Source organism: Pholcus phalangioides, unplaced genomic scaffold, assembly GCF_987345545.1.
Source record: "Pholcus phalangioides strain wild (caught in Gottingen) unplaced genomic scaffold, Ppha-v1.0 ptg000024l_1, whole genome shotgun sequence".
Lineage (NCBI taxonomy): Eukaryota > Metazoa > Arthropoda > Arachnida > Araneae > Pholcidae > Pholcus > Pholcus phalangioides.
This window is the reverse complement of record NW_028301616.1, coordinates 3,902,757-3,974,845: the sequence shown is the minus strand read 5'-3', so window position 1 is coordinate 3,974,845 and position 72,089 is coordinate 3,902,757. Positions and strand designations below refer to the sequence as shown.

Sequence of the window (72,089 nt, the reverse complement as noted above, 5' to 3'; positions counted from 1 at the left end):
GTAAAGAAACAATAATAACTAACTTGCGGATTGTTCTGTTTGACGAGGGCAATAAAATTTCACGGAGTATTTCGCTTATGACGATAAGGGACAATGAATTTAACGGATTATCCCACTTGCTCGATAAGGGACAATGAATTTAACGGATTATCCCACTTGCTCGATGAGAGACAGTAAACTATTATGGAATATTACACTTTTGAGGATAATAGACTATAAAACTTTAGCAGAATATCCCCCCTTCTATCGATAGGGATAGTATCTCGAGAAGTATTCAACTTTCGACTGTAAGGGGTAATAACATTTCTAAAATTATATATATATTCCATTTTTCACGATAGGGGAAAAAATATTACGCGGAATATTCCGCTTGTTGATGGAAATCGGTAAAAAAAGGATTAAAAAAAAAACTTCGTCATTCACACAAAATTGGAAATAATTTATTTTATTCCCATTCTCTCAATGTTCAAGACACGGTTTTTCCTTGCCATTGACAAGGACTTAAGGCAATCATCCACTTATGCCTAAATTAATTCGTGCACACGTTAAATTAATGTCAAAAATAGGATTTTTCCCTGAAGTTCCTGCGAAACATTCCCCAATCTCCCGGAACCAAAATTTTCCTTTAATACATTTTGCCTCTATTAACTCATACGCAAATTACAAGACGAAAAGACAAAAATCAGTTCTTGAAGAATCGAGAGAAAATCTTGTCGCACTCAACGTGTCACACCATCAACAAAATCGAATCAGCGAAAACTCGCGGGAAATCCAGATTAAAAGCCACGTGCGTGTCTCCCTTTTGTTCTTGTTACACGTAAAATGTGAAAAGGCAACCCACTTCACTCTGTCGGCCATTAAATGATAACCCTTCCCCCTGCTTGAACATGGTTTTGAACTGATAGTTAGTTAGTTGCTGTCGCACTAACGTTTAAACAAGATAACGAGATTATGACCCTTCGCCTTCTATTGCTGGCTGAAGGCTCTGGTTCCGCAAGAAAATGCGTATAACCGAGGGGAGGCTGTTCCTCTCTCTCTGGAACAACGGAAAATGGGGGAACCTCCAAATGCTTTTGCGTAACAATTAAGATTCTCGTGGATTGTAATTAGAGAGCGAAATGGCGTGGGTGGGAGTACGCCTGTGCGTGTTATGCTGGGAAGGGCTCCCCCCCCCCCTACTCTTGCACTCCGCCTACTTGGACATCCTGGATAATAGTTTGGAGATCTTTCAAGCGTTGTGTGCTCGAGATGCCGTGTTATTTCGGATTCCTGTCTCATTGTCCAACGGGGTTAAGGAGGAGGGAAGCTTTGGGCTTTAATAACGAGGTACAAACACACGGGAGAACAATAGCTGTAATCTGTCCTGTCATACAGTGAGTGGCACGGCGACCGCGGTTCGTGCACGATATAGCGCAGCTGCTGTTACTCGAGTAGTGGCGACGGAGGGTGGTACGCGATCATGTCTTTCAGAAATTATAGTGCCGTGCATAAAAGCGCCTCCGTTCTCGATGGATAGATATTACATAATGAGGACGTCCTCCTCCTTTTTTCCAAGGGTTATCCGTGCGGATATCTGTTGCGGGAATTTTAAAAGGACAGAGGCCATTAATGAATACATTTTCTGGTATTGAAAAAGAAATATTTACATTTGTTGTGCTATTTGAATACTAATTGGATTTCGCCACGAGAAACTTGGGTTTCAGATTTAATGTAACTTCATTCTTGATTATGTTCTACCTAATGATGTGGTTGAACCCCGGTCGGAGTAGTCGAATACTCTAAGCCGTGATGCCTCCTGATTCACTAATGATGAAGAGAGCTCATGCAGGAGGATGTTAGGGACCTCTCTAATCTTCAATGTTGTCCCGGCCACTCAAAAGTTAAGAAGTGGCTGGAAACTTTTAGTGTACGTTTCAAGTGGCTAGAAACCGAATCCAGCTCCGAGACGTTAGAGGAAACTAAGCGCAATATCACCCGGCCATCAATTTTCACACCTATAGTTCATATAACCCCGTACCTTACATACTGGCAGAATTGCAGCTTCGGAGACATTGAAAAATACCAACATACCGTGGTAATACACGTGGTATCATCACGCTAGGCTAAGTGTGTGGATCAATTAAATACATAAGATGTTGCGTAAAAATTTAAATTTGATGGTTAGGCATGCATATGATATTGGGAAAGGATATATTTAGCGCTTTAAGTGGTTTTTAAAATTTTCTTGATCGGCATTATAAATGCCACACACACATTTGAATCACTGAACTCTTCTAGAGGTTGCCATCTATTTTTAAGATCGAACGATATTTTGTTCCCGAGATTGAGGACTGATAAATGCCCCCCGTCCCCACCATTGAAAGTAATAAAAAACGCAAAGAAGAGGGAAAAAAAACTATCTTTTGCTGTTACGTATACTGTACGAGCGCATGTCTAGTGCTGTGTCGTATTTTTCAGCGCTGTCATCTATATTTAAAATTGTGAATGAATTGTAATGAATGAATATTTGTACCGTTGCTCTCTGTGGCGAGACTTTTTGGCGGGGAGATCGCCTTTTGCTTTCGCGCCTCAAAGTTGTGAATCACAGAAAGCCACCTTCAGCCGACCACCTTCTGTGGCACCGGTAGGGTTCGAACCCGACTCCTCGCGATGAGAGTCCGTCACTATAGCCACTCGACTGCCACAGGGGCAGGGCACCAGGCTATCTGATTAAAGAATGATAATAGCACTAAACCTATGGAATAGCACATTTATCGAGACCGCGGAAGACACGGCTGCTGTCAAAATGAGCGTGGCGATGTTCTAGTCCTCTAATCGGTTAAGTAAATTCGGCGACACGCAAGTTTTTTTTTGAAAGCATCCTCGAACGGCGGAGGACATCGGAAAGTGTGGTCGTACAAGTCCATCAGACTGTAGGTGCAGTGTCATCAGACTCCACCTGTATGGCGTAGTGGTAACACGCTCGTCTTCCACTATTAGAGTTACCGGCATGGTCCACTTGTTCGAACCCGGGTAAGAGAACATCAGGACAAGTCGATAGATGACACCTTCATTTCCCACCCAACTCCACTGGTTGGAAATTTCCGTATGGCGATACATGACCGGAGTTGGTGTGCGGTAAAGTAGTGTACCAATCGAGCTTATATTACTGGAGGGAGCATCCAGCCGTCACTACGGCAGCGACATCGAATGCAAGGAAATCACGTGACTCGGTGAAAACAAAGTTCCCGCCTGGCAATTTCCCCATTGATATGTACAGTTCGGCCTCTAAATATTGGGTTTTAAACATTAACAAAAAAAGGATATATATATATATAGAGAGAGAGAGAGAGAGAGATAACTCATCTAAAGGTGAAAAAAGATTAAATAATTTGTTTCGTTAATGCTGAAAAATTGCTTTCATCAATTCTGGAATTTTCCTTCATTAATTCTGAAATATCTTTCAATATGCTTTAATTATCTTTTATTAATTCCGAAATATCTTTCATTATGCTGGAATTATCTTTTATTAATTCCGGTATTATCATTTTCATTTATTTTGGAACTGAAATTATCACTTTCATTAATTCTGGAATTTTCTTTTGTTAATTCTGGAATCATCACTTTCATTAATTCTGGAATTTTCTTTTGTTAATTCTGGAATCATCACTTTCATTAATTCTGGAATTTTCTTTTGTTAATTCTGGAATTATCACTTTCAATACTTTCGGAATTATCACTTTCAATACTTTTGGAATTATCAGTTTCAATACTTTTGGAATTATCAGTTTCAATACTTTTGGAATTATCAGTTTCAATACTTTTGGAATTATCACTTTCAATACTTTTGGAATTATCACTTTCAATACTTTTGGAATTATCAGTTTCAATACTTTTGGAATTATTACTTTTTTATCAATGCTGCAATTATCTATTTCATTCATTCTGGAATAAATGCTGAAATTATCCCTTTCATTAATCTTGGAATTATCTCTTTCATTAATCTTGGAATTATCTCTTTCATTAATCTTGGAATTATCTCTTTCATTAATCTTGGAATTATCTCTTTCATTAATCTTGGAATTATCTCTTTCATTAATCTTGGAATTATCCCTTTCATTAATCTTGGAATTATCTCTTTCATTAATCTTGGAATTATCTCGTTCTTTAATTTTGGAATTATCTTTCCTTAATTCTGGAATAATCTTTCGTTAACGCTGAAATCATGTCTTTATGGATTCTGGAATTACCTTTCATTAATGCTGGAATTATCTCTTTCATTAATTTTGGAATTATCTCATCGATGCTGACATTTTTTTTCCATTTATTGTTTTAAACTCCTATTTATACCATAAGAAAATACCTGGGGGGGGGGGTTGTACGTATTTTCACCGAGTCACGTGATCTTCCGACGAATGATGTTGCGGGCCAACGTCCTCAGCACTGCCTAAGACGAAGATCTCTGACATCACACTCCCCTCCAGTAATAGAAGCTCGATGAGTGTGTCTCTTGCGGAAAGGTTGAAATGGTTCGAATGATTTAAAAAACTAGTATTTGAACTGAACAGGTTTTTTAAAAAACCACGAGCAATAAAACTTTATCCACATACCGCATAGTTTTCATAGGGCCAATGCTGAGGTTACCAGCTTACTTCGACATCGCTCTTATCTCTTATCAGTCAAGATTCTCTTGATCAAAGAACTACCTTAAGAGTAAATTGAAATTAATCTCGTATTTAAACGAAGTCGACGCGGTTAAAACCACGGCCTCTTTAATCAGTAGATGAATTCTCGTGAAATTTTATTTGCTCTGGAACGCGTGAGGGTTCCACGGACTCAATCCGATTGAACTCTGCATGTTTAATTTCTTCTCAAGGGGCGATTTCCAACGAAAACAACACACAAACGTTTCTTCTCTCTCATCAAAATTGAAAACCGTGATGATGATGGTGCTCTCTTCGGTTAAAAGCGAACGCATGCGGTAGATGACTGTACGTGCGGCAAATTCCGCATTTAAAGGTTTCTGTTTCTGTCTCTCTCTCTCTCTCTCTCTAGGCCTCGCCGCCTCCGTTTAATTAAATCTGGTCGGAAATATTGCGTTAATTGTAACTGAGGTTAATTTGATTAAAGTGAAAACTTTACCGAAATCCGAGCCGAGATTATTGAATTAGAGATTAATGAAGCAAATATCATTTATTCGATTTGGCGTGAGTTCGTTCGTTCGCCGTCGAGAAGTTTCAATTAGTTTTCGGTGAATAAATCGTTCCGATTTATCAGCGAGGTATACGTTTCCGCGTCTATAAAAGCGCATTCAGAAATGCCTTTGAAATTATTGCCTTAAATTTTGTTTCCTTCGCTCTTTTAGATGGATTGAATGTAGCACATGAGGGGAAACTCTTTCCTCGGCGATGGATATATTGGAGATTTTATCAGTTTTATCTCCAGCTCTTCAGTTTTTACTCGACAACATCCCTGGTGATACTGGAAAAGCATCTATTTCTGAGTCAGTTTTTTTTAAAAAAGGATCGCAGGATTTTTGGAGTTGTTAATTTGATTTTTTGGGACGTTGAGCATGTTTTTCAATCCCAAATTGCACTGAAAAATATGAGTGAAAACATGAATTGAAATGTCCGTATTTTTGAAACTGATCCCATAATTTTGGCCCGTATACGCACCGCGTTTGAAATTTTGCACCAAGCATGTTTCGCACTCTACAAACTACCAAGCATGTTTCTACTCTACCCAACGTGTCGGCCTCGGTATCTTTTATACAAACAGAAATACAAACATCTCGGAAAAGCGAAGAATGGCTTTAAGAAAACGCGAAAAGACCTTTTTAAAAGAATGAAACTGAGCGTTCTATTAGATTCTTTGAGCACCGCTCAACAATGTTCAGAAAACCTAAGCAGCTCGTGAATGAGAATTCCCAAATCGGTGACCAGGATACTACTAAACGTACGCAACATTTTACCCCGTACATTCATCCCCAGCACGTTTCGTCCTGGAATTTGTTTTTGACCCCAGCATGTTCCGACGTCGACATTTTGGCCTGGTATATCAAGAATGGTATGCCCGTTGGCTTATTAAAATACGGAAGAGGCATTGCATTACAGTAGCTCAACCTATTTGATGATTATTTTGTGAAATGCAATCGAATAGTAAATAGCTGCCGAATACAATTTCAACTGCAACAAAAAAGGGTTGGAATATACCATATCTGTTGACATTACTGAAGTTTACGAAACTTCAACAATGAATTCCTAATACAAATACAAATACAAAAACAACGCCACAACAGGCAAAATGCCCATAAAAATATGGATGTCATATATCCTAACAATGGGATCAAATTTTCGAACAAACCAACAAATAACTATAAAAAAGATGGACAGTCAGTGCACAATAACGCATTGGATTCTTTTCAAGATGACGATGGCGATATGAATTGTGTGTCAGACACCATTTGTGGTAGACGAATGAATGTCAAGAACGACGGAAGGAAGGTAGGGGAATAGTGGGAACAAAAAATTTTCTCCCTTCGATGGGAGGACCTTTCACTCACTCCATAATTCAATCGTTCTTAGGTCAAAAACCTGCATGATATTCTGATATGAGTTGGCAGAGGCGAGGTGTGGCCATTTGGAATATACATGGACTCGGCGCTGTAGAAGGACGTCCTGTTTTATTTTATTTATTTTTTTCTGGACGTTTTAGTGTCGATGTAGATGTTGGTGATGTGTGATGGCCCAAGTGACTTCGGAGGCCTGATACAGATCCTCAGTCTATTGTGACTATATTCGTCAAATCTACAAAATAAAGTGTGTTTAAATGCTCAAGAATCACATCCAATAATATTTCCTTGTTATATGTTAATTGTGAAAAACAAGGTCTACATCAGACACACGGACTCACAACCACGATATTTTCATACATTATAGCCACCCGTTCTCCAAAATGTGAGGATATGCTGAGCAGAAAGTGAGTGACCTTACCTTTAGCTATATCAAAAGCCGGCTTAGGTCTTATCTTGGCACATTATTTTTCAAACTTTTTTTCCCAGACAATTTTTTCAGTAAAATTTCACCAAATGTATTTGTAGCAACTGTATACTGTATGAAACGTCATATAAAAAAATTTTAAATTACCCTTTTCTCTTACCGTAATCATGAAATATGGATTTCTGGAGAGGCAAAAATGTTCCGAGCTACAACAAGGGGTCTTGTACTTTGAAGCATGCACTGTTGTACCTTGGAAAAGGGTAAAATTACAAATGTTAATAAATGAAAATACAAATATTAATAAATGAAAATACAAATGTTAATAAATGAAAATACAAATGTTAATAAATGAAAATACAAATGTTAATAAATGAAAATACAAATGTTAATAAATGAAAATACAAATGTTAATAAATGAAAATACAAATGTTGATAAATGAAAATACAAGCGTTACAGGAAAAATAATATACGTATTTTTTTAAAATATAAATCATATATATGTAGTGAAATAAAACATATCAAAATAACGAATAACGATTATTAATATACATGTTACATAGCAAACAAGGGGGAGGGTATGAAATTTTACTGTCGAACCGTTGATTTTAGAGGTGTACTTCCAGTTGAAAAAAGTTTCCAACTAACATGTCAGTTCCAAATAATGCACTCAGATATGCCATTCATGTTTCAAAGGTTTGTATAGTTTATTTTAAAAACAATTATACCGTCCCCTCTAATTTCCAATTAGAAAGTTACCCTATCTTTCTGATGCCAAAAAAAAAATCAATTTGCTTAATGCAATATTCACTGATATATTCGAATTTGAGAAATGGAGGAAAGTTTGAGGGGGGGGGGAAAGCTCTAAAAATGCGGAAAACCGTTTCACTTGCATTTCATGTTGTTTTTCCCAAATTTCTTCAATTTTTAAAATTCTAATATCTCAGTGAATATTGCACTTAGAAACGTGATCTGTTTCAGATGGCATCAGGAGAGACATTGCTACAACTTTCTATTTAGGTTTTGGGGCACACGCGGAATGTATAAAAAGTTAATTATTTTAATAACTATACAGCCATTTGAAACATGAATGACATATCTTAGTACCACACGTTATTTGGAAATTTTTTTCTAATTGAAAGTACATCTCTAGGATCCACGGTTCACCAGTAAAATGCCAAACTCCCGTATATAAACAAAAGCAACAATAATGGAGGTTGGAACGTATTTATATAGATGAAAAGCATAATTATTCTTTATTACACTTGTAGAAAGGAAAATTATGTTTCTAAATCTCTTTAGTTCTATAAATTCCTTCGATGTTAGGTGATTGCATTAGGGATACAACATCCACGATGTCAACATTTGCTGGCACTGACAAACAATAAAATATTTTCCTCACCTCTCCTCCTAAGGAAATTAATTGTGTGTGTGGGCAAAAGCTTCTGCTGGACGCATCCCGCACTGTAAACTTTATGTTTTTTCAACAAATTTGATAAGGAAATAACCGAAGGTACAATAGAAAGGAAGAAATGGTTATAGCTGATGATTTTATAGGGGGAAAAGTATAGAACTCTCTAAAATTTAAAACACAAATTTTATTTGAAACCAAAAGCAGAAGAGTTAAAAATTAGGTGTAAGCTGAGTATTTCAAGGCAAACTAGAAGACGTTTCATGCTGTTCCAAGGTACACGATGATGCTCTACTATTTGTGAAAAATATTAATGAATTTTTTCATGATGCTTCGTACGATTTAGCACTTCGTACTGTTTACCAGGAGAATGCGATGATTATAATTACCAAATATATAGTTGAATCCCGTTATAACAATCTGCAACAGACCAAAAAATCACTTCGTTACAACGAAATTTTCGTTATAAAGGAATTCCAGGTTTTTGTATTGTTTCTATGCAAACTTATCTGGTAGATTAGAAAAGTGTTCGTTAAAACGAGATTTTCGCTATAACAACGGGATTCGACTGTATTTCACTGAACTCGAAACGTTCAGAAGAAACGCAGCAAAAATTAGAACACAATTTTTTTTTTTACTTTATTTGCCTACTAGCGAATTCTCCGTCGATGCCTTAGACAAAGAGCGGAAAACCGCGTCCAGTTGTAAGGTTTATGTGTATTTCTGATCTCTCGCAGACCAAAAAACATCACCTAGAAAACAATGCTGTCAAAACTATATTTCAACTGTTTCAAGGTTTACTATGGTCAAGGTACAACAGTTTCCCTTACACTATATATATTTTTTTTCACACACACACAAATTCTTTTCACCTTCGCCAAACTGCGTGAGACTTTATGCACATCTCCATATCTGAGAGAAAAACGTTGCGCGACTCTTAAATTATTCAAAAGGCCATTGGTATGCAAAGAGGTGTTGAAAACAGAAAATTTTGAAGTTTTTGAGAATCGTGTCATAAATAAAAAAGGAAAGAAAAAAATTTGGAGAAGGTGGATATATATAAAAAGAAACCGGCATTTTTGTCGATGCTAAAAACTGTAACATTCATCCGTGCGAGGCGTGTGTGTATAGTTCTGGTGTCAAGTGAGAATTTGTGTGTGTGTGGGGGGTTTTAGGACGTCACACCTTAAATCTAAATGAAGTACAACAACCTCTGAAACCTTCTCCCACCTCGTTTTTTTTTTTGAAGGAATAAAATGCGAATAAAGTGGTTTGAAATATCGTTGGATTTTGCTGCTATCGCATTCATGTATTCAGAAGCATAAAACATTCCACCATCCTCAAAGTCAAAATGGCAAACATTGGGAAGCGATTTTTTTTTTTTTTTTCATGTAACACATGCATTTTGAAGAGAAATTTCTCCATTTCTTGTTTGTGTGACACATTTGGGCAAGGGTATACAAAATATTCGAAACCAACCAATTTTATTAATAATTTAGAACACAGTACTACTAAAGCTAGTTTCTTATAGAAATACAGACATATCGTATATACAGCTGAATCTCGTTATAACGAACTCCAAGAGACCCAAGAAATCGCTTCATTATAGCGAAATTTCGTCATAAAGGAATTCCAGGTCCCCCCATTGTTTCTGTATTAACTCATCTGTGGGATTGCAAAAAAGGAAAATAAGTCAAAATCGAGATGTTAACGGTCCGCAAAGATGAATAAAATAGCTAAATAATTTATTCCGTCTGTACTTTCCATATTAGTTTATGGTATGATAGTATCATGTTGCCAAAAAGAAGTTAATATGATCCTTCAAGCTTAGGTCGGAGACGATGCATTCAACTAGATATGTAATTAGCTTACAATTAAAATAATGTTAGCTAAAATTAAAGAACAATAATTAATCAATAATTATAATAATTATGTTTTGATTGAAATCTGTTGTCACAATCTCGATGTAAATTTGATGGCATCTTGATTTCTATCCGGAAACCACGTAGAGCCGAGATGAAAAGTCCTGATAAGAATTGATACTAAGAATCGAAATCTTTTTAACCGCAATTCCTTTGAGGTTCGCGAAACCTAAAATTTCAAATTTTGGCCTCGAAGATTTGACAAACATAAAAACAGGTCGAAAAATAGGCGTTTTTACCGCCTATACGAAAGTTTAAAAATAGGCAAAAAAAAAGGCATCTATCCTGAACTTCTGGGATCTATAATATCAGTAGTACATTAATCAGGATGATTTGAATAACCATAATATCAGGACCAGGGCAGCTAGAATATAAACAGTCCTGTAAGTGCTAATGCGACCTTTATCTCATTAACCGTACGTCGTAGAGGTATAGTTTCAGTTTAAAAAATGCTCAAACGACGCTCAAAATTTACCCTGTACTAGTTTTGAGAGTGAAAATACAGTGTGTCAAAAAATAAAAAAATATATCTAAATTTTTATACGGTCCCCACGTCTTGTAACTTCTAATTAGAGAGCTAATGCCCTATATCTCCTGAGGCCAAGATAAAAAAAAATACCACGTTTTCAAGTGCAATGTTCGCTAAGATATTTTAATTTAAAAATCGGATAAAAGTTATGAAAGGACAACAAAAACTGACGGACACACAACGCCCCTTTCGCAACTTCTCTGCGATTTTTGAATTCGAATACTTTGAATAGCGAATATTACAATTAGAAACTTGGATTTTTTTTTGTTTGCCTCAGGAGAGACAGGGCAACAACTTCCAAACTGTAAGTTAGGGGACCATGTAAAAATTTTGATTTTTTTATTTGGTTACGCACTGCATTTTCCCTCTCAAAACTGGTACAGGGTAATTTTTGAACATTTCTTAATATGAAACTGTACCTCTACGACGGACAGTTGATGAGATGAAGGCCTCATTAGCATTTACAAAGACATCCTGTGCATAAGACGAAATGAATTTAAAAAGGAAAGTAGCCCAATGCTGAGAAAGAAAATCTACAGAAATGAAATTTGAAATTATAATTATCGTATTATTTGTTTTTCATATTTTCGGGATTTTCAAAATTTCTTCTGTTTTTTGCGCCTAATCATGTCTAGGTTGATGGATGCATTTTCTTCTTTTGAACATAAAATCATTGCAAATAGAAATTAGTCGACGCCATCGAAATTAGATTTTCATCTTCCATTTTCTCTGATCAAGCTTCCGTTCTTTCGCAAATTTTCTTCAATTTCATCCACATTTTTTCTAATGCTTGATACCCGAGGTTGAAAAATTCCACGTTTTTTTGGCAATTTCAGTTTGAGTTTGATTATTATTATTGTTATTATTATTGCATTCGAAACTTTCAATCTGTTTCACAGACAGAAATTCTTTCTTTTCGCGTAATATTTTCTAATTTTAAGACATTGCATGAATCCATGGGATTTGTGTAGATTTCTTTTGAGATTTTTTCTTTTATTTTCGAAGTTAGCGCTCTCTATGGGCGAAGTAAGGAACAAAAATAAGAAAACAATTCAATGTATTGAAGATAACTTCAACATTACAGGACACAAATTCTGGATTTTTCATAAATGTTTTATTGTCCACATGTTTTATTTAATTCTGAATGCTTCGTTCAATAAAAATATTTATGAACATAGTGGTTGATATGTACAATACAGTTGTCGTGCGAATTTTAGTTTCCCATTTAGCGGGGAACTTTACAATATATGTGAGAAATTTTTGTTCCAGAGGATTTTATCAGTATAAATGGGGAGTAAGAGAGATTATCCGTCACCCGATTAAGCGCGTCCGACTATTGCATCAACATGACATTTTAATACAGGCATCTTCAACCCGTCGCTCGCGAGCACCACGGAATTGAGCACCTGAAGCACCCAGAATGCTCGATGCTCGTGTCCGATTTCGTGCTCGCGAGGACTTGATTAACGTTCCAGTCAAACACCTTGTGCGCAAATGCGAGCCGAGCTCCCCATTAAAAAGTCTCGCCACAGAGAGCAACAGGCCTACAACGATAAATAATTCAATCATTACACTTCACTCATAATTGGAAAAACTGGTGGCAGATGGCAGCACTACACATAACAAGCATTACACAGAAACAAATTTCACACGCCAGGTTTCACTACACGTACGCGCACATTCCAATATGTACCAATTCGTTAGAGGTTCCGCAGAGGAATATGGACGAGGTGCATGTATGGTTTAGTAGTAATAGTCAAACACCTTGTACAAATGAGCTAAAACGGCGTACGCGACAGAGCCTGGCCGTGATGGGTCTGTGTGTGCTCTCTGTTCTTTCCCAACATTTCTCAAAAAAGTAGTTGATTTCAAATATCTCATCGAATATTGCACTTGGAGCTGTAGAATTTTTCTTTTTTGTTGGCCTCAGAAGAGACAGGGCAACAACTCTGTGATGAGGGGATTAAAAGACTGAATAACGGTATAAAAATTTAGATTTTTTATTTTATGATACACTGTATTTTCCCTCCTGAAACTGGCACAGAGCGATTCGCAAACACATTTTGAGCGTTTTTTAAATTAAAACCATACCTCTACGATGAAAGGTTGATGAGATAAAGGCCACATTAGGAGTTATGGGACACCCTGCATAGCTGCTTCCATTCAACTTCTGACGCAATATTACGTCAAAACGTTCATCGGGTTAATTGCCGATGCTCCTGATTTCTGCGAATCTACTATTTTATCAGTAAATTATCATCTCCGAAAGCATTTATTTCTTTTAGAAAATTTCTATATTTAAAATTTGACTGGAAAGAAACCGCCTATAAATCTGCGGTTTTATTTTTTGCCAGTTGCGGATATACTGAAATTATCGTCGATGTTCCAGAATGATGATGTTCGGAAGAATATATCCGCCTTAATTTTCGAGTCATCTTTCCAAAACACACACAGACACAGAGACTCTCACTGGAGTCACCAAAGCGTGATGAATTATCATGGCATTTTTCATTAAAATACAATTATAATTACTCACGTGCTCATTATATTCTCATTTGATTCTTAATTATAAATTATTGATACATCTAACACAAGTTCATCGAAGGTCCAAATTCCAGAGATCGCGCTTATTTAATTTTCATTCACGTTATATTTCCAAATGCCGAAAACTTGAAACACATCGACCTCATTATCGGTAGGGTCGTTCCTATTTTCTTTATGGAAATTTGCATTTTGACAAACACACACACGCACACGCATAGACAATCGTCGGTAGAAATACCATTAACAGAAACTGATTTCCGATTCAGAAATCGAACGTCATTAACAAACGGAAGTTTTATAAATTTTCCCGGGAAAAATGAGTTGGAAATATATTTTTCCTAAAAGATGAAGAAGGAGTGGGAAAAACTGTTTTCCAACGTCTTTTGCGACAAGACGTTCTTGGGTATAGAGACTGAACCGAAACCTCGTCATTAGTCTCAATTAGCATTCTTCTCGTCTTTAATGACTCATCCGAGAATAAACAAGTCCTTGCTCATTGAGATATTGGACTCATAAACTCTAATTTCTCCTCGTTTTCCCATCGAAACTCGTGATGAATGATCACCTCGGACAGACAAATTATAATTATTGTATTTGAGTTTTCTGTATGTGTTGAAGTGTGTGGAGAATATTATTATTATTACAATTACCCGAACGTAAATGATGATTTCAGTTTTTTTTTGTCTGTCGGCATTTTTTTGTTCTTTATAAAGAGAAAAAATATGGTTATTCCAATCTTCTCATCGCTTTTCTTACTGGATATGGCATTTAATTACGGAGAAGAAATAATTATATAAGGGTTATAATTAGCGTTAACGAAGCATCCTTAACCAGTGGCTATCGATTCAGTATTTCATTGGAGGACTTAATTATTCAGTTGTCAAGTTCATCACAAGAAACTGACTTGCTAGGATGGAATTTATCCTTTTCTCACCGCCAAAAAGTTGTCTATCGTCGTTGAAGCAGTTTATTACAGTTTTTAGTGCGTTCTATATGACGTATGGATGTCGCACCACTCCCTCAAGCTCCTGTACACCTGACATGACATGACCAGATTCACCCTGCCTCAAATCTTTTGCAAGATAACGAAGCGTATTCACACCCCTAAGGATCGGTGTGGTGAATCATTAGACAATTATATTTCAACAAGACCCGGGAGAGAGAGAGAGAGAGAGAGAGAGAGAGAGAGAAATCTTATTTTTTTTTGTTTTTTTACACCACTTCACCCGATTAAGAAGGGAAGACTATTGTATCAACATGAGATTCAAATACACCCTCTCTTAGACCAGTGATTCCCAACGTGGACGTTAACGCCCCCTGGGGAGCGATGGAATGTTTCAGGGGGGCGGTGGAAGTTACTGGTGTAACATAGAACCCTATGGGTTAGATTGTGTTGGGGGGCGATGGGAGAAAAAAATTTACGAAGAAGGGGGTGATGAGACAAAAAAGGTTGAGAAACTATGTCTTAGACAAAGACGAGCCCCAAAAGGAAAAACAAATGTTTCGCTTGGAAAACGTGTTTTTAATTCTCTTACACGAAAAGGTTCGTGAAGTTACTTTGTGGTATGAAATCGGCCTACACACTTTGGTATCGACGTAACAATATACAGGGTGTCCTGTAAGTCCTAATATGGTTGGTTATTTTGTAAACTTATTTGCAAGTCAAAATGGTGTCTTTCTTAGTTACTTTCTTCCATAACCAATAAACGGGTAAAAATAGAATTTTATCAGCAAAAAGTATACTTTCTGGAAAATATTGAAAACAACTGTACAGTACAGTTCTAGTACATTGCGTATAAAAGACGTTATTGAACTAGCACCTCTAATGCCAACTATAAAATAAAAACCACGGCTGTCATATTTCTTTCATTGGTAATGTTGACTGGTTTTCGACTAATGTCGAATGAAGAATGTCGAATGTCGAACATGAAGAAAATAAATACCACGTAAATCAATAAATGTTTTATTATTGGCTTCGGTGACAATCGGTTCCTATATGTTACTGTGCCTAAAAGCGGTACGCCAGTGTTTATGCATAATCGTCTCGATATATAAACAAAGTTTGATTAAATTTCACTGCATTTATCACTTTTACCGGTGATTATGCATCTCCCCATCTTGGGACAGAGTGGGAGCCATGTTCTGGTTTGGTGGTGGTGATTATGCATAATTCCCAAATGAAGTTTGAAAGTCTGATTAAAATATAAAAAAAATGTGTATTGAAACATGAAACCTTTCTTCTCTTCATTAAACCAATTAATTATTTTTCCCGTATATGATAGTTCGCGTATCATATACGTGTAAACGTACACACATTGTGGAATAAAAATTGAATTAAATGAAAATAAGATGCAAGATAAAAACACATTCGTAACAACATTATCAGTCTTGTAATGTTGGCTTTCTTCACACGTATCAACATGTGCAAATAGAATATTAACATTACCGTTCGAAATCAGCATCCTGGACCATAGTTACGTTCAGTTGATCCAGTAACTAATTGACGGATTATCATATATATACCGATTTGAGCTTAGGATTATACATAATTACCGTTTAATATGATAAATTCTGGATTTATGAATATAAATTCACAAATTAGAGTTTGGGGGAGAAAAACGAGATTTTTTGCCTGATTTTACTGTCCGCTAACGGGGAGTGAAATACGTTAAAGCCACGGGACTGGAGATCAGAAAAAAGTCCACTAACGGAGGGTGTCCGTTAAGGGAGGTTCCACTGTAGTAAATTGCACTATGACGGTAAACCGGAGTTTTGCTCGGTTTTAAAGATGAACCGATGTTACCATGTATCGTATTTTGTTAAACGTGTTAGAAGTTCCAGCACAAATCCGATTTTATGTGTAGCAACCAGTGGCGTAGCAAGGTCTGGTGTCACCCAGTGCGGAGTTTTAACTTGTCACCCCTACTCTCCCATTTCCACCAAAATATAAAATGAAATTTATTGAGGAAGTAATTTTTTAATAAGACAAGACAGGGCTTCAGTGAAGGGGACCTCGAGATAAACCTGATTTTTTTCCCAGAATATAATCTTGAGCCGCCCCTGGCTATGGGTGTGCTCTTTAGAGGATAAGAATATCACGTTGACCGAGTTTACGCAGGCGCTTCGCTTCATTCTGGCCACGACGTTTGACTTGGACAGGAGTATAGTTTTTTTTTTCCCGCTGAGCAACCGATTGAAGATTTGGAAATCAATGAAGTGGGAAACTCGGTCAGCGTGATATTCGTATCTTCTAAAGAGGACACCCATAGCGTGTTGAAATGCATAAGAAATTTTTTAGTATTTCCTGGTATTTCCCTTATTCGTTGACGATCTTTTTGAATATTATTATGATGTACGGGTTAAAAAATATGATCTTGTTGCACAGAACGACTTGGAGTCAATGATATTTGTGGGAAGGATGAGATGAGGGGTCACCACACAGGACCGGCTGTTTGTTTACTTGAGCACCAAAACAGTTCGAAGAAACGCGAGACTGAACACCCCCCCCCCCCCCTACGCACCACACAATAATACTAAATTATTACAGCATCACATAGTTCACCCGCAATTTGCTGTAATTAGCGATTGTAAAGGCCCATGTAAAGTAATTGACATGTTATTTTATTAAACAAAAAAAAGGCGCATTAATACAAAACCGGCAATTTTTTGTCACCCCTCAGAGCTAGTACCCGGTGCGAGCCGCACCCCCCCCTTCCTACGCCACTGGTAGCAACATTGCAATTCAGCTTGAGAAACAATCAACGAGGTTGCAGAAACTAGACGTTTATTCTATGACAGGCCTCCTTCAAATATCGCTTCATCTGGTAATTTTTCCCGAATTTTTGGAAACCCTTTTGCCACAAGCGGTTTTTTTTTTTTTTTTTTTCAAATATTCCTTACAATACATCAAGCAGTTTTTGTGCGCGGTAGCCCAGGTCGATAAGATACTCGATTGAAGTACCAAAGGATGTTTAGAGGTGTCGCGAGTTCGATACCTTGTTCGTCCTCGTCAGAAAACTTTCCTGACGCAGGGGTGCAAACAACACAGAGACGGTGACTTGGCAGCAGAAAAAGTTTGCTACCGCGGGGACTCCCACGTTGAGGGGTTAGCATACCAACCTCTCGGCGAGTATAAAGAAAAGGCTGCCGTTCCGAATCGGCAATAAATTGTAGGTCCCGGTCTAATTATCCCTCGCGAGCAGTGGTGCGACAAAATGATCAAACAGTATTTTATTTGAGATTGCATCTAATATGTTTATGTGAATCACACCGGGATTCCATTCAAAGTGAATCGAATTCAGTACGATTCTAGAGCGTACTGAGCAATAGTTATTATGCATGAGACGGGCGTGGTTCTCATTTGTTGAGGAAAATTTAATTATAACGGATAGTTAATGAATTTTTTAACTTCACAAGAAACACTAACTGAAGAAGTAATTACGGGGAATATTACAGTCTCCAAAATCCGAGACCTAGGTACAAATCGAAGCGTGGCGGACAAATCAATGAGTTCACAATTTATTGTGCAGTTTTTATTCATATTAATTTACAATATACCAATAACAACTGTTAAAACTTTGAAGCAACCCCGATACTTTAATCAATACTATTATTTATATGATAACTAATTGATATATTATTATACTGATTTTTTTATGCGGCACATTTTAAGTGAGCATTAGTATTTTTCATATTTCACAAACAGCAGAAGAAACAGATGGCGTCACTAAATCAACAATGAACAACAATTCAACCGAAACCGAACCTCTTTTAATATGCGTGCTTTTCAGCAGAGGATATTTATTAATTATCAGGAATTTTGTGATGTTTCATCCATTTAATTTTTTCCTGATTTGAAGAAGGAAGAGACTACTTTTATAAATTACTCCAGGGCCATCCAGGCATCGCTCGGGGGAATGGGGGGCTTCTTGGTCAGACAGTTGCACTTCACGATAATGGGATCAGATGCTGTGATAAATAACAGGGCCGCTTGGGCAAATTACTCATTCTTCCTATCGGGAATTCGATCAATTGACAAGGGCCACATACTTTTAGGGTCCTCTAATTCAGAAATTCCTCGGGGCCCCCTCTGGAGGCAGATTTGTGGATTTATAGCCCGTGGGCTATATAAATTTTGCTTCTCTTCGCCCATTTCAGTCTTATTTTTTCTTGACTACTTAATTCCTCTAAATTAGCCACCCTGGACTATAGCCGCTTACACCCGTCTCCCTTTCCCTATCCCCCTGTGTCTGAGTCACGCTTTTTTTAGGCCCTCACGAGTGTTCACATCTTCTAAGTCACTATTTTCATCCCTCACTCACATGCTTGCGCACTCTTCAGGGGGGTTAGGGGGATTCCAACTTAAAACTCTTCTTTTACAACCTTTAATAGTTATAATTCTGTTCTACGGAACTCAAACAAATTTTGAATATTTATGCAAAACACTGCCGCAATGCCGTCTCAACAGCGTCATAGCTCCAGGGCAAAATTAAACAGGGCTTACAGGCTGCAGTTCTTAATTTACATATGTAATGTGATAAATGATTGTGCTAGATCATATCGTGGAACCCCCTATGCAAATGAGATCGCCGTGCCTTTCCTGGGTGGGATTCACGTGTAAAGATGTGGCCGAGGTTGCCCCGTAAAGTACACGTAAATTCTGCAATTCAAGAATCCTCACTTCTGGTGTGGATGAAAAATTTCCAACCCCCCCCCCCAGTTTTTACTACTCATGATTTCCTGAGGCAAATGACATTCATGAACCTCTGGAGCTTCTGGTTCGAAAACTTGATAAGGAAAAATGTAATGTCACTGTTTATAAATTATTTAGTCATCCAAGTGGTTTGGATTTTTTTCAAACGGCACTATTTCGTTAAAATTGAAAAGAAAAAACAGCTTTGCGAGTTATCAGTAATACAAAAGTACTCATTTTTGAAAACTCGGAACCCCAAAAAAGCTGTCATGGAACCCCAGGGTTCCGCGGAACATCAGTTGGAAACCATGATGCAATCAATCTTTTCACCATCTGACTACAAACCGTAATATAATTAAAGCAAGGCCTACTCAAGTTCATCATAGTCTTCAGGAAGAAGAGAGAAAAAGGTTTTTTTTATCCCTTTGTAACTGCCTGTGAATGTGTAAGCAAAACAATTCTCTGTCGCTTTTCATGATGTGAGCGAGGTTGCCATATTTTGGCGACTTCTAAAGTGGGCTACACATATACACGTGTCCATTGAATAACTGGATTCCGAATGGAAGAGTTATTCTTTTCTGAACTCGGAAAGAAAAGTCATTAGGTCTCTGCCGGGGCTCGAACTCAGGCCCTCTTGAAAAACCGGGCAAGCATGCTACCATCTACACCACTGGAGACATGATCATGCCTTCCTTATTTGACGCTCTGTGGCTTGAAGCGTGGAAGGAGAGGCATTACTAACTTCTCTTAACAACAGCAAACGGCCCTCCTCCCTCAGGTGGAACGGTAAAGAGATGGGTGGTGTTTTCTCCAGTGATGTAGATGTTGTATGTAGATGGTAGTATGTTGCCCGGTTTGTAAAAGGGCCTAGGTTCGAGTCCCAATGGAGATCAGGTGCCCTTTTCCTTCCCGAGTTCCCGAGTTCACCTCGGCATAATATCCAGAAAATATCTGTTGCATTGTTTATCTTGGCGTTTACTAGATCACCGCTTCTATTTTGGCAGAGTGCGACAGATATTCAACATGAGACATGCAGAACATGAAAAGCATTTCCATTTTTCGCTTCACAGCGTGGGAGAAAGATGACATCACGAGTATAACACGAAACAAGCAATAATACTGGCAAACATAAATAAGTTCCGGCATGTAACAATTCGTTAGAAATTCCCCAGAAGAATGCTTACAAGATGCACGAACAGTTTAGTAGTAGTAGTAGAGTTCTGAGACACCCTTTTTGTACATGTTGTGAAGCTTTTTCACTGGTGAATTTCCAAACATAATTATTCTGCTGAAATACCGCGTTGGAACTCAAAAGAAATTTGATCGACGTGATTGATTCAAATTGGCATCAATTGGGATCGGGTTATGCAATAAATTTTATTTTAAGGAGGGATGATTGGCACACTATTGGCACTATTGGCGCTAACGGATGTGTCGCATTGCGACGGAACCTTTCTCAGTCTCTGCGAATAACTGTGTCAGGGTTACGGTTGAGTTCGAGGAAAAACTCCATGGCATCGTCGATGACTTTCTGGGAATCTTCAAGAGTGCACTGGAAGTAAAAAATATGCATGGCCATTACTTTCCGATAAAATGTGCATTGATAGTTTTATACATCTCATGAGATTACAATGCTTACGTGCTCAACCCTTCACCCACGAGACAAATATCCAAACTACTCAAGTGGCCTACGAGAGATTACCAAATCACTTGAAGGGTCCGTGCTGCATTTCCAGATCATTTGACCCTTTCAGATCCTAACGTAAGCTGCTTTTTCTCTCTGTAGAATTTTTTCTTTTCATATCAGGGAGTTAAGCTTTGACTTAAGGATTGTGTAAATTTTTGGTTAGAAATATGATGAATTTGAACTTTGGGGCTTTCATCAGACGCTTTTAAAGTTGAACTTTCAGAGTTTCCTTAGATGTCTTAGAGGAGAAAGTGCCTCCGGGAAAAGTGTGATTTATTGCATAAAATTTAGCAATAAAATTCTGCGAAAATTTCAATGTGAAGATGAATATACCCTGCATCACATCTTGGCTGAAAAAATTTGAACGAAATGAATTATTTCTTTACAAGAAAAATGAACAAAAAAATAAAAAAATAAATAAATATTTGGTGACATTCATGTTTTTAATGCATTTTTTGACTATCGAAAATGCAAAAACATTTTGGACATTTAAAAAAAATGATTGCTCGTGTGAAAGGGCCAGGCTGGCAGCGCCAAATTTCTATATCACTTTACACTTTGGGAACTTTTTCTAATTGAAAGTATACTTCTAGGATCAAATGTTCGCCAGTAAAATGTCATACTCCCCCCCCCCCTGTTTGCTATGCACCCTGTACATACAAAATTCATTCACATTATATTCGTTTATTCCGACTTTTACAACTCATGAAATTTCTGAGAAAAAACACCTTGACACTCTTCTAATAAGAACACAGCGGCACTTGACAAGTACTGTACATGGTACTTGTTTAGTTGTGTACTACAAAAAGCTCATCTTTATGCTTTATGGTGTAAACTTTACCGGTACATGGACGTTAATTTGTCTTTTTCTTCAGAGTAAAAGGACAACAGCCTGTCCGGAAATGCTCAATTCAGTCTCCCCACTCGCAAGCGTATCATATTAGACCCTAGTAACAAGAAAATGTCACACTTCTTATCTCTGGCGTGGGCGGTAGTTCATCCGTGAAACCCCCCACCAAGAAACTTTGAAACAAAATATAGAAATTAGTAATAATTGTTCTTGGCTGAACAAAATTTCGTGAACAAGTGGTTTCGCAGCGATACCAACGACCGCCCTTTCGAAGTAGTAAGTGAACTGCGGCATATTGAGTGACACGAATCACATTTCCAGATCACTTGACTGGCTCGTGGGCACAAAATTTCCGTTTCACCAAAGTGTCTCGCGGCGAATTTTCAGATCCCACAATCATCTGCGTTGCGTTTCAAACCAATGAAATCACCTGCACTCTCCATAAGGTTGAGCAACCTCGAACTAATGAGTACTCGAAAGAGCTAATAGTGCTCCCGATCAATGGTTTTTTTAGGCCTAATGGAACACTTTACATAGTTTTCCATTTTGGGAAACAACTACCTAAACGCTTCACATTTGAGTAATTTTTCGAGGTCTCTGTAGCTACCTTAATCAACTGCCACTGCTCTACTCCCACTTTTTGCTTGATTTTGACCCGTGGTCCCTTTAGAATATCACAGTTCAACAAGGGAACTATTTGGTATCTGAATGAGAGCCAACCATTCCATCATATGAATCATGTGGCAAAGCAACTAAAAAAAAACACAGTTCGTTAATTTATCAAACTTACAGGTGGTATCTCAACGGACAACGGTGCATACGCGATTTCAGGACGCGTCACTTGGAGTGTCCCACAGCGGGGGACGTCCCGGTGCCACACGCCGTTGATCTCGACTCCGGTGCTCTGGAACAAGAACTTGCCTAGTCCGTGTTTCATGTCATTGAGCCACCGACCCTCGTAGAAACTTCCATCAGCTGTATGGAAAAAAAAAAAAAAAATGGAAATGTGGAACGATAAATGATATCATTGGTGTGAGGATTCACTCTCGCGCAGAATCTCATTCATCTCAAGCTTATTCGAGTCAGTTTTGTTCACGAGACACACCCAAACTTTACTGCATTAGACTGAACAAAAGTTTGCCACATGAATTCAGAACCACCCTGTATTTTATCATCTGGGACTTCGTGACCTTTCGCCACCAATATCACCAGCAAAGGTTGAGAAAAGAAATAATCTTTTATGTGCAACACCGTAAATACATTTTTTCAGGTTATTTTTAAATTCAGTTCAAAACTTTTCTTGGGCCAGGATTACACAGTAAAAGTTTGATGAAAGATCTTTTACAAAACTTGAATGAAATAACTAATAATCCTATTGATTACATTCGCTCGAATGTAACAGATGCAATTATTGTTTGCATTTTTAAATTTTTGTAACATATCTTTTATCAAACTTTTATAGTGTAATAAAGAACTATTTTATACTTTCAATGAATGATTCAACATTTTAGATAGAATTTGTCTGCGTAAAAATTTCTTCCCTTGAGACGTTTATTAATTTTTACGTTGGACAATGCTTTTCCCAAATTTCCCTAATACAAATGGCTGGTATTAGGTAATTTATACTTTTTTTTGTATGACGTATTTGTGTGTTTTTGGTGTTGGCTTTTGCGAAATGTGCTGGGCATTTTTTCTGCAGCCCTCATTACCTCTTCATATGACGACACTTGGTACATTTAAAATCCCCGACCACACAACAACCATGGTGAATGACACTCACGCAGCTTTAGGACGCCATCTCCACTCCTTTGGTCGTTCGACCAGTTGCCCTCGTACACGGATTCATCTTTATAGGACATGATTCCATGTCCGGAGCGCTTGCCCGCTTTCCACAGGCCCCTGTAACAACTTCCGTCTTCATACATCATCTTTCCGTATCCTTCCATTAGATCGTCTTTCCAGTTGCCGTCGTATAATCCTTTGTCCTTGTATTGGCTGTGCCCGAGACCCTTTGAAAGAGATATGAAAGAACTTGTCTGAGAAGTCAGTGAGGTAGGCATCAGTAAGGATGTCAGTACAGCCTGGGGGCCGACAATAAGCCTTCTCGACAAACCGGAGATCTTCTAAATTGGCAATTGGGTACTTACGTATGTGTTATCCAAAACCCGAGCCAAACACCGCGATTTGTTGTCAAAAACGGCAACTTTCTGATCGCCCCGTTGGCTATATGGTAACCCGACCTGATACACCAATCAGGAATATGTGTGGCCACGTGAGATACCAGAGACGCCGTATTTGGTGATTATACACAATGGTGCCAATATACATCGCCAAATACACATCTGTTAAAACCTTCTCGTCAACCAGGTTTCGGATAGTACGTAAGTACCGCTACTTGGACTGTTTTGTACCAAAAATAGAACAAAACTTGGATACTCACAAACCGCATATCGTTCTTCCACATCCCCCCGTACAAGCATCGTCCAGTATCGATGAGGCTGAGGGTGCCGTAACCTTCCCTCATTCCGTTTCTCCACTCCCCGTTGTAACATAGGTTTTTGGACTGCCAGAACTTCATCCCGTTTCCTGAAGAGAAAACACGTATCGAGAACTCGCGTGAAAATGTGAGGATATTCCATAATATGGATATTATTTAGGTTTTTTCGTTCTTTCCGGAAGATAAGAAAATACATCAATTTGGTGACAATTATGGCTACCTAACCCTCACAACATAAAAATCCTTTCAGAACTATTGCAACAGTCTAAATCAGGGGTTCTTGGCGAGATTTTTAGAGACACCTTGAGCTTACATATGTCACTGCCAAAGCTCGAAATTGGCCAGTTCGCGAAGTGGCCGGTTAGATCGCGAATCGGCCAATTTCATTGTAAATTGACTTGGCCAATGTCTGAATTACGGGCTTTGGCCAAAGTTTGATGTGCTGATGTAAGACGGTCCGGTAGGCACCCAATCCATTTTTTTTTTCATTGCCACCGGCTTTTTATAGAAGCTATATTCGATTAGCTCCATGTAGAGAGAGAAAAATGAAGAGATTTGAGAGAAAAGAAACTATTTTTTTAATAATGTATAGATATATAGTTTTTCCGTCAAATTCGGAAAAAAATGATTATCGCGTCGTGACTGCGGATTGATGGGTTGTCATGGCTATAACATGGTCATACTTATCACGAAAAAATACGCCAACTTGGCGATGATCCCGAATCACTTCTTTTGCTATCGAACTTTTGCCAGGGATCTCTAGCCACTTCTCGAACTGGCTGGCCAAAGACCGAAATTCGGAAAATCAGAATTGGCCGGGTCTATTTACAACGAAATTGGCCAACTTCGGGATTTGGAAGTGACATATACATTGCTATACAGCAGGGATTCGTAACCTATGGGTCGCTACCCAAACTTTATTCACAGGGGATTCAAATTGGGTCGTACAAATTTACTTACATCTTACTTGAGCTATTGGTCACGACTCAGACTTGATTCGCAGAGGCTTCCGAGTTGGGAATACTCTGGAAATATACTTACAGCCAGGGATTCTTGAGCTACAGATCACGATCCCGACTTGATTCGCAGGGGCTTTCATTATGAGTCGGACAAATCCATTTACAGTCATGATATAAATGCACTTATTGAGTCACAGATTTCACTAATTTCAAAAAACAAACAGTCCCATGGGTTACGAAGCTGATCTTATTGCTGATTTTGGGTGCGGCTGAAAAAGGTTAAGAACCCCTGCTATACAGTATGCTGAATAGTATTTTTGTACGTGACCCGTGACCTTCATTTTATCAGCTCGGAAGGGGTATCCATATAACACAAAAAGTTAAGAACTAATGGTACAATTTTAAAATTGCAACTCACCATGCTCCTTGTCGTTTTTCCACTCCCCTTTGTAATAATCGCCATTGGGGTCCGCTATGTGCTTTCGTATCCCGTTTCTCTTGGCCGCCTCCTCCTTCTTCGCCCAAGGATTGGGTTTGGTCCTGTCCTTAAGGAAGGGCATTCCTAGAACTTTGGACAACGAGTGAGATCCTGCGGAGAAATTATGCTGGATGGAAAGAAAGGCTATAGCAATTTAGTTGCAGTCACTGCCGAAACATTCGATGTTATGGATCAGTGGATTTCTTCTTCTGGTGTTGACTTTTGCGTGTTCATATCGGTGCCCCGTGTTTGACGACAAACCATGAGGGTTCCCTTAGAAACGGCGAGGATATGATGCATACAGATTCAGCCTTTTGATTGGATGACATTTTTTCTTTGAATAAAATATCATCAAATCAACTCGAGAAATCTTCGACGTTTCTCAGACATATCAGAAATGATCTGATCATTTTTCCTCACATGTCAGCCATTTCGTTAACATTAGAGTCCCCCATTAGTATTAGGGGATCCTGAAATTTCGCTTCCGTCGTTTCGTCCCCGGTACATTTCGCCTGCCCTGAAAGTATGAGTGACCGAGTGGTTTTGTGAGTGACCGTATGAGTAAGTGTGGGTGACTGACTTGGCCACTCATCCACACACTCGGTCAGTCTCATTGGCGTACGCAAGGGGGGGGGGGGTTGTGGTTCTAACCCCCCGAGCCAAGATTATAGTGTTATTTTGAAGGAAAAAACGTAACCCCCCCCCCACCCGCAGAAGAAAAAAAATGTGAAAACTCCCCCCTCAAGAAAATTCTGCGTACGCCTATGATCAGTCTTAAGGCCATTCACTCATACGGTTACTGCCCACTTGCTTGGTCAGTCTTACGGTCGTTCACTCATACGGTCACTCACCACTCACTTGGCCAGTGTTACAATCATTCACTCAAACGGCCATTCACACACTCACTTAGTAACTTGGCCAGTGTTACAATCATTCACTCAAACGGCCATTCACACACTCACTTAGTAACTTGGCCAGTCACTTTGTCGCTCATACACTCACTTACTCGGTCACTAATAGAGTCACTTACTTGGTCACTAATAGTGTCACTTACACTGAGGTCACTGATAGAGTCACTTACACTGAGGTCACTGATAGAGTCACTTACACTGAGGTCACTGATGGAGTCACTTACTTGGTCACTCACCCTTTCGCTTCACCACTCACACGGTCAGGGCAGGCGAAACGAAAGAAGGGGTGGCCAGAGGTGGAATGTCAAGGACGAACTTATGGGACATTCTGTATTTTACGAATTGAATGATTCGTTTTTTTTTTTCTTGCTGTCCCTTGGGCTTCAAATCAACGAGGTTCTGGTCCCCATAAAAACTGAAATCAATCCAATGAAATAAAAAATATGTGATATTTCTAAGAAAAGGCATTTAATTAGAAAAAAAAAGACAGAACTCGTATATAGATAAAAATATTCTTCCAACATTTATTTTTACTTTGAAAGTTTTAATTAGAGAGAGGACGGTTCCGAAAATAACCAACGTGAAATAACAGTAAGGAGTGATCTCGTCTAAATAAAGGTAGTTTAAAAGGGTTTTTTTTTAAATATTAAATAAATATCGTGTGAAAAGTAAACTCGGAACCGGAATCATAAAATATTAGAGAATAGGATGACAAAATAAAAATCCCGGTAAATGGACACAAAGGTGATGAATCGACACTTAAATATTTATTCACACGCGAATGAGTCTCTCTTTCAGACGAAAAGCAACAGAAAATTCAGTTTTGAATAATTTAAGATAGGAATCAATAAGAATCACAAAGTTTTAAATCGCTTTTTACCCTTTTCTCAAACACATACGTGAGACTTTAACGTCTCGCGCAAAAGTGTATTGATCAAATTTTCATGGCTCCGCCGAGAACAATATAACACTTATTATTCATTTATTTCCAAGCTACTTTGGTGTGGAGATTAAAAGTCCAACACGATTCTTGAAATATACAGGGTGGGAAAAAAGTCCGTAGAAACTTGAAAAAAGTTATGAAAGCCAGAAAAATTACCGAAATAAAAAAGGGTTTGCAGGGTTAGCATCACTAGGTCATGGGAATTTTTTTGACAGGAAAAAAAACTCCTCAAAAACAGTTGATAGGTGGCGCTAGTACGAGCGACTTCAGTGGAAATATGCAAATGAGACGGCTATAACAACTTGCGTGCCTAATCCCCAACCAGTTCACCGTTGTAAAGCGTGTATGTTAACATGCTGCGCTATGCAGTTGCTGGATTTGTAACTGGCCCTTCAATGTGTTATCCCCTATGGTGGTGGTCATGTGGAACACGTACTGCTGTAATAAACGTCTTGGAGGCATTCTGTTCGTTATTTGCGTATCTTTTCCTTGACTTGTGTACGTCAGCGCCAACTATCGGCTGTTTAGATATTTTCCCTTTCTTAAAAAACTTCCCGTGAAACGATACTAACCCTGCAAACCCTTTTTTATTGCGGTTATTTTTCCGGTTTTTATGAATTTTTAATGTTTCTACGGACTTTTTTTGCCCACCCTGTATATCGCTTACTACAGACTGATTTATTCAATGATTTGATTCCATTACTCAAAAAAAAAGATAGATAGATAGAACACCGCTCACAACCCCGGACTGATGCAAAGCACCTTACTTCCGTTACCTCAAAAGAGGCAGAGTTGTGTCGAAAAAAGTTAGCAAAGATTTACAGTGATGGCTCCCCGTGCTCGCAAGTATCGTATCACTCGCGTCGTCCTCTCCATGAAAACAGCCATCAACTCGATGCAACGTACAAGACATTTGACTGAAATGGACAGCTGAACCAAATGACTAGGGAGAAAAATTGCACGTGTGCTCAGTGGCACATAAGGGCCGGAGACCGCAGCCTAGGATTTCCAAAAAAAGTAGTGTAAAAAAAGACTTGTGGGCAAGAAAGAAGAAGAAGCAGCTGGCATGTTGAAGTGGGAGAGATTTGAGTATGGTCTGGATACATAATGTATACAGAATATACACTGAAGAGCCAAAAAAACTGGTACACCTGCCTAATATCGTGTAGGGTCCCCGCAAACCCACAGAAGTGCTGCAACACGACGTGGCATGGACACGACTAATGTCTGAAGTAGTGCTGGAGGTAATTGACGCCATGAATCCTGCAGGGCTGTCCATAAATCCGTAGGAGTAAGAGGGGATGGAGATCTCTTCTGAACAGCACGTTGCAAGGCATCCCAGATATGTTCAATAATGTTCATGTCTGGGGATTTTGGTGGCCAGTGGAAGTGTCTAAAGTCAGAAGAGTGTTCCTGGAGCCACTTTGTAGCAATTCTGGACGTGTGGGGTGTCGCATTGTACTGCTGAAATTGTCCAAGTCCGTCGGAATGCCCAATGGACATGAATGGGTGCAGGTGATCAGACAGGATGCTTACGTACCTGTCACCTGTCAGAGTCGTATCTAGATGTATCAGGGGTCCTATATCACGCCAACTGCACACACCCCATACCATCACAGAGCCTCCACCAGCTTGAACAGTCCCCTGTTGACATGTAGGGTCCATGGATTCATGAGGTTGTCTCCATACCCGTACACGTCCATCAGCTCGAAGCAATTGGAACCGAGACCCGTCAGACCAGACAACGTGTTTCCAGTCCTCAACAGTCCAATGTCGGTGTTGTCGGGCCCAGGCGAGGCGTAAAGCTTTGTGTCGTGCAGTCATCAAGGGTACACGAGTGGGCCTTCGGCTCCGAAAGCCCATATCGATGATGTTTCGTTGAATGGTTCGCACGCTGACACTTGTTGATGGCCCAGCATTGAAATCTGTAGCAATTTGAGGAAGGGTTGCACGTCTGTCACGTTTAATGATTCTCGTTGGTCCCGTTCTTGCATGATCTTTTTTCGGCAGCAGCGATGTTGTAGATTTAATTTTTTACCGGATTTCCGATATTCACGGTACACTCGTGAAATGTTCGTACGTGAAAATCCAAATTTCATCGCTACCTCGGAGATGCTATGTCCCATCGCTCGTGTGCCGACTATAACACCACGTTCAAACTCACTTAAATCTCGATAACTTGCCATTGTAGCAGCAGTAACCGATCTAAGAACTATGCCAGACACTTGTTGTGTTATATAGGCGTTGCCGACCGCAGCGCCGTACTCTGATTGGTTCCATATCTCTTTATTTGCATACGCATGCCTGTACCAGTTTTTTTGGCTCATCAGTTTATAATATATACTGATCGATTATCTCAATATGTTCTGTAAATTTTTTTAGAGTACACGTTTTCAACAAGTAACGAGGAAATTGTTGAAGCTACCAAGGTTCCGAGATTTTTGGGGTTCCGCGAAACCTGAAATAAGCTCTCATGGAACCCTATTGTACCGCGGAACACCGGTTCTAAAACCCTGGACTGGGAAATATCAGAGCAGGGGGAAAAAGGTATTTTCACGAAAGGGTGTTTTTTTTTTTGGTATAGAAAAAATATTTAGCTTAAATTTTCGTTGATAGAAGGACGCTGCACAAAAGTTTTGCAGGAGTTATTAGACCTGAGAGAGAAAATTCTTTCAACCCTTCCTGTGCCCGAAGCGTTCGTAAAACTTCAGCCGCCAAAAAAACTTCGCTTTATCCACCAACGTAAACATCACAATGGAAATCTTATGTAAGCGCGAAAAACAGAAAAATTCAGAAATGGGCTGTAAATCGTGCATCAAGCATTCATAATTTTGCGAATTTGCATATTTCCAGAGATATGCTTCCAAGCGTATGAAGTACGATGTTACAAGACCAACTATATTTTATATATATATATATATGCCCTAAAGTGTCCTATTTGTGAAGCATGTACGTTACGGTATATGCGATAAATCGGTTATGGTTAGTTAGTTATTTAGTAATCGTTTTGGTAAGTTTCATAAATTTATTACTTTTACCGGTAAATATGCATAATACCAAGTGTCGTTGGCAAATTTGATAAATGCTTGAAATTTTTACCCTTGTATAATTGGGGAGTTGATAAATATGAAAAAAAGTTTCAAATCAGTCTGGCAAGTGTGATGAATATAATCGGACCCCGATATAATGATAATGAATTTTACGATCGTATCCCGATGTAATGATACAATATATGTACGACATGTATAGTATATTATTATATAGTACGATTTATCAAGTTTATCAACGACGCGATGCTTTGCTATTATGCATAATGCCGGAAAAGTGAAAATTTTTTTAATACTTATTAAATTCACCCACGACGCTTGCAATCGGCATGCATAATCGCCGGTAAAAGCGATAAATTTAGGGAAATTTATCAAACTTACCAAAATGTTCGGCGATTCATCACATTTACCCTAACACATATAAGAGGGAAAATACATAGTCAAGAGGTTAGGCAAGAACGTTGAATGACTCAATGTATTCCTGGGACCGTAAAGAATTACATTTAATTCATGTGAAATCCATTTTAACATTAAATATCCGAACATAAATAGCGAGAGGTTCAACTTAAATCCAGATTGTGACCTACTAGCGGATAAAAATTCTACCAGAAAATTATCCAAAATTGGAACTATTTTTTCTTTTGCGATGCTGTTTCTTCCTCAGAAAAAAAAATGGTGTTTTGGCATTAATCGAATAATTACACTGAGAGATTGTCGCGATATGGTATCGCTCGTGTTGTAATTATTTTTTGTTCGTCTCAATTCCTGTCACTTGCAATTTGTTGTCCAATATCAAAGCCAGATGAATCGATTTTTTTATCGTAACCGAAATACGCATCACGGAAAAAGAAAAAACAGCGAAATTTTCATGCGGCATTTTCTTTATTCATTTAGGAAAAGGCCATTTTTTTCCATGTTCATTACGTTCACCTGCATTACATCTTATTATTTAATTAGTTTCAGGATCGACGCATTGCCTAAGAGAAGAAATTCAATTTTTTTTTCTTATCTACGATTTTTTTGTTACGATTTTGAAATTTTTTTGTATGGGGGCGGGGGAAAGCTTTTATCTACACACGGGTGTAATTAAATTAAATTTATTTCTCAACAGAAATTTGTAAACACTCGAAAAATTAAATTAGTTTGAATTATCTATGTGGAGTGACGGAGGTTATATACGCAATTTGAATTGCCCCTCAAGTAATTATAAATTCGAGTATAGTAATTATGGTATGAATAATTTTTTTTTTATAGGAAATTTTTTTTTTTTTGTAGTTAATTCGAAAGCTTGAATTATACGGTGCTGGAAAAACGTTTAAGTGCAACCGAAAAACCACTATATCTTGGAAACTTATGCTTGTAAGTGCATTAGAATTTTAGAGTCGTATCTACGATTGGAACAAAATATTTCTCACTAAAAATAATTTTTGTGAGCGCTGCCCTTTTTCAGAAAAAAAATGTTGAAATTATAGTGAAGACCAAATTCTGGCAAAAAAAGTGTGAGGACACGCGTGGTTTTTCTGACATCGAAGAAAGAAATTTGAATTTATCTTATATGGCTTTATAGCCGAGACTGTTTTGATCGGTTATGCACTGAGAAATCAATTTTTTTTTCTTCTGAAAGTGTGTAGATGGCCAAATACCACATATTATTTATTTATTTATTGGGTATTTGAAATGACGAAATATACTTACTTGCTCTCAGAGAAACTGCGATGCCTGGTCATGAAATTTCAAGAAGTATTAAAAGGTTGAAGACTCTCATGGTTGAACTTTCATAAATGGGCCTCGAGAATTATGGACTGGAAGCTTGCACACAAGAAAGCTTCATTATCCCACCATTCGTCAAAAAATATGATTACTCGTAGTTTTCACGTGAAAAAAAAAAAAAGTATAATTCAGAAGAAATACAACTGCGCCTAATACGGTAAAAAAATTCAAATGCTTGGTATGCAAATTCAAAGTACAACCTCCCCTTCCAGAACATCACTTTCAAAAGCGAGTTGAAATACAGAAGCTGGCAAGCTGAAGGCGATGGTCGAGAATTATGAGACAGAGAGGGCCTGGTCGCTTCAGACATCGATGGATTGTGCGTGTCATAATGGGGATAATGACATGCACTGCCCGAAAGATGAGGTTTACTTGTATAAAGCGTGGATCGGTTCTGTGCTAAACAGACAAATACAGAACCCTCTATCAAATTATACGTGTTTAACCCTTCATTTATTATTAACAATCAAATGGTTTTAAATGCATGTCTTTTTACAACCGTTTTTTTTCTTCCATTACTAACCAGTTTTCTTTTCTATAGTCGTTAATATTTGTTTTTGTTTAGTTAACATTATGTGCTTGGTCACTTTTTTATTTTTCATCATTGCTAGTTTTCTCTTATTACCTGATATGTGTGGAGTGTTTATATTATTATTATTTTTTCTTTTATGCGTAACAATAACCAAATTGCACCGTGAAACGTGTAACAAATCTTATTTTTATCGTTAATTATTAATAGAACAACAGATATATGCATTCTCTCAGTGTGCTAAACTCTGATTACATTAATTTGTTTGGAAAACGTGACAAAAAAGTATCGAAAAAGTGGCGTTACATACGGAGTCTTTAAATTTTATCGACGTTTTAAGCAAGGTTCATTACTATTATTTTCCATGGAAATCGGTCAAGGTCACTAATTTTTGACGTTATAGCAGAGATGTCGTTGCAATCGAGGTCGTTATAACTCAGCTTGTATGATTTAATCACAGAAATTTGTGATTTTTCTCAACTCACAAATAACGTGAGACATAACTAATTGTTTTTGGTACATCAAAACTTTTGGAGAGATTAGAGCGACTTGTGAGGAAATGGTGGGGTGGGGAGGGGGGGGGGGGTTCAAAAAACCTAATGTAAATGATACTCACTAATACTTTAATAATTAACGTATCCACTTAAACACTTGAACTGCCATTTTTTTTCTTTCAAAATGATTACGCGACTCCGGTCTATCGCCATGAGCAATTCACTGCCAAATGAGTGGTGCCGAAAGTGTGCGTGCACATGTACCTAACAGTCCGGGTGCGTACCTAGTGTTGCGCGTGAACTTTTGGTGCTGCCATCAATTTTTCAAACCTTGAGTGAAGTCTAATGATTGAATATTTGTACCGCTGTAGGCCTGTTGCTCTCTTTAGCAAGATTTTTTTCAACGGGAAGACTGTAGCTTCTACCACTCCCCCCTGGAATATTCCATCGCCCTCAGGGGTCGTGAACGCCCACGTTGGGAATCACTGATCTAGATCATAATTTCCTAATCTTTCTTGTCCCATCTCGCCGCCTTCTTCTGAAGTTTTTTTCTAAAGAACTAAATCGGACAAACTGGGTTATAATGACGTCGATTGCAAAGACATCTCGGCTATAACGTCAAAAATTAGTGGCCTTGACAGATTTCCATGGAGAAGAATAGTAATAAGCCTTGCTTAAAGCGTCGATAAAATGTAAAGACCCCGGATGTAGCGCCACTTTTTCGATGCTTTCTTGTCACGTTTTCCAAAAAGAAGAAAAAAAAAATGTAATCTCAGTTTAGCACATTGAGAGAATGCATATATTTCTGTTGTTCTATTAAAAAACCCCTACCGAATACGAAGAATCGTACACGTGCGACACTAAAACATGCGGCTCAACAGCAGCGCCAAACAGTGCGCGCGTGCACGCGATTAGCGTAGTGTTGCCTCGTGTCTCAATTTGCGCCGTGTAATTGCTGCAAAACAGAGCGCTACCCTGCGTCGTGTCGCGAACGCTCAGCACCTCCTAGAGATAGAAGGCCTCTGCATGCTGCTTGTGACATCAGCAAGTAGTCAATTTTCCCCTCAGAATATTCAGGGGGAAAAAAAATTCCCTGCTCGTGCCAGTATCATTGTTGTGCGGAAAAAGAAATTATCGGGCTCAGAATTGGCGATTTCTATGCCCCACATCCAATCACTATGCGGAATTTGTGAACCAATTAGGAAGATTCTACGCCAAAATAAGAAGAAACCAAATAGGATGCTGTGTTTCCAAATGTGGAAAACTTGCTAGGTAGTCTGAAAGACGTTCATGGCAAACAGTGCGGAGGTCTTCTATCTCTAGGAGGTGCTGTAACACTGCACGCGTCTCAATTTGCGCTTAGCCTTGAAGACAAAAAAAAAAAAAATCTCAGGTGGGTCATAATGAAGCGGCCACTCTTGTAAGAATCACACAATTTCATTCAATCCAATTTCCTATTCAGGACATCCAATTCCAAAGGATATCATGCGCAAATAAAGGAAAAAAAATACCGACGTAAACAAAAGCACAATATGAACAATAAATTTTATTTTCCCAAATAAAATTAGATGCTAAGATTTCTTTAATAGCGTTTGATCCACTTAAAACACGAAAGAAAATGGAGTTTCTAATCGCTTTTGTGAATCAAGACAATAAAAGCGAAAACGTCGATTGAAGGGAAAAGAACGTGTTTCTTAAACGAGCGAAAAGCGTTAATTCACTTTCGTTCCTTTAAACAAAACCTCAGTCCACGAGAGAAAAAAACAACAAAAACAAAAGAGCCCTCAATTGTTTGTTGTTTGCCAACATCAATGTTAAGAGAAAGAATTACAGGCTTTTGATTTGTTAACACTTGCGCACAGATTTTCACCGAAGGAAAAAATGTGGATGCGAAATCTTTTCCAACAGAAAGTTATTACAGTAGACTCTCTCCCTTATTGGAATAATGTTATTATTTGGCGTGGGTATTGCATATCTACCGACTTAAGAGAATTTGGGAGATTTTCGCCCGGATCCGAATTCCGTACAAAAATAAATGTAAAAGGGATCTTTTAAAACATTTTAGAGATTTTTCATTAGTAAAACGGAAATTTTAGAGGTATTTTCCAGTTGCAGAAACCGTGACACACACCATGCAAGTCATCGCCAATCATGGCCAACCAGTAGGTCAATGTCCTTGGGTTAAATTACCCCTCTCTCTCTCTGTCATTATTATATAATACTCTCAAAAATCAAATCTCGCAAACCAAAAAAATCTCCGTTGGTCCCGAAACGGGACATATGGGCAAAGCAGATGCACGCGATCGTGCCAATTTTGGATTTCGAAAGGCTGATTGGCGAATTTTGCGAAAAATTTTGTGATTTGACGGAATGACGCCCATTTGTACAACGCTTATGAAGCAGCAATTGTTTTTTACTGGTAAATTCTTTGGGAATAATTTTTCTCCTTACTAAATGTAGGAATTTTTACAATCACGGGGGGGGGGGCGAAATTCGGGAGATGTAAGAGCATTTCGGGAGTCCGGGAGAAAAAGTAAAAATTCGGGAACCTCCCGGAAAGCATTAAATAGCGTTCAAAAGTCTTTTGACAACTGTAAATGTGTCTGCCAAAATTTGTATTTATGACATGAATGTCGCTCTCCACTTGTTAATACAAGATATACAGAAGACACTGGATGTTGTGAGATATTTATTATTTGAGATGTTAATTTTTTTTTAGGAAGGAAAAAACTGATCTCTGCCTCTACCGGGAGTCGAACCCGGGTCCCTCGATTTTCCTTCCTTAAAAAATCAACATCTCAAATAATAAATATCTTCACAACATCCAGTCTTCTGTATATCTTGTATTAACAAGTGGAGAGCGACATTCATGTCATATATATAGCCATCTGGTGGCTCGTCGTCCATGAGCTATTAGCTGATCGGTTTCACCGTCCATTGCACGGTTCCGTTCGACATATATACGCTCTAGCGAAGGAAAATCTCTATCTCCTCTGTAGCTTAGTGGTCAGAGCACTCGTTCGGCAATCGAGGGACCCGGGTTCGACTCCCGGTAGAGGCAGAGATGAGTTTTTTCCTTCCTTAAAAAATGAACATCTCAAATAATAAATATCTTCACAACATCCAGTGTCTTCTGTATATCTTGTATTTGAATTGTTTAATGAGATCTTTTATCTTGGGAAATATAAATACTAGTACTACTTTTTTTTAACCGAACATACACCTCGTACACATTCCCCTACGGGATTTCTAACGAATTGGTGTGTTCCGTAATGTGCGTGTTCGTGTTGTGAACCTAATCGTGAAGTTTGTTCGTGTGTAACGTTTTTTATACGTAGTGCTGCCATCTGCAATCAATTTTTCTAACTATGAGTGAAACGTAATGAATTAGAGCCCGGATTATATGCAAATGCATATGTGGATGCAAAAGAGTCGGAGAATTTTCAGAAAAAGTGCACATTTTTGAATTTTTATTGCGGTTCAATCACTTGTTTTTTTAATTTTTGTTAATATTTTCATAACATCGGTTTTTCTCGGCAAGTGGGATTTAGTGAATTATTAGACGCTGTTTGTAAAACAAATTAAACACTTTCGACGCTATTTCTAGAGATAGCGTCAAAAGTGTTTAACTTGTTTTATAAACAGCGTTGAAAATCTTTTGTTACTGGTATTTCATTATTGAGCAGCCACAACTAACTGGAAATAAAAAATGCCTAAATAAAAAATATGTATAATATGTATATATGTATTATAGAAGTCATTTGTGTGTGCATATGCAGTATATTCATATGTGGGGATATATTTTGTAAATGAATATGCACTAAGAAATATAAAATAAGTAAAAATATAACTGCGTTTCTTTGCATGGCGATTTTTTTAACGCATGTTTTCCAATTTTTGGTGCGTTTTGGAATTCCTAAATAGGGGGGCATACATAACTTTTCATTTTTATTCGGCATTTTGGTGTGAGTGCATATTTCGCCACTTTTTTAGTGCATGTAATCCGGGCTCTACTAATGATTGGGTAATTTTTGCCATTTTAGGCTTGTTGCTGTCTAGACGTTTTAACGGTCGGTTAAACCGACCACCACTGCGGTGAGGTTTGAATCCGGGTCTTCGCGATGACATACCGTCACTATGGCCACCTGATCGCCACAGCGGCTGAACGCATAAACACGGAGTCTCATTACAACTTATAATGAACACAAAAATTGCGTATTTAAACATTCTAAATTCAGAAAAAAATTAATTCACTCCTTATATGTTGCTCCTACATAAACACCTACTAAATTATTAAATCAGTCATGCATCGGGCGCCATAACAAAATAGAATAAGTCAACATTTTGTTGGAAGGAGTTCAGATTGCGAAAGTACTTGCTATATTTAGGTGTGGACTCAATGAATTTTTGTCATAAGGTCAGTGAGTATTTTTCTCCATTCTTTTTTTGGACAACTGAGAAAAATCCATAGAATTTTAGATAATTGCTGGCTCTGACTCGCCTATCGAACACAATCCATAACTGCCCGATGGTATTCAAGCTACCACAGGGTGGTCAAAAAGTCCGTAGAAACTTTAAAAATGCATAAAAACCAGAAAAATTACCGAAATAAAAAACGGTTTGCAGGGTCGTGGAAGGTATTTATCATCGCCAAGGTCATGGGAATTGTTTGACAGGAAAAAAAAATTCTAAAATTGCCGATAGGTGGCGCTGACGTACACAACTCAAAGAAAATATAGCGCAAATAACGAACAGAATGCCTCCAAATCGTTTATTACAGCAGTATGTGTCCCACATGACCACCAGCACAGGAGATAACAATTTGCAGTCGAGTCACAAATCCAGTAACGGCAGAGTGCAGCAGGTTCGGAAGTATACATGACACCTCTCGGCGGATCGCATCATTCAGTTCCAACAGATTGGATGGATGTTATTTGCGTGCCTTTTCTTTGACTTGTGAATGTCAGCGCCACCTATCGGCTGTTTTGGGGTTTTTTTTTCCTGTCTTAAAAAGCTCCCGTGACGAAGCGATGTTAACCCTACAAACCGTTTTTCACTTCAGTTATTTTTCCGGTTTTTATGAATTGTTAGTTTCTACGGACTTTTTGTCCACCCCATACTACTAAACCAGAAATGCGCCTCGTCCATATTCGTCTGCGGAACTTCTAACGAATTGGTACTTGTTGGAATGTGTGTGTATGTATAGTGAACCTTCCATGAAGTTTGTTTCTGTGTAATGCTGATTATGCATAGCGCTGCCATCTGCAATGAATTTTTTAAACTATGAGTTTTTTCCCCACTCATAGTGAGTGAAGTGTAATGAATGAATAATCGTAACGTTGTAGGCCTGTTGCTCTTTGCGACGTGACTTTTAACGGGGAGTTTCGGCTCGCACTCGCGGCACGAAATTGGGAACCGCAGAAAACCAACTTCAGTTGACCACTGGTATTTAAGCTATGGCTCTAACTTCACGACCCATAAAACTCTCATTTTGTTGCCTTTCAAGGAATTTGTAACAACTTTTGAGCTGGTCATGCAATTGTCATGCTGGAATATTGGTAAGAGCGGCATGTTTTACGTCGTAAAGGACGACGTGTGTAATTATGGAATGCATTTTTATAACGAAATTTGCCCATTGTATTTTTTTCAGAATATAAAGACTATGAACACCGTTAGCACCGATTAATATAATACATTATAAGTTACCTTATGAATATTTATAGGAGCTAGTTATACCTTGTAGGTGTCGCTGTAACGTCATTGCACCTTATATTATGTCGATGTGACGTCACCGCCAGTGATGTATAAAAATGCGGTTGACGACTGGCTGTTGGCAAGCATTAGCATTCCACTTTTTACTATCAACGTTATGTATCCCCGTTATCCGTTTTAAGACATGTAATTTTTTATCATATTAGCCAGTTTGTTCTGAAGTTGTTTTGAAGAGAAATGAATCATTCAATTTACCAAGACCTGGAGTAGTGGCAATTAAGGGAGTCAGATGAGTAAATTAATTGTTATCACCATTGCGGTTCCGAATAGCAATAATTTCCTGAGGCAACATCCTTGGTGGTGAAACCAAGTATTATACAGGGTGTCCACACTCTTATCGTTGTCCGATAGCTATTTCCTGATCCGTTGGCTTTAAAGACAACTTTCAATTAGCGAAAAATGTTTCAAATAACGTCACCATAGGGTTGTTGGTGGGCGTCAATAGGAACAAAAATTGCAATGGAACATGGTGTCGGAAACCACGTTGAGAAGGTGAAAATCGCGAAAAACGCATGCAGGCTCCGAGTCCAGAGGAGATGAAAAGTGGGTGTCAGTTGACCGCTGAATGCGTTCGTGGGTTCGCTCACCATATCTCAGGTAAGCAGCCTATGGGGTGACCTTAAATCACTCGTATATGCGACGCTTGTGCACACACCAGAGAATTTCATAGCGCGGATTGTCGTCGCTGCGGCAGACATCAAAAGCGTATTTGGTATCTTCGAGCGCATCCGGGAATCGTTTTTACGTCGTTGTAGACTGTGCAATGACGTCAGCGTCCGCCACTTCCAACAACTCTTGCAATAACTAATGAAATAAATCTTTTTATAGTTATTATTGTACTTGTTGTGGTTCCTGAGTGACGTCGAAACCTGTATGCGATTTTCCCCCTCTCAACGTGGCTTGCGACTCCATGTTCCATTGCAATTTTTGTTCCTCTTGATGTCTACTAACAACCCGCTGAGTTTGTTGGTCCATTAACAGAACGCGATCTGTATATTTATTAATTAAATTAAAAAGTGAATGATGAAAACCAAAAGCTGATAAAATAAAATTTTATGCGAATGATCTTTTTTTTAATGTGAATTCAATGGCAAATGACTAATAATGTAGAAAGGAGAGAAAAAATAGACAAAAGTTAAAATAAATAGAATCGACACTTAACTGTCTACATAACCAAATAGAGTTGTCTCCATTTAAACTTTTACCTGTTGTTTTATTTATTAATAGCTATCAATTTAGTATCAGGTTAAATTAATTTTGCATTTCATAATATTTAAATTGATATTTTATAAAAAAATGCTGAAACAGTTTAATATTAGCTCCTACTACTTTACATGCTTTTTAAACGTTCAATCCGCGGACCATGCGCGTGATAATAAAAATTTCTAGACATTTTAAGCAGTTATTCCATGGGAAAAAAATAATATACTATATATACATATGGATACAACATATGTCAACAGTTTATAAAACTTCATCATTTGTCTAAATTAATTTTTTATTAAATAATTGCGATTTTTGTGCACAAAAGAGATAGAAAAAATCAAAATTCTTTTTATTTAAATAAAAAAAAGTTAGCTTCAATAGTTCACACAAGATGGCATTGAAATACAAATATATGAAGAAAATTATTAACATCAGGACATCAGTTGGGGGAAACAGTGCACGTGCATGCATTGAATTTATTGTCGGCCTGATTTACACAAATTTGTTTCGAATTTCGGGTTTCTTCTAACATCTCAGCTCTATCTATCAATTTTTTTTGGGAACTATTTCTTTTCAATTATTTGAAAACATTTTATTTCTTTCCCCTTGCCCATTCTCACAAAAGAGCAGGAAAGTTTTACGAAATACACAACCAAAATAGCATACAGGCCCCAAAACGGAATCTCTAGTTAAACCACTTGTAAATTGCAAAGGATATGATAGACCGTAGGTTTCCAACTAGTTGGTAGCGAAACCAAGTTAACAACTCCCTAATTTTTTTAGGGATATAACTCGCCTGTGTGGGAGCATGAAATTTCTTTACCGAAATTTTACTATAACTATTGGAAAAAAAACAGACAAAAAAAAAAAAATTATACTTTCCATAGTTTTTCTCGTAAGCAGACACTGCGTTCATTCTATTTGTTCTCAGCAACTCTGTCGTTGCTTCAATGCATTTTGCGGTGCCTTAGCGTTAGGGCCCTTTCACACGGAGTGGATGCGGACGCGGATGCGGGTCCGGAAGAAGTTTTAACAATTGGAATATACTGCGCCTTTCAGACGAGCCGAAAAATCTCACACACCTAGGAAATGTTCATGCGGGTCCGGACGTCGTCCGCATGTGTCAAAACCTAAGTGCGGGCTCTGCATCCGCACATAGAAGTTTTGACAATAGGTTTATTCGGCGCTATTCACACGATGCGGATGCGGAGCGAATTCGTCCGCATCTTTGGCTACTTTTTGAAGGTGATTTTTCACGGAATTTTTTTAATTATTTGCCATAAATACCCTTAAAAACACCATATGATGGTCCCTGCTCATTAATATAATGTACCTACATACGTGTATCCCTTCGTTTCCTTCTGAGATGGAGATATAGCAACTTCAACTGCCTTTTGTCCATATTTCACAATTTTATACAATAAAACCTGTTAACAACGGCCACTGACGGGACCAAAATTATAAGCCATTACGAATATTTAATTGACTACATACTTTAATAATTTTTAAATTTAATTTAAAAATTTTAATTTTTTTCTTTTTAAATTTTTAAAATTATTTAAAAAAAATATAAATATCTGAAATATTATTTTAAATATTTGTTATTTTTTTTAATTTTTAATCTGTTAATATTTTTAAATTAAAAAAAAAAAACTTTTATTAAACAACGTTATCCACGTACGGTGTTCACTCAGGGCCGTTTGAACACCCTAGCACTTGAATATTTTTGGTGGTTCCCCGATACCTACAAGTATATTTTACTTAATAGTTAGTCTGTAAACTTAAAAAAATGAAATTTTATATTTCAGAAGTGACTAATCTAAGGATGGGATTTCACTCTAAAAGGTTTATGAAAGTTATTTTATAAAACTTGAAAAAAGCAATTAATAAATTGCAAGTGCAACCGATAATTTTATTAGTTGCTTTTTTAAAAGAATTATTATAAAATTTTTATAGTGTAATCCGTACTTGAGGCCGGGATTATACTATAAAGTTTTGTAAAAGATCTTTTATAAAAGTTAAAAAATTCAACCAATAGGCGCATCGGTTGCATTCAAGCAAATGCAACCGGTGATCTTAATGGCTGAATTTTTCACGTTTTATCAAAGAGCTTTTACAAAACTTTTATAGTGTAATCCCAGCCTAAGACAGAATTGTGATGTGAATATTTCTAAGCACAGACATTTTGAAAGTCCCAACCCCCCCCCCCTTTTTTCATACTTGCAAATTCTTTGATATTTGCTGAATTTTTTTTTTTTTTTTTTTGGAACATCGAATGTTTTGGATGTTTTTGGATTGGGTTTTTCGAACATTTTTTTATTCATCTTTCATATTTTTCCGAAAAGACAGATTTTTTTTCAAAATTTTTTGAAAATATTTTAAGATATTTTCTCCCATCGACTACTTGTGAGGATCGGAATGGAGGCATATTTAGGCTCAATGATAAAAACCACCAAAGAATGCCTCTAGGCTGCCTATGGGCACTGAATCAGGGGTGAAGGAGAAAAATAATTACGAAAATTGCGAAAAAACAGTTTTTATGCACGAATTTCGAACTAAAGATGCGGGCGATTCGTCCGCATCTTCAGTGCTCGTTTGAAAGGGTATGCGGACCCGCGTCCGCATCCGCTCCGTGTGAAAGGGGCCTTAGGCTTCCAAACCTGAATGTTCACATGATGTAGTACCCGTTTCATATACAGGGGAAACTGCGAGTAACTGCCAATCAAAAATGGGTGATAGACGAGTCCAAGCGGAACAGAAAACACCATAGCAACCCTGTTGTTTCTTTAACCGTTTTCGAGTTATAGCAGAAAATGGATTATGGAAGGAAAATTCAACAAAAGTCTGAACAAAAAAACCCCACTGATTTCTAGTTTCTGAAAGGTTTACATGCAAACTAAGCACATGTTTGGAAAAAGTAGGAAAAATCCTGTAAGGTGACAACATCTCTATCGGGATATCCGGATTTAATGGCGAGCTACAAGCGCTAAGAGATTGGCGAAGTAAACTCCAATTATACAAGGATGACGTCACTGTCCGCTACCATACGAAGGTTTTTTATAAACTGACTATTGCGAAGATATATTTCGGAAAGAGAGAAAATTCAACTGCCACTGCGGGGAATCGAACCCACGTTATGGAAATTTTTATTTTGAATAATCTCTCGCGACTCCCTAGTTCATTGACGCCGCCTCCCGTGGGGTAACGACCCACGGTTTGCGCACCGCTGATCTAGGTGTAATGAAAACAGCGATTAAAATTTTCGGCGAAAATTCGTCTTTGAACTTCGCCAATCTTCATTTCATCTTCATCTGTCAATCTTCAATCATCAACGAACTTTACAGTTCGTCATTAAATGCGGGTATTTTGGTGGAAATAGTGACACTTTATAGGATTATTTTTACTATTTCCAAATATGTCCTTATTGTGCGCGTAGGTCTCTCAGAAACTTCACAAATTCTGCTTTTCAGACTTGACAAATTTTTCTTCCACAATCGATTACCCACTATAACTTGAAAACGCCTGGAGATAGGACAGGGTTCATGAGGTGTTTCATGTTCCACTTGACTCGTGTATCGTCTCCTTTCGTTTGGCAGAACAGGTCACGTTCACCCTGTATAGTGTATAACCGACACAACTTTTGCTGGTAGACCGTTGCGTTCACGGCCATCAAACAGCAAACTGTGCTTATTAACAAAGCTGTATTGCAATGTCGAATTATGACTGATTTACGTAGAGGTAATATTTTTTTTCCCTTCCTTTGCATGCCTAAAACGCCCTACTGCGATTTCTTAACCGTACATGCACCTCGTACATATTCCTCTAAGGAATTCTTAACGAATTGGTACATGGCGGAATGTGTGATGTGAGTGTATCTGTACCTTGACGTATTTATGTTTTCAGAATTAGGTTTGCGTAGAACGAACTGCAAAATCAAGCAACATACTTTATTTTACATATCAAGATTAATGAGCAACAACGAGAGAAAAACGATCGATTCCATAGCGAATCAACGACCGAAATCGAAAAGAGAATGATGAAATCATTGCAAAGGTAGTTGCAAAAATTGCGTGGCAACATACTTTTATTACTCAGAGCGTGACAGTAACCGGGGGTGGGGCGCAACTGCCCGGGCGAAAAAATTTAGGGGGGTGGCAATTAAAGGTGGGAACATCCTTATAACATCATCGACTTTTAAAATTGTGGGGGGCGGCAAAAATCGTAGTTACGGCCCTGACTCAGCATATAACCAATTTTCAAGTATTCTAATCAATTTATCGAACTTTTTGTTAGGGGTCATTCAAGTATTACGTCAGCATTGATAGGGCAGGCGATTCGGGGTTGCTGACTTTTGATGAGGGTGGGGGGGGGGTTTGAATGATGCTTATACGTCATCAACCAGCGTTCATAAAAATATGAAATATCCTTAATGGCATCTTACTCGATGTGCCAAAAAACGAGGACAACCTTTGCTTAGTTTGTGGGCACCTGAAATAACATTATTCCTATTGATAAATCCTCTGTAGAGCCACTTTAGTGATTCCTAAATGTTCCGCGGATCCTTCGCGAGCCGCTTAAGCGCACTGGAACTGTGCCGTGCGTCACTCAAGAGATCCGTAATCATGACACGGATCACTTAAGAAATCTGCGAATGCACCGCTGGTAACTTGAGTCATGTAGAACAGCACTACGGGCCGCTCAACTGCTCTAAAACTATGCCACATGCCCCTTAAGAGATCTAAATGTGTCACGGACCGCGCTTAAGTGCTCCGGAATTGTGTCGCGGATCACTCAGGTGATCTGTGAATGTGCCTCGGGCCTACTTGGGTGATCGAAAAATGTGCCACGGGTCGCTTATATGCTCTGGAATTGCGCGACGGGTCACTTAAGCGATCTGTGAATGTGCCGCTTAGTTCTTATTTACAAAATAATGTTTGAGGTGACAGATCACATCAGATAATTCCGGGGGTTACATTTGGTCCACGGGCTATCGGTTTAGAATATATGGTTTAGAGCAGTGTTCCCAAAGTGGGCAATATCCCCTGGAGGGTAATGGAAAGGTCCGGGTGGGGCGATAGAAACTACGAGTATATCATGGGATCCTATGGGTTTGCTTGAGTTGGGGGCGATGAGAGAAAAAATTTCTCTGAAGAAGGGGCTGATGGAACAAAAAGTTTGGGAAACTATGCAGAGGGTGGGTCGCAATGAAATTCTCAAAGAGCAATATTGAGTTCTTAGCCTTCAAATAGCATTGAAATTAACAGAAATTGATTAATAACATATAAAGGTATTCCGAAATTTTAATTTTTTAAAAAAATATTTCTTTCATCAAAAAAAAAATAAATTTCCGATCATCTGGGGAAAGAGGGTCCTGCCCCACCTTCCGCCTACATCTCTGATCCCAATATGCACTAAGAGGTATGGGGGAGGGCAGAGCTGGCGAAATTTTCTGACAAGAGCGTCGGGGGCCAGAGTTTTGCTGACGGGGGGGGGGGGAAAGAGGTAAAAAATGTGTGAAAATCTGCTGACGTAATACTTGAACGGCCCCCTAATCAGCGAACTCGATCTCGAAAGTATCTGGAAACATTGAAAACATTAAACGAGGCATAAATGCGATAATTAAGTTGGAAATAACTTTTATTTTGCTGAATAATAACATGAAGAATACCTCGGCGAGGAGCTTAATTTTTCCACTTCAATTTTCTTTATAGCTTTTTGTTTTCCTTTTCGCATTGAATCAATTGCAGCGATTTAATATGTTTTTAATGGCATTAAGCGACGCAGAAATTACAAGAGTTTTCCGGTACGTGCTCAAAAACATCGTATCTTTTCTCAATAACAACCTCCCTCTTATCATATTCATTTTACAACAAAAATTGTTACCTTATTTTTCGAAAAGTTATTCGATATCAATTTTGGTTCATATCTTTTAATGAATGTCATCGTGATGATACATTATTTTTGACGAAAAAGGTCAAAAAAGCATAATCTTATCACTATACACAGGGAGTCCATAATTAAAAGACCCTATTTCAAAGTAGCTTACACGCGAAACCAAACGTCAGAAAAGTGTGAAATTTTGTGGTGGACTTCATTTCAGTGATGGAAATTTGTTTCGGAGGAAAACATTAGTTGCACATGTCACCACCAGAGGGCGTTTCACTTTGAATACCTGTAGTAAACACGTGAATTCATTGTGATGCCACGCAGCAGCTGTTATGAAACCTAGATAAATTCGCGAAGTTCTTGTTTCACAATGTGTTTGCTGCTCACAATGACGATAAAATTACGAGATCGCGTTTTCTCTTGGTCAAAATGTTTTACCAAAACAGCAATTGCTCTCGGAAATATCAGACTTGGAAGAGGATTGGAAAAGGTCCAATGAATGTTAAAAACCTCCGGAGTATGATAACGAAATTTGAAACCACAGGATCGTTCGCTGTTCGTCCTGGCCTGAAACTATGATCGTAATTCTCATTCATTTTGGGCAATCTTTCCAATTGTGCTGAAAAAGTAGGTATATTTATACTAATACTATACTTATAACCGTACATGCATTTCCGTACACACATTCCACTGCGGAATTTCTAACGAGTCGGCACATGCCTAGGGTTACTAGATTTGAAAACTGAGAAAGGAGGACGCCTGCGCACGCACCCTCAGTGATGGCAATTATCCCAATTTTCGCAATAGATCGCTTCACTATTCCGTCGTATAAAACACAGGCCACAACAATAATTTTTTCCAGTTTTAAAACAGAATCGCTAAAAAAAGCCGAAACAGGAAAAATTCTGGAAATTTCGACGGCTATTGGTGAATGCGTGTAGGAAAAAGAAACACAAAAACACTCATATATCAATGAAGAAATATATGTGATATAAAGTGGAGAAAAAAAATTTCCCCAGAGAAAATTAATTCCGGAAATCTGAAAAGGAGGACAAAAGGGCGAATTTTCTGAAACGTAGGAGGACGCTTGAAAGGACATCCAAAAGGAGGACGGTTGGTAACCCTATACATACCGGGATGTGTGTTTTGAATGTCCCTAAATTGTTTATTTGTCGAGTTGCGCTTGTTTCGTGTTCCTGCTACCATCTCTTTTCCATTTTCTGATGTAAAGATTGAATTGCTTGAATCTTCAGGTTAAGACAGCATAGTGTTGTAGGTATGCCTGCTCTCTGCGGAGAGACTTTTTTAAATGGGGCACTGGCTCGCATTCGTGCATCGGAGCTAGAAAACCGCAAAAAACCAACTTCAGCCGAACACCACTGTGCCGTACACGGGGTTCGAACGTGGATCCCCAGGGCGAGGGTTTTGCCCGATGTTGCACATCGGCAGGTAGGTATATCTGCAGAAAAATCGAATCTCGACGAGAATTCTTACTGAGCAGTTTCCACTTTCAAATCGTTAATTATTCAAATTTTCTGAATTTCATCAGAAAATGTTTCATCGATAGTGTCCTAGGGGTGAAACTTTGGAATAAATTTGTTGAGGAATTCGTTATTTTAAGATGAACGTGGTTTTTTTCAACATCAGACTCGTAGTCTTGGGCGTTACAAACTGGAATATGCTTGAGTTATCCGGAACCCATTTCACGCTTGCCATATTATGAATCTTGAAATTATTCAAAACCATTTTCTAAGGTATTTATTTATATTTCAAAAAACATGGTCCCTATAACCATATTCTATCTGCCACTCATCTACGAAACAGTTTCAATGTCAATAGCTTACAAAAACGCAGAGATTACTTGCTCGTTATTTTTTTAATACTTTCAATACAAGATCTAATTGTTTATTTGCCGTCAAATCATACAATACTAATTTGTAATTACTGTGCTGTGAATAGATTTTCCGCATTTTATAATGAGCTTCCCCGACATCTGGATATTTTTCATTCGTCTGTTACCGACTTCAGAAGATTTTTGCTGTGATTGCGTTGTATATATCTTTGCGTGGAGTTTTGTATTTTGCATAACTTTTGTTACTTTTTATTTGTCTTGTGTACTTTATCATGTAGTTCTATTTTCTATTCTGTGCTAATTTTTATTTTTACTGCAAGCTGTAATTGGATTTTAAACCTGTAGCTTTGTATTTTAAATAAATAACTACAACTTTAGGAGCGTTGTTATTTACAACTTAGGCGTTGTAAATCCAACTATTAGTGAGCGAACTCTAAATTTGTCAAATTATTAAAAATGACGTAATAAGTAATGATTGTTTATCAATTAATTATTGATAATTACAGATAATTTACTTACATACCATTTTTTTTTGCAAAATAAATTTAAATTCATCATGGCTCACTGTATGGTCGCAGTGGGGGGGGGGGGTGGGGCTGCCCAGTCCCTGTAATTCAACCCTCTCATTAAATGTGGCCCCTGCTCAACGATATTTTTTCAAATATGGTTTGAAATTGGCTATAGAACAATGTGAAACGGGCGCGGCACACCAGGTCGATAAGATACTCGCCTGATAGTACCAAAGGATGTTTAGAGGTGTCGCGAGTTCGATACCCGGGTTTCGTCCTTGTCAGATATTCTCCTGACACCGGTGTACAACAGAAACGGCGATATGACCACGTACATACATAACACCAAACATGGCCCCCAAGATATGATCACACAAAAAGATTGCTACTGCAGGAAGTCCGACATCGAGGGGTTCACGCACCAACCTCTCAATTAGTATAAAAAAAAGTTGTCGGAATCAGTAATAAATTGTAGGTCACGGTTTTTATGCTTTTGTGTGCAGAAAATGGCAGTGGTGCGGTAGAAGTGATCAAATGAACCAATGTGAAACTTCTCTAGATATATCCAATCCTCCTCTACGACAAATTCCTCTATAACGATATTGAGATATTTTGAAATTTCTCTCTCTACAATAGATATACAGCGATATTTCTTTTTATATTTCACTCAAAATAGTATTGAATTTAATTTTGAATTTTTGAATTTTTTTCGTTCTTTCAGGGGGACGTCTAATAACATTGGTGTTTCTCATGGCCGAAAGTGTTGAATGATTTGTAGGTGCTGTTAGTTTCTTTGTAAGAAACACAACAGCAATACGGTGAAAAAGGGGATTGAATTTAAATCAGTTCTATTAATCAAGCTATTTCCCGTTTTTCTGAACGCATTGATACTGAAAAGTGTATTTTCTGATGGTATTCTAACGCAACACAGATTTAGAAAAGACATCAAATACAGAATAAATTTGGCTGCATGTAATGACGATATTGACTATCGATGTAACATTAATCACTCTAAAACAGAGGTGCACAACCTTTCAGAACGTGGGGCCAGATAAGCGGTAATATTGCCGATCTCGGGTCAAAAACTTGTAGACCCTGAACACAGGGTGATTACATGACCCGTATTTTACGGGACATATAATTCATTCCTATATAATTTTTTCAACGAAGCTTACTTGAAAGTTTATTCTTCGCTGAAATTACAAATTCAGATAATTTTCGTGACTAATAAATTATTTTGTGATAATTATGACTCAATCATAATTAATTTCAGCTTAAGATGGAAACTTGACAATTTTTTGGCTGTAATTGATAACTTCACTTGAATTTGACAATTTTTTGTCTGTAATTGATAACTTCACTTGAATTTGACAATTTTTTGTCTGTAATTGGCAATTTTACTTGCACCTGTATTGCATGAAGGATGTTTAGTCGGCTTTGGTATTTATCGTGTTGTATGCGTAGTGACACTTTTCTATCGGAACACCTTTCGTGGACCGGATGGAATGCCTTGGCGGGCTGCATTTGTCTCGCGGACCGGAGGTTGGCAACCCTGCTCTTAAACGATATATTTTTTGTTGGTCCGCAGAGTATCGTTATATCGAGGCTTCACTGTATTAAAATACAAAATGAACGTGTCCCGTTTAGAGCATTATTCAGCTGTAATCAATAGTCCGATGCGCTAACCTCAAAAGTAGATTCTGTATACAAGTCTCTCTCCTCGTGCGTACTCTCGTTTTTTTATATCTCAGGTTCATTTTAACGAATACGTCTTTGTAAAGTTTTATATTTTTTGGCAAGAAAAAAATGAGAAAAATACGGAAAAAATGAAAAAAAAAATTGGAAACCGAAACCTAAACCGAGTTAGCATTGTTAGTTTTGTCTCTTGCTGAGAAGTTCCCTGATTAGGTAAATATCCCGTTCGTTTGGTTGGAGTTTCGATTCTTGCATATGCAAAAATCAAAAGTTTTTCATGGTTTTTCATGTATTTTTCGGTACACAGGTTCCAATTAGCCTGGATGCCAAAAAACAAAATTAAATTAAATAAAGAAAAGATGACGTTTTAAGAAAAAAAGGTACATATATATATACGATTGATTCTGAGCAGGTTGGTATATGATTTTATTATATATGTTTCTTGCATTAATATATTTTACTCTACCATAAATCTTATTTTCAAACACTTATTTTGAAAATGAATTTGAAAAAATTCGAAAATGTATGCAAAAATTCAATTTCGAAAATAAATGGAAATAAAAACAATCCAATATTTGATTAAATTCAAGAAACTAATTTTCTAAAACGTACCTAAAAAAAATTATTTTTAGAATAAAAATAAACTAATTTTGAAAATTAATTCAGTAGAATAATTTTAAAAATAAGTTGAATTAAATGATTTAGAAAATAATTGTTTTTGAAACTATATATACGGGGTAGTTCAAAACTCAACGTGCAAACTTTTAGGGGAAAGTAGAAAAAACCAAAACGAAACAGAATCGCATAGGAATGTATAACCGGCAACCCCAACCTGATCAGCTGGAGGATAAACGAAGATTTAGAAATGACAATGGGCGGAAAAACTCTTTAGTGATACTTTACCCGAGGACAGTACGTGTACACTCGTGAAGTTTGGGGCCATTCAAGTATTGCGTAAGCAGATTTTCAGCCATTTTTGACCCCCTCCCTCCCTCCCCCTTGTCAGCAAAAGTCAGCAAAACACTGACCCCCCCCCCCCCCCCGTCAGCAAAATTTCTTCAACAGCTCATAATATTTCGTATCTTCAAAAAGGGGCGGTTGATGACGCAAGCAACCTTCAAACCCTCCCTCCTCCCCCTTGTCATCAAAAGTCAGCAAATCCGAAACCCCCTTCCCCCCCCCCACCTCGATGCTGACGTAATACTTGACAACAGTGCTCATTTCACAAGTTCTCAAAGTTCTTACCGCCCACAGTTATGCACAAAAAAATTTAATAATAATAATAATACGAAAAACTAATTTTAAAAATGAATTTTCAAAACAAATTTCTAAAATAAATTCAGAAAAGTAATTTTAAAAATAAATTCATCAGTTAGTTTCGATTTCCTATCCTCAATACACATCAATAAAATATCACAGAATGTTCCGTCCCCTCAATAGTTTCCATTTATCCACAAAAATGAGAAAAATAATCCTAATACGGTAAGAATTTCTTTGCAGAAAAATCCTTTCAATAATCTTTTCGTTTAAATGTATGATTCGTTTTTTTCTCTCTTACAAAAAAAAAAAGATAAACAAGCATTATTTAGGATAGAAAAGGAATGAAAAAGAAGAAGAAACGCATTTAACGCGTATATATCGGAGATTTTCGGCGAAACATGTTTGTTTCTTCTTTGGCTTAAGAGAAATTTCGCGGCTCTTGAGCTCTTGAGAAAATAAGATTCTTGGATCGAAGCAAGAAATCGTATTTCTCAGTTACTTATTCCTCTTGCATGAAGAGGGCGAGTATTTGCTCGATGAGAATTCGTATATACTCTTATATACTGACCGCTTTCCTAATCTACGGAAAACAGTCCTGTGGGCATTAAGGCTTCTTTTCTTCTCATCCCCCAATCTCCAATTTCTTCTTATTCCGGGTCTATAACACGTTTTTCGTGCACGTTTACTCAGGATTTTGTTATTATTGTGTTTTTTATTTCCTTGGATAATATATATAAGAGTTATATTCTCAAAAATACCTTATAAGATCCACGCTTTATATACAATACCTCATTTTTTCTCCTTAAAGGAAAAGGGAATAGAAGCTCGACTCAATGCTGATGCCTTTATTTAACTCCTTTTGTTGAAGAAAAGGAATAGAGTAGAAGTAAGAACGCAGGAACAGATGACTATTAACCTTTTGTCAAATTCTATAAGCATTAATGTTAGAATATCTTATATAATATATAAGTCGGTAATATGTGTATTCTAATCGGAAAAATATGTGCATTTTCTTTGTTATAGATCGCACAAAATTAACACTTGAACCAGTTTTATGTTTAGCTTCTAAAAGCTCCTACTGCTTACTGAGGATTTGGATTATTATCGATGCATTAAACTTCTTAAAATGTTGTGTAGATGGTACGTGTTTTAGTCGTTCTTTATATTTTTGTTATCCCGCGAGTTTCGAAAACTGGTTTCGTTAAACTGGTCTATTGGTATTAATCGAAGAATATCGTACATAATGTATGTCATAATGTGGTCTAATCGGAAGTATATGATTTAAATATACAGCTGTCCCGCTTAATCGGATGACGGATATTCCGCTTAATTAAAGGGATAAAATCCTCTTTCACCAAAATTTCTCCAGTAAAGTCAATGTAAAATTTCCTCGCTAAATCTAGTACATACTACGATTCACATGACAACTGTGAATACACATCAACCGCTATGTACAAAATATAATATTTTTTATCGGATATAACATTTGGAATTAATGGAAAATATGTTGCCGAGTCGAGACTTGGGAAAAAACATACACGTGAGAGTGAGCACTTGCCTCGAAGAAGTACGTAAGATGCCTTCAGTACCATGGCCCCCACATCCTGGAGCAGGGCTCTTAGGCTCGGATTTTTAGCGGATCCCCCAGACCAGACTTTCACGTGCCCCTCTATAATGAATTTATAGCGTGAAAAAAAACAAAAAAATGATGAGAATCGTCCTGGGCCACAGGGCTGGAGCCCTGTCAGACCCACCCGTGTGGGGATCATGTTCAGTACATACATTTAATTCTTTTTCATCTCTGTTGAGCTCATGTAGGGTGCTGACTTCCTTCCTCTACGGAAATTAAAATTAAGTATTGTGATCGTTGTTATTCAATATAATTTTCACATCATTTTGATGTCTGATTTATTCCAGAAGCTTCATTAATATTCATCCTTTATTAGTTTTCAATACACAGCACGCACCAAAAGATTTATCGCCTCACCCAGTTAACATTCAGAAATGCATGCGCAGTTAATCGTACACCCTGAATTTTATAGGAGTCTGCATATTTCTGGTGCTTTGCTTTCGTGATGCGCTCTCTATTGACTAAAATTGTAACTAATCTTTTTTAAATGCAAAACACACACACACACCACCTTTGATTCCTTCAATTTTTATGAATTTTCAAACTCGGACACGGTACCAAGCATAGCGCATTGATGCTCATAGCGTATTAACAATAGAGAAAACCATAACGTTGACTTGCAGCAAGAAATTAAATTTTATTGCTAGTTCAACTAACAAGCTATTATTTAAATCGCATCTACATAACCGCAATACATATTTTCAATATCCTCGAAATTTCCAATTACAGCTAAGTATTCAATTCTCGAATAATAATAATAATAAATTAAATTCTTTTCATGTTTTGGTGCATTTGTGATTATCAATAAACATGTCTGGTTGATTCATGTTTGAATTAGCTTTAATCTTCAGTAGATAAATAACATGATGAATAAACAGAGAATAAATAGAATAGAAAGAGCACTCCATTCATAACGTAGTTTGAATTGAAATCTTTGATACAAATGATGATGAATAACCTCCGAGAATAAAATTACGAATAAAGAATCTATTCATTTATACGATATTGAAAAATCTTCGTGATTTGAAAACAATCGCGAGGATTTTCAACGTGCCGTTTTCACATGCGAGGTACTTTTGTCACGGCTTTTGTGAAAATCTCCATTGAAATTTAATAATTCCATTAAAAGGGATCGAACCGTCTGTCTGTTCAATGTCTATATCCTATTCTTCACACATAATGTTAAAATTTTAAATTATTTCTAAATTTACCACCTTCATCGCATTGATGAGATTAATTATTCTAATATTATTTTCGAATAGGGCTTGTGCATTGGAATAGTTTTTGATTGATAATTTAGAATGTTTTTGTTTGATTGACAGAATGTTTTTGTTTGATTGATAGAATGTTTTTGATTGATAGAATGTTTATGATTGATAAATTTGATAGTTTTTTACTGATAAATTTGATAGTTTTTTATTGATAAATTTGATAGTTTTTTATTGATAAATTTGATAGTTTTTGATTGATAAATTTGATAGTTTTTGATTGATAAATTTGATAGTTTTTGATTGATAAATTTGATAGTTTTTTATTGATAAATTTGATAGTTTTTTATTGATAAATTTGATAGTTTTTGATTGATAAATTTGATAGTTTTTTATTGATAAATTTGATAGTTTTTTATTGATAAATTTGATAGTTTTTGATTGATAAATTTGATAGTTTTTTTATTGATAAATTTGATAGTTTTTTTATTGATAAATTTGATAGTTTTTGATTGATAAATTTGATAGTGTTTGATAGTTTTTGATTGATAAATTTGATAGTTTTTGATTGATAAATTTGATAGTGTTTGATTGATAAATTTGATAGTGTTTGATTGATAAATTTGATAGTTTCTGATTGATAAATTTCATAGTTTTTGATTGATAAATTTGATAGTGTTTGATTGATAAATTTGATAGTGTTTGATTGATAAATTTGATACTTTCTGATTGATAAATTTGATAGTGTTTGATTGATAAATTTGATACTTTCTGATTGATAAATTTGATACTTTCTGATTGATAAATTTGATACTTTCTGATTGATAAATTTGATACTTTCTGATTGATAAATTTGATAGTGTTTGATTGATAAATTTGATACTTTCTGATTGATAAATTTGATAGTGTTTGATTGATAAATTAGATATTTTAATAATACTGATCAATAATTTAAAAAAATTATTTTCCCTCATTTACTTATTTTTTACCGGCCCGTACATTATTTCAACTATTTTTTACTGTCCGAGAATGATGTCATTCTCCAATATCCATACAAAGATTTTTAACAGCTTGCTGATGCGAAGATACATGTTGAAAAGAAAAAAATAATTCAACTTTCCCTGCGGGGAGTCGAACCCACGCCCTTTCGCTTTCCGGGTAAACGCCCAAGACCACTATACTACAAAGGCAACGAATGCCTCAATCTTTCCTTGGAACTCCTGTACACTGAACGGGACCGTACATGGACGGTCGGACTTGAATCGGGACAAAGCTCACAATTGCTGACAATGCCACCAGGTGGCGACTTATCTGAGGATGATGTATCTCTCCATACAAAGTTTTTTCCCCTCTGCAGTCTAGTGCGTTCACCCTGAAAGGACGTGGGTTCGATTCCCCGCAGGGCCAGTCGAATTTTTTCTCTTCGCAGAATATATTTTCGCATCAGCCAGCTGTTAAAAACCTTTGTATTTTTTACTCGTCCACAAATTGTTTCCTATTGAATATAAATATGCATTTATTTTTGCCTACCCGTAAAATATGCTCCCCCATTCATTTACGTATTTTTTGATGGTCTTGAAAATATTTCTGCCATGTTATTAGTTTTTGCCGGCCTGTACACATTATTTCTAATTACTTTTTACTTGGTCCAAAAATTCCGTCTCCTATTCTCTCTATATTTATCTTATTTACTATTTCATAATGAATGTTTATAATATATATTTTATATTTGATTAATGTATTTCTCATTTACTTGTTTTTTGCCGGTCCGTAAATTATTCCCCCCCCCTCCCCCCTTTACTTTTTACTGGTCCATAAACCATTTTTTCCCGTTTACATAATTTTTGATGGTTTGCAAATTATTTCGGCCATTAATTTCTTAATTTGTCGGCCCTTACGACTATCTCATTATTTTTTAATGGACCACAAATTATGTATTCTATTCACTGTATTAATTTTCAGCACTACTGAACACCCACTAGCACTACGGAATCAGCATAACGTTCCTCATTTCTCTAAATTTGATGCATCAAGAATCAAACTCACAAAAAAACAAAAGGTATGCGAGCTTATAGCCATGGGAAACCAATGAGAAAGGGAAGATTGAAACCGCTTAATAAAGCTGTATATGGATCCATATCGCCAACATGCTTAGTCTAGAGCTTCGATACGATCCGTGAATGCAGTCGTTGAATAAGATATAAGGTGATGATTCTCGTTAAAGGGCAAAAAGACTGTGTGTTGGCTTTTACTGAATTCTTTATTTCTTCTGCCGCGGCATTTCCTTTCCGCCAACGATCATAAAGCAGTCCATAAACGGTACTTGCGGCAGGTTGGAATAATATTACTGCGTACTTTAATACTGATATATACACACAACACTCGAACTGGTGTATTAGTCGAAGTGCTAATGTAGAAATGGCGATAAAGTGAATATAAAAGAGAGAAACCAAGATTACACGTCATAGAAGAAGATATTAAAAAAAAAAAATCCACGGAATAGCCATCTTTTCTGCAAGATGTGGCCTCACATCAAAAAATGGCTTTCGATATAGTTGTGTCTGACACCGACGAGTGTATTTCTGTCTTAGGGAATGTAATAAGAAGTGTATCATTAAGTTCCTATGATGAGTAATTATACAAGAGCTTCTCTCGCACATCGATGCAATCTCGAAATTACGGAGCATCCCATAAAAGAATACAACTTTCTGTAGGTATGTGTGAAGAATCCAAAATCGTTTCACTAGTTATCGCAGACGCATGTTGTTAATTCAACATCGTAACCCGTTAACAACTTGAGCGTAAATCTTCAGTTATTATCAAATGAGCTCTAGCGCACGTGGTAGTATAACACCACATAATCATTTCTTATATCAAAGGGTGTTTAACCCTTAAGGGAAAGTGCGCACCACTTTATTGATTTGGAAACGTGTCGCAGGCAACTTAACTAGGTAATTGACCTGCAAATGTTCCGCGGACCGCTTGGATGATCTGCAAATGTGCCGTGGGATGTTTGGATGATATAGAATTGTGTTGCATGTCACTTAGTGTGATATTATATTATTTTATTTATTTATTTTATCACACAACCCAGAAGGCAGATTGCACTTACACTGGATATATTACACTTATATTATTATATATAATATCACAGTATAAATATTATATTACTTGATATTTAAAATGCCACGGACCGCTTGAGTGATGCGGAACTGTGCAACACGTCACTCTCAGTGATTTGTAAGTACTCCACGGGTCATTCAAGCCATATGACAATATCCCGCGGGTCACTTGAGGGATCTGGGAATGAGCTGTGGGCTGCTTGAATGCTTTGAAACTAAGCCATTTACCGATCGTAATTTGATTTTTTTTTTTACGGATCGCTTCGGTGATCTGTAAATTTGCCGCGGGTCGCGTAAGTGCTCTGGAACAGTCTCGCGATATATAAATAATATACCATGAGATTGGAGCGGGACATATTAAAATCTAAGTTAGCCGTGAATTTACCGGGAGACACTAAGTGATATGGAACTATATACCGCGGGTCACTTAAATGATCTGGAAATGTGCTGCAAACCTCTCAAGTGTTCTGAAACTGTGCCCTAGGTCAATCAATCACGTGATCTCCAAATAGTCCACGGTTCACTCAAGCGATCAGGAAATGTACCGCAGGCCACTTGAGTGATGTTGTGTCCACTCTTAGTGATGCTGATACTACCTTACTACCGTTTTACCTCTAGGGGTATTGTGTTGCATATATAGGAAGTACGTTATGTGTGTGTGTGTGTGAAACCCAACAGTTTGTCTGCATATCTAGTGTCGTGTGTGATGTTGACGGTACCATATATATATATTTCAAATATATATTGTGCCAAAAATGCAGGATATATACGGGGATTTCCACTTTTGGGGACTTTTCTAGCACTTCATTCCACCCAAGAAAATAGCGACGTGGTTCAATATGTGTGGGAACGTCGTGATGACTAATGACCTTAAAACATTTTGTTCGGTCATTCAGACATGTGTTACACTATAATACAAGTATATAATACACAAAAAATACATGCACACAATATTACAAACAAACACTTTGTAGCCTCAAGGGACTGAAAAGTCCTTCCAGCAGGCCTAAAGGAATAAGCTATAGAATATTTTTATATAATATGAAACGGCATTATTATATTTATCAGATATGTGTTGAAATGTATTTTCGTTTATGTATATATCTGAATAAAGTTCACAATTAAGTTTCTTATCGTGAAGCTCAATATAATAAAATTATCGTACATATCTTTCTCTTTTTTGTTATTATACTCTTTACTTGTACTCAGTTCAATATTGCTCTTATATATATACTCTTTCGATACTTTCATCTAAATGGTTTCGTAATTCATGCGTCTGACGAAGTCAAAAATCACACGATTTATGTTTTTATGATTATTAAATTGATTTTCAGTGTGAAAAATGTTTAATATCTTAGGGGCAATGAAAGGAAAGCTCTTTTGATATAATGTTTTATTTGTTTTTGGCACTTGATAAACACGATTATATCTATTTGTAGTTCTATTTTGATTTTTCGTTAAATAATTTTCATTTAATTGTGAAAATTTGATAACTCTGTACGAAATGTTTTGTCTCAAAGTTAGAGTATGGCATTGTATTTTGGAACTATCGAGTGATATTTGAGATCCTATTCTGTTATATGTATTATCTGATTTCCGAATATTTTCGTAATACGCTCCGCCCCAAGCAAAGATTGCATAATTGACAATTGAATATATCCATGCATGGAATAAATCTTTTAAAACACGTTCATCAATTAAGTTTTTCATTTTGTAAATATAATCGCTGCATATTTTTCAATCCACAATTTTCAATAAAATTAGGAATGACTATCTGTACATAAAGTTACGGATACCACATCCATGAAATACTGTTTGCACGAGATGAAATAGAATTCCATTGACGCCTACTGATATCTGCAATAACTTTACGGCAGCTTGTCGATCTCAAAGTCGAGGCGAAAAATCTCAACACGAATGTAGAACAATAATTTAACGCGGAATTAAAATATTTGGGGAGTTTATAACATATTATAGTATCAAGTGCCCTCACTGTCCTTCAGGTGGCGCGATAAACAAAACTCCAAAAATGTTGTTAGGATTATTTCTGTGCGGATGATGCATATTCAATTAAGGCATCTCCTACATTTTTAACATGGTAAAAGTTCTTATGTATGAACATTAATAAAAATGTTATTGAACCAATGATTTATTTCAAATTTTCACCACATATGTTTGATCGTATATGCTATTCCATGTTACAAACTTTCATATATTTGTACAACTTATTTTTTTACGAATTTTGAAAACGAAGGCATCAAAAACAGCTTGCGCGCATCATAAAATTTCATTAAATAATGTAATTGAATAAAAAATGATTCAAATAAAGAAAACTGTTCAGTTCATATAAAATGATGAAAAAAAAATTTGGATTTTATCGACTCAATCTTATTCAAAATTAAATTTAGAAAATTGTAACCACAGCATTTATGAATGGTATCTCAAATCTTTTTCGTCATTCTATGAACTGAATAGTTTCTTTTATTTTGACTAAATTTTTATTCTATTTTATTATTTCATGCAATTTTATAATGCGCGCGAACTGTTTTTAATGGATTATTTCCAAAATTCATAAAAAATAAGTAGTAAAGATATGAAAGATTTTCTAACATGGAGTAGCATATACGATCAAACATACGTGGTGAAAATTTGAAATAAACCAATGGATAAAAAAAATATTTTTTAATATAATATTTCTACATAAGAATGTTTCTTTAACATGTTGAAAGGAAAGGTCTCTTACAGATAGAAACAGCGACATCAGACGGATCAGAAAAATAAGACAAACGCGAGACTATTCATCTCTCTCTCTCTCTATTCAATACTAAAAATTACTTCAAAAATACTTCATGTGCAATTTTCTTTTTCCCCTTAATCTTTCCAAAAGAATTCATCTTGCTAAAAAAACCAAAAATATAATCTTTTTTCTTCTTAATCCCTAACCAAAAAAAAAAAAACCCAGACAATAAAATAGTTCTCAAAAATGTGACGTTTGGGTAAAAAGAAATAGAAATAAATAAAAGACTAGCTTTTTGGATTCCTTTAAAGGACCAAATAAAATCCGAGAAAGAAAAGAAATATATTCTAGATTCTTTCATTTTCTTTTCTTTCTCGGATTCCGGGAGTTACTTTCATGAATGGAGTCAACGTCGAGAGAAAAAGCACAATAAAAGTGGAAATCGAGGCAAAAAATATCAAGGAATACTACGAAAGTTATTCGGGTACCGCTGAAAAGTTGTACCACTTCTACTTCTCCTCCAGTTACCACGCTTTGGGACTCGATATATATACCTTTAGAAGAACAAGTCATCCAGCAACAGGGGTTCCGACTACGTGCCTGGAATAACCTACATAACCTTTTTCCTGGAATAGTCTTTGAAGAACGAATAAAAGCGGTATTCGTCCCCTAAATAGGATCGTGAGGGAATTCTTCTGTACTGTATTTTCAAACAGTGTATAGGCGATTTGAATAACCTTACGTACTCCGGTACAGGCATGATAACAAAATTTAACGCACGAATAACACTGCATTCTCTGAGATGATTCTCCTGAAAAGATAAGATATAATAGTTGATGTGGACCGTGGGCACTACTGAGGTTAAGAAATGCCGGATATAGGTAATATGTATTTTTTTTTTGATTGGTTGGTACATCTGGAGCAGAAATGTATATGTAAAGGTAACCTCCGACCTTTAAAGTTTCGAATTCCATTGAAATTTTAGATATAATGTTTTCATTCTGATAGAAAAGTTCGTGGGATCGGATTCTTCAGTTTTTAGTGAAATTTAACGATTTTCGTAATGATATTTAGAAAATATTTTAAATTGTAAAAAATATAATTAAAATTCGGTTTTCAATAAATAGGTATTTGATTTGATCGTTCGGCATGCATACTTTATGAATGAAAATATTTTCAGCAAGTACTGTGTGGATGAAAACTCCATGTGAAAACATGAACGAAAAGATAAAAACATCATCAGATATAAATCGTTTTGACGTGGGAAATCATGATGTCACACGTCACGAAAAAGTGATATGAGGCGATGTCCGCTAGGACCAGAGATGGTTCTATCCTGAGGAGGGACTATCAAAATATGGCATACGGGCCATCTGCAGTAGATCACGTGGCGAAAATCGCCATCACTGATACATCCTATATTCGAAGGAAATCGAATTTCTTACCTTTTCTGTTGATATTGAATTTAATACTTTTCAAATGAAAATATTCTGAGTTATGCAGATAATATAGTGCTTTCCGTATCCAATAATGACCATTAAATTCTCAGATATAAAGATGAAAATTATGTGTGATTATAATTTCACAAATTATAATCACATGAAATACAATATATTGACCACTCAACCTGAATAAAACCAAATACATGAATTTTCGATTATACAACACAACAGAAACATAGAACCAATAAGAATACAATATCATGAAGGACATTACTCACATAATCAATGCAATTGCACCGAAATAACCGAATAGGAAGAAATAAATTATCTAGGACTTGCTGTTAACAAAAACTTCAAATGGAAGTTTCAAGCTGTGACAATAAGTAACAAACTAAAATACATCAATACCAGGATTTATTTTTTGAAAAATATATCTCCTGAGTTTCTTCGTACTATTTATTTATTATGATTATTATTTTATTTATGATTATGATTCGAATATATAAATATAGTAAGGAATACTTTGAGAAAGGTAGTGAATAAAACATATCTGAAAAAAATTGGTAGGATCCAAGACTGTTTTGATGACTACAGATTTAACATCAGCATTTGTAATTGCATTTTTAATTGGGCTGTAATGTTTTTTAAGTGCATGGCATCATATTTGTTGTGGACATCTTTTTCTCTGCCATCTCGGGGGAATTGCCTGTTGTGGCGTTGTTTTTGTATTTGTATCAATAAACTTAATCTTTACAAAATTTTATTTTTTATTCAGAAAACACCCGGGTGGTTTGAAATTAAGCACCGACAGAGACAAACTAGACAACGTGTAATTCAATATGGCGTAATTAAACCAAATAAAACCACAATACAAAAACATTTTATGTACGTAGGACATATAATAGGATTGAATGGTGAAATAAAATAGGAAAAATCTTTACATGGACTGAAAAAAACTACTAATAAATGAAACTGAATAAGGATTGCACTGATAATATTTTGTCATTTTACATTTCTCCTTCCGCTTTACGAATGTGTTGAGAATCATATTGTACGAATGGCATGATGTGTTGTCTGCCTATATGTGCATATCAATATGTATAAATTTTATTTTACCCTGGACGGATAGTTATAGTCCTTTGGACAATCACGTGGGTAATTAATGTATATTTGTATTTTGCGTGTACGTATTACTATGCGTGTTTATGTGTTATAACATGTGTTTGTGTAAATAAAATTTCAAAATTTGAATTTATTTTTTCTTTGTAAAAGTCTGTGCGTATTTGTTAACAAATCAAATGCCTACACGCACAATGATTTATTTTTAAACATTGAAGTTCACAAATGATAATAAAGGGAATTTGTATTTTGTTTTTCCCTGGAATTAAAGCCTCATTGACAAAAGCGAATTAACACTTTCCTCTTTTATTTCAAGAAATGCGTTCTTTTTCCCCCAAATAAAACGTTCCGCTTTTATTGTCTTGATACACAAAGGCGATTAGAAACCCATTTTCTTCCGTGTTTTAAGTGGATAAAATACAATTAATGAAATCTTGGGATCTAATCCATTTCGTTTAGGAAAATAAATTTACGTTTCCTATTGTATCACTTCAGTATTTTCTACTGCACATGTTGTACGTTATATCCCTTTTTTGTAATTGGATGCCGAAATTTGATTGAGTTTGAAATCAGTTGGTTTTTATAGGTTTCAATCTGAGGTGGAATTTGATTGACTTTGAATTGAATGGTTTATTGTTACATTTGTTAAAAACGAAATTCTGATTTGATGCGATGCATCCTACTTTTTCCAATGGGAAGTTTACGTAGTACAGGGTGCCCAATAAATTCGAAAATAGTTTAAAGTTCATAAAAATTGCAGGAATTGGTATATTGAAATTCAAAAATGAATTCTCACGGAGGGGGATCTTTTTTTTGGTACAGCGAAATTGATTCAAAATTTGTCGATAGATGGCGCAACACGGAAGTGAGCCATTGGTGATTGGAACTGAACCTTTCTTCAATCTCTTCTGTGCCCGAAATGTTGGTAAAGCTTCAGTTGGTGATTAGTGGTTGAGGTAAAACAATTTCACCAATACTTCTTTATCTACCAATGTCCACATCCCAATGAAAACCTTATGTAAGCGCCAGTAATAGGAACATTCAGAAGTGAGCTGTTATAATCGTGCACCATGCATTTTATAGGACACTGATTTACATATTGCGAGGGATTTTATTTTGTGCAGTGTCCTCTATTGACAAAAATTTGAACTAAATTTTTTTCTGTAAAAAAAAAAAAATCCCCCTTCCGTAAAAATGACCTTTTTTGAAACCACGTTCAAATATACCATTTGTTTAATTTTTATGGATTTTTTGAAATATTTATAAGTTTATGGGACACCCTGTTTATGTGTATGGAAATATTTCTCTATGAAATATAATATGTGATTAATAATATTTTCACTGGGATTCAGTCATTTCTTTTGAAAAATTTTATTATTATAACGATTAATAACTTTTGATGCATATAAATTTTATTGTCGCGGTCGGTTTGGAATAAAATGCATCCAATATTCGACTTACGCTTAATTAACGGATTTTCCGAGTTACAGAATTAAAAGATTTGGGGCTCTTGGTGAATATTAGCTTGATTAAATTTATCGATGTTTAGCACAAATTTCCTAATCAGGGTGCTTGTACTCTTGTGTTTCCTAAATCAGAGAATAATAAGGGCAGAAAATTGTCATGATTTTGATTTACGGATCATGCTCGGAACAGATCCTGTTCGTAACTCGAGGAGTGACTGTAATATAACGCGAGGGAAAGTCATATACACTGACGAATAACTAACTCCGACGTATTACTTTGATTGGATCCCTATATAACGAAATTTGATTTAATGAATTCCTCGATTTAACAATTTTTTGTAAGATCCTTTACGTATATTTATATTACCTGAACCAACAGATGTAACGGGTTTCCTCGATTTAACGAATAAAAATGTTGGTTTTATCTGATTCGTTAAACTGGGGTTCAACTGTTCATCCGGCGGCTAGTAAATAGATTGGCACATATTGTATTACTCCACTTTTATATGGTTTGTATTTTCTCTACAAAAAAGTCAATTTTTGTACAACAAGAAATAATTAAGGAATTTGATTGGTTTTGATATTCATCCCCATATAGATTTTAATTTCAGATAAAATTGAATCCGTACGAAAATCGATTCAAAAGTATTATTTCTATTTTATAAAAGAAATTGATAGGGTTAGAAATTTGATGGATATAGAATGAGACATGTTACAATTTCTTCTTGAGTTTTACCGTCGCATTGACATCTCTGTTATCAGTGATCAGCATGTGATTGATTAACATTTTCCTTGACAGTGACTTGCTCTATCCACTTATCAGTTAGTCTAAATTATGACAAAACCATTTTGCACATTATTTTGCGTATATGTATGCCACGATACGTACGTAAAAGAATTTTCAGAGCAACTTCTGCACGATTTTTATATTAATTCCCTCCACCAGACCAGCATCAAAGTTTGCCCCCGTTGCCAGAACCAAAGGGGCTGATTGTGGGATTAAAGACGAGCCCAGGTAGAGAAGGCGTAAGAGTCAATATGATGTACGGGGAGGAAAGAAGAAAAGTCAATTCCTGGAGTCTTAGTCGATGCTACAGAAATTTACCCTGGTCTTTTTGCAGGTTGGTAAAAATGGCCCCACTTTTTCAGGTATGATATTTCTCAAATATAAGCTGATTATGCATGAAATACAACGTAAGTGAATCCGCACAAGCAATATAATGCGAGCTCTAATAATCAAAATCTATCAATAAGTCAAAAATCCAAATATGTTGTCAAGAAACGCTCTATCATTCAAATAATACTTCAACGGCGTGGAGATTTTTTTCCTTCATAAAATGAGGTTAATATATGATTAATATGCACGGTTAAGGTACGAGAATGTTTCGTACTACAACTCCACTCATCACATCCAGCGATTACGTTATCCACTATTGCCAGAAGAGAAATGATTAAATAGGTTCCAAAAAGGGGTATAAATATACCACACATTATATATATATACCCCCCCCAAGACATTTATATACAGTCCACAATGCCAAAATAAAAATGGTAAAGAGGTGCCCCACTGGGATGGTGGTAAGATGCTCGTCTACCACCGTGATGGTCGCCGTCCCGGGTTCGAATCCGAGGGAGGATATCGATAAGATATTTTCCCTAACGAACTTGAGGCGACCACCGGCCAACAGCGCCTTCATTTCCAACCCATCTCTTTAATGGCAGTATATATCGATATGGCCAGAGTTGGTGTTTGGTGAAGTAGCGAGTAAATAGGTGCCAAAAAAATTCAATAGAAAAGTTGCCAGATGAGGTATATGAAATGTTTACAATTTCCTTTTTCCATGGGAGATCAAAGATTTGTTTTGTTCTCCTGTACACATTTTTGCGAGCTGATGTTCTTGGCGTAGGAGATTCACTGTAATCGACAATATCTCTTATATATTGGAATTCTGAATTCATATTTTCAAATTGATTTTTATTGAGTTCTTTGATATAATTAAAAATAGGTGAAATATTGAGGTGTCTTTGTATGCTTATGCTTCTGATGTACCACCAGGAGCCCTCACAAATCTCCTGGAAATTTTATTTTGTGCCCTTTTTAGCATTTTTATGTTCGTTATACTAGCATGTGTCTATGCAGAAGAAGCCTAAAGTAAGGTTGGACTTAGGATTGATTTATATAGTAGAACTTTTTTTTTAATAGAAAGCTTGGCCTGAGGAAATGTTACTTTGTTTAAGGCTCAAATAATTTTGGTCGTTTTATTACGTACAAATCCGATATGGGGAGTGTATAAGTCAGTGTTTTATTAAGTACACATCCTAAGTATGTTACCTGTTTGACAGGACGTAGGGTGTGATTTGCAATATGTAAACGTCGTTGAGTTGGAATTTTTTAACAGTTGGTGAACCATGCGAATTGCCATTTTCCATGATTCAAAACTATACCTGAATCCTCACACCAATCTGTTATTTCATCCACTGTTCGTGTAAATTGTTTACCGCTTGATTTGGATCCCTTCCTCACACAGAGTACAACCACATCCTCAGCGAGTAATGCCAATATTCCCGCTTGAGGTGCCGGGAAATCGTTAATATATATTAAAAAGAGCTGGGGCCCAAGTACACACATCTGATGATTTCTTTTGATGAGATTTTTTTCCCCAATTTTAACTTGGAAAGTCAAGGACATAACGAAGTGAGGAGGAAAATTATGATCAATAAGTTTGGCAAGAAGTGTTGGATCTGGTCACACTTCGAATAACATATAAATAAGGGCAAATGCCACATAGTGATACACTCTGTAACACGTAAGAGCTGCGTGACACAGGAATGCTCACGTCTGAACCCATGTTGCTCGGGACGTATAATATCGTTATCCGTTCAATCGGAAAGAAATAATTTACTTTTCAATGCTAATTTTTTTTTCATAATTTTTTCTTTCATGAAATATGAAGGGTGTCCCATAGAGTCGTAATTAGTTTAAAATTTGTTTAAAATTTATAAAAAAAAATTTGAATGTGGTTTTTGAAAAAAAAAATGTTACTGTAACAAATGGGGATTGTTTTTGGTATAGAAAAATATTTTAGTGGATAATTTTGTCGGTAGAGGACGCTGCACAAAACCAAATCAATGGAAATACAAAAATCAGAGCCCTATGTATAAAATGGGGGTTGCTGATTAACAGCTCGTTTCTGAATGTTCTTATTGCACAAGCTTTTTATTTGATGTGGACATTGATGCATAAAACCATGATGGTGAAGTTGTCTTGAGATTTACAGACGCAAGGTGTAGCAGAGTTGGTAACGGAGATTGCAAAGTAATACGAAGTGGCCCATACTTATTATTATTTTAATTAATATATAGTAAAGTGAAACAAAAAACTTCACATAACACTTGGCACATACACAGTACACAAACCAATCTCCGCGAGTACAGATATCGACTGACGACGAATGAACCAATTTAGCGGTACTACATTTTTCAAGTTGCCATGTCACCGCCAAAGTTGGCGAGATATCGTATTTCAACACTCCCTCCCGATATGAAGCCCAATACTTTTGCGAATACAATTAAAAATTACTCTTGACAATGGCTTTGTCATGATATCAGCTCTTTGATCTCGGGACGGTACATGCATCACACAGACATTACATTTTATTTTCACATTTTTCACGAACTGAATGAAATCGAAGGTCAGTATGCTTTGACCTGCTAAGAAATTGTGGATTTTGCACCAGCTTTATATGCAGTCGAATCCCGTCATAGCGAACACAAAGAGACCAGAGAAATCGCTTCGTTATAATGAAATTTCGCTATAAAGGAATTCCATTGTTCCTATGCAATCTTATCTGGGGGTTTAGAAAAGTGTTCGTTACATCGGAATTTTCGCTATAACGGTATTCGTAAAAACGAGATTCGACTGCAGTACTTTGGTTGTCCATATAGAGAACTGGAATGTCACAGAATCCGATAAGTTCTTTGAACAACAGCTTCAATCACATCAGCTCATTAGCAGCTTCACTTGCGGCTTCATACTCAGCTTCTGTCGAGGAGATGGCTACACTGTGTTGAAGTCTTGACCACCAGGTGAAAGCAGCACCTGAATTCAAAGAGACCATTCCAGAATTGACCTACGAGTTTTCTGATCACCAGCATGATCTGCATCTCTGTAAACACAGAAGCTTGATCTCAGAGATGAACGATACATCAGGCCCAAATCAGTGGTACCACGAAGATATCCGTAAATCCTTTTCACACGAATCCAGTCATCTTTTGTTGGTTTACATAAAGCTCGAGACACAAAAGTTACAGCAAAAGCTATATCCGGGCGAGCAGCCACAGCTAGATACTGTAAGCATCCAAGTGCTTCTCTATAGGGAACATCGACAGGATCGGCTCCCTCCTGAGCTTTAGTGGTTTCACATGGAGTAGCTACTCTGGCTTAGCTTGCTCCATACCAAAACGATGCAAGATTTTCTCAGCATACAGGCCTTGAGATATAAAAATGTCCCCATTTTCTTTCTGTTGAACTTGGACACCCAAGAACGAGTCTAGTCCGACCATCAGTTATCTTGAACTCTTGCTTCAGATCAGCGATCAGCTTGTCTATCTCCAACTTGCTTGATCCAGCTACCAGTCCGTCATCAACATAGAGAGCGATGATGAGCATCTCTTCCTCAGTCTTTCTAGTAAACAGACATGGATCGGCCTGAGATTGTTGAGAATTCAACTTGGTGATGAATTGCATGAATCGACGATTCCAACATCGAGGAGCTTGCTTTAGTCCATAAAGCGAACGTATAAGACGACACACTCGACCAGAGCCATCATCATATCCCTCTGGTTTTGTCGCATATAAATCTCCTCATCAAGAAATCCATACAGGAAAGCTGTTTTCACATCAAATTGATAAAGCTACAATTTATTTGAAGCCGAAACACTGAGAACAGTACCCAGGGTATCGAAACGAGCAACGGGTGAAAACAAGTCATCACAATCTTGACCTTTTCTATGCGCAAAACCTCTTGTGACAAGCCTAGCTTTCACCTTGTCAAGCGATCCGTCTGCCTCTGTTTTGATTCGGCACACCCACTTGTTATCAAGAACTCTTTTACTGGTAGGGAGTTCTGCCAGAATTCCCCCATGTTCGAGTCTGTTCGTGAGACCTCATTTCTTTCTCCATTGCATGATGCCACATTTTCGCTGCAGCGAAACTTACAGCTTCACTATAAATGGTAGGAGTGCTAACACCAGTCAAAGTACTGACCAACAGCACATAGTTTTCTGTAAGAAAAGGAGGTTGTCTACGTTCTCTAAGAGGATACCGCCTTTCGAAAATTTCTGGTTTCTCTTAGCGTTCGTTATCAGTTTTCAGGGTCACTTGGATGCTGCCATCTTTATCACTGAACTCATCACAAGTTTCGATGAAATCCACAGTTTCTGATTTGAATGATGATTCTTTACAGGTTAATTCAGCAGCATTTTTACATGGTATGTATACACGATATTCATCGTGAGCCTGCTAACCAACAAACAGTCGTTCCACAGATTTTCTGTCTCACTTTCGACGCCTTTGTTTTGGTTGATGAGTATAACACCTAGTACCAAACACTCGTAGACGTTTGAAATTAAAATTTTCTGGCTTACCATACCACAGCTAATGCGGTGTTTTACCATCTACTGTACTGGAGTCGGACCTGTGTCGTTAAGAACGAATACAACAGTATTGCATGCCTCTGCCCACAGCTTCTTAGGAAGTTGCTTATGGTGAACCATGGCCCTGGCTGCTTCCACAACTATGCGATTTTCACGTTCGGAAAAAAACCCTTTTGAGAGAACAATCTTTTCGCAAGCCCCCTCTAAAAAAACATTAACTTCAATTTTTATGAATTTTTTAATCATTTTAGGAATTTGTGTCAAACCCTGTATTTTGAGTAAAAGTTTTTTGTTATATATTATATTCCTTTCTTATTAAAATATATAAAATAACATAGAGCTGCAATTATCTCTAATTGCTGCAATTATTATATTATATTAGAGATCTCTCGAAATGCATCGAAAATTTACATTGAATGACTAACAAGAATAGATTAAATCACTTTCAGCAGTCAATTTCTGCTTAAACAAAGTATTATTAGCCCTTAAATTATGCAATACATACAATTACATGAAACGTTTTCACAGAATATTTCGCAATTGAAAATTTTTCTATACATATTTCAAATAGCTCATAATAACATATGAAAAAAATATACATAAATAGCAAACTACTTTTCCTAATTTAAATAGATATGAATTCATGGAGCAATAGAATAGTTCCCATTAGCGGGATCACGGTTTTGATTACGAAATTTACGTTCATAACTATTATTAATGGTACGAGATGCGCGTATAACTACTGTTAACAATAATATTTTCCGAGCCATTCTTCTACACAAGAAAAGATTCTTCTTCACTATAATTTGATGAACACAAAGTAGTTTTCAGTAGTTCATGAATGAATAAATTTTTTGAAGTGTTTTTTTTCAGTTTGTGCTAATGATATGGCATTTGTAGAAATTCCATTAAAAGAACCTTTCCACACACATTCAACACTATATATATTTTTTTCTACCGTCAAACATCAGAATAATAGATTATTAGGACATCAATCCTGTGAATTAAAAGTGTATAAAAAATTAAAACAATTAATAAACTTTTTAATTTTATAAATTAAGTTTAAAATGTTTTTTAGAAAACTGCAAAAAATATTATTATTTTTTATAATTTTTATTGAAGATTGTCCAAAAGAACGGGTATGGGACGGGTATTCGACCTTTCGGTGATTTCATTTCCCATGAAGCCCGGGTTCACACAGTGGCGTCTCAACAGGTGAGCCCAATGGTCTGCTAAGTCAAACAATGGGTTCTATGTTTGTATTGAAGTGAGATATACATTCATCTTTTGCTGCGATTAAAAGAGTTGGAAATTGTAGTCGATTCTCGGAAGAAAATGCCTAAAAATGAATTCCTTGCAAGGAAAAAAAAATGATCGCTCTTTATATATTGTCATGTCTTATAGATTATATTACGACAACTGTGATTTTCTCATAATTATAATAAGTAAATAAATATATACGTATATTCATAGAGTATATTTTTCAAAAATATAAGTTTTTTCGGTGAATTACATTTTAATCCATTGCGACTTGCAGTACCTCTCTATTGCCAGTTATTGGAGATTTTTCAGAAAATGTCACGATAGTTGGCAACTTTACAAACTTTTGACAGTTTGTTTGGGTATAATCTTCAAATTTATTTACTAACCTTCGACAGTATTTTTAGCAATAATTGCTAACTTTACTAACCTTCGACAATATTTTTAGCAATATTTGCTAACTTTACTAACCTTTGACAATATTTCCTGCTTCAATTACAACTTCACTGGCTTTGACAACTCTTTTTGGCTATAATTGGCATTTTAACGTACTTTGACAATTTTTTGCTATAATTGGCAACTTTATTTGCTTTTGACAATTCTCTTTGTCTGTCATTGGCATATTTACCATCTTTTCACAATATTTTGGCGATAACTGCCTATGTCTCCTGTGGATCGGATTTATTTTTATGAAGGAATTACGGCCAGCCTAGGTATTTATCTCCGCATGTATTGACACTTTTCGTGAGGCGGGTGGAACCCCTTGAGGCGGTGTGGATGAGCATTCGTGATTTAAATTATTTTTGAAGACGTGAGCAAGCAGATACAGGCTCATCGAGCGAGGGAGGGGATCACCGAGGGTGTGAATCGGGATGTTAGTGAAATATGGGGGCTGGGTGAATGTTAACCCTTATCCACCCCAATGCCAATAATACAATTTTCCTACTGAACGGTCACCCCTGCTCCCAAATCTCAATATTTCCCTATGTTTGAAGGTTGGTAACTCAAAATTTCTCTGATAAATTTCCTGCG

At 36.8% G+C, this 72,089-nt stretch overlaps 1 protein-coding gene across 1 annotated transcript; it reads right to left on the bottom strand.

The window, feature by feature from the left end:
• Positions 1–20,529: 20,529 nt before the first annotated feature.
• LOC149068587 (uncharacterized) lies at positions 20,530–68,889 on the bottom strand. The gene is made up of 7 exons (XM_089251160.1): positions 68,629–68,889; positions 68,277–68,490; positions 25,485–25,655; positions 24,051–24,196; positions 23,391–23,619; positions 22,401–22,585; positions 20,530–20,625 (listed from the first exon to the last, which is right to left on the bottom strand). The coding sequence occupies exons 1-7, from the start codon at positions 68,887–68,889 to the stop codon at positions 20,530–20,532; spliced, it is 1,302 nt and encodes a 433-aa protein (XP_089107286.1).
• Between the last annotated feature and the right edge of the window lie 3,200 nt (positions 68,890–72,089).

Bases quoted from the DNA above. Each gene is read 5' to 3' on its own strand.
- LOC149068587 (XM_089251160.1), bottom strand. From the start codon at position 68,889: ATGCAATTCATCACCAAGTTGAATTCTCAACAATCTCAGGCCGATCCA. The intron at 68,491-68,628 runs GTATGCTGAGAA...GGATGCTTACAG, and splicing joins ATTTTTATATCTCAAGGCCT to TATCTAGCTGTGGCTGCTCG. The intron at 25,656-68,276 runs GTAGGTCAATTC...ATTTCTCCGCAG, and splicing joins TGCTGGTGATCAGAAAACTC to GATCTCACTCGTTGTCCAAA.